The sequence below is a fragment of the Macaca nemestrina genome, unplaced genomic scaffold (assembly GCF_043159975.1).
Source record: "Macaca nemestrina isolate mMacNem1 unplaced genomic scaffold, mMacNem.hap1 Scaffold_80, whole genome shotgun sequence".
Lineage (NCBI taxonomy): Eukaryota > Metazoa > Chordata > Mammalia > Primates > Cercopithecidae > Macaca > Macaca nemestrina.
In genome coordinates this window covers 117,082-178,841 of record NW_027257871.1, presented here as the reverse complement: position 1 = coordinate 178,841, position 61,760 = coordinate 117,082, and the positions used below count along the sequence as shown (strand labels likewise).

The window sequence follows — 61,760 nt, the reverse complement described above, 5'->3', positions numbered from 1 at the left end:
ACCCCGAATTCTTTCTTCCGTGAGATCAAAGAAACCTCTCTTGCAGTCTGGATTGGGACCCCTTTCCAGTAACAAACTTTCTTAACCTCTCAGACCCCTCGTCTCTTCATCTGTAACCAAAGACAAAGCCTCCCCCGAGGTTCCAACAGTGAGGAGAGAACACATGGGAAACGAGGGGCACAGAGTTGGTGCGCAGAACCAGTATCACAGACTGAGTGTCAAGCCACTGTCATATTGGAAGTAATATCATGCTGTCCCCTACAAGTTATGAGGAACAATATCACAGGGGGGTGTGTACCTTCTCCGGTAGTGGGAGTAGTATCATCATCTCTTCCTTTAGATGACAGGAACAATATCACAGGGTGGGTGTACACCCCGTGTGTTTTTGGAAGCAATGTCATTCTCTCTTGTTCTAGGTTTGATGATTCATATCACAGGTGGGGTGTACACATCATCCACTCACCCCCTGGATATCAGCAACCATATCACAGAAGAGGTGTCCACCCCCTTCGATACTGTCAGCCATATCATCTTCCTCCCGCCTGGATATTAGGAGCAATACCCCGGGGTTGGGGGCGGTGTACACCCACTGTGATATCGAAAGTAAACTCAGCCTCTTTCCCGCTGGATATTAGGAACTATATCACAGGTGTGTGTGCACCTTCTGGGATATTGGGAGTACTGTCAGCCGCCAACCCACTGAATATTAGGGATAATATAGGGGGGACAGGGTGGTTACATCCCCTGCGATATTGAGAGCAATATTCTTCTCTTTCCCCTGTACATTAGGAACCACATCACAGGGGTATGTACACGTTCTTCGATATTGGGATTAATGTTATTGTCTCCCCCAACTGAACGTCAAAAACGATATGACAGAAGGGTGTACACCCCCTGCGATATGGCCAGTAATATCATCGTCTCTACCTTTGGATACTAGGAACAACATCACAGAGGGTGTGTACACTCCCCAGCAATATTGGGCATAATGTTATCCTCTCTTCCCCTGGATATTAGGAACGATATCCCTGGTGGTGGGAGGTGGAGTACATTAAGAACAACATCACTGAGTGGGTGTCCACCCCCTGCGGTATTGGGTGTAATATCATCCTCTCTTCCCCAGGATATAAAGAACAATATCACAGGAGGGGTGTACAGCCACAGCCCCTGCGTTATTGGGAGTAATAGCTTCTTTTCCCACTCTCGATATAAGGAACAATATGTTAGGGTGGGTGTACATCCCCTGCGATATTGGGCATATTGTCATCGTCTCCCAACGTGAATATTGGGCGTAGCGTCCCAGGGGGGTGTACGCCTTCTTCCATATTGGGAGTAATATCATCCTCTCCCCTCAGGATTGTAGGCAAAATATCGAAGGGGTTTTACACTTTGTACGATATGGGCAGTAACATCATCCTCTCCCTACCTGGATGTAAGGAACTGTATCACAGCCGGCTGTATACTTCTTGCCATATTGGGAGTCTTATCATCCTCTCCCATCATGGATATTAAGAAAAATATTACAAAGGAGGTGTACACCCCCTGAGATATTGAGAGTAATATTATGCTCTCCCCTTCGGGATATTAGGAACAATATCGCAGGAGGTGTGTACAACCCCTTCGATATTGGGAGTCATATCATCCTCTCCCCCTGAATATAAGAAACAATATCACAGGAGGATGTATCCCCCCTGTGATATTGGGAGTCATATCGTGTTAGTCGGAACAATAGCACAGTGGGTGTGTACAACCCCTGCGATATTGCCACTAGTAACATCGCCTCCCTCCCAGGATATAAGGATGAATATCCCAAGGGGGTGTACACCCCTGTGATATTGGCGGTAATATCTTCCTCTCCCAGGTGGCTATTAGGAACAATGTCACAGAAGGGGTGTACACCCCCTGCTTTATTGGGAGTGATATCATCCTCTCCATCCCTGGATATTAGAACCAATATCACCAGGGAGTGTACACCTCCTGCAATATTCAGACTGATGTCATCCTCTCGCCATCTGGATATTAGGAAACATATAACAGGGGTGGTGTACAACCCCTGCGAAATCGGAAGAAATATCACCCTCTCTACCTTTGGATGTTAGGGAAAATATCACGGTGGAGGTCCACGCCCACATTGATATAGGGAGTCATATCATCCTCTCCCAACCTGGAAAGAAGGAACAAGATGTCCGACGGGATATACCCACACTGCGGTAGTTTCAATAATATCCTCTACCCCCTGGCTACTAGGAATAACATCATAGAGCAGCGTACACTTTCTGCGACACGGGGAATAATATCATCCTATCCTGGTCGGATATCAGGAAAAAGTCTATTAATTACTAATATTAATAAGTATAAATAATGAATATTAATCATAGATATTAAAAATCACAATTAACATACTAAAATTAATACTGGTTAAAAAAGTTAAAGATGAGTATTAGTAATTAATAATTAATAATATGAACACAATTAATAATAAAATAATATCATCAATTAACGTTACTTAAATCAATACTAAGTGATATTGGCTATAAAATAATAATAATTATTAAGAAATATTAATATTGATAAATGACATTGAGATTAAAAATTAATCCTTGGAGTACATCACAACCTATTCAAACATTTATTAATAATTAATGGTTAACTATTAATTGATAGTATTATTGATAATTATTAAAATGATGTTTAATAATTAATTATATGATTGTTCCCAGAGCAATACACTGACGGTGTACACCCACGTGTGAAACAGTTCATTATTTCCAGAGAGGGAGACGGTACTACTCACAATATCTTCAACAGGCTGTGAGACCACAATGCCTCCGAATAGCCAAGGGGGGAGAGGGGGTGGCTATTGGTCCCCACCTCGCGGGGGGTGGCTCACCCCCTGCGAGGTGGCTCCAATAGCCAAGGGGGGGAGAGGGGGTGGCTATTGGTCCCCACCTCGCGGGGGGTGGCTCACCCCCCTGCGAGGTGGCTCCCAATAGCCAAGGGGGGGAGAGGGGTGGCTATTGGTCCCCACCTCGCGGGGGTGGCTCACCCCCCTGCGAGGTGGCTCCCAATAGCCAAGGGGGGGAGAGGGGGTGGCTATTGGTCCCCACCTCGCGGGGGGTGGCTCACCCCCCTGCGAGGTGGCTCCCAATAGCCAAGGGGGGAGAGGGGGTGGCTATTGGTCCCCACCTCGCGGGGGGTGGCTCACCCCCCTGCGAGGTGGCTCCAATAGCCAAGGGGGGGAGAGGGGGTGGCTATTGGTCCCCACCTCGCGGGGGGTGGCTCACCCCCTGCGAGGTGGCTCCCAATAGCCAAGGGGGGGAGAGGGGGTGGCTATTGGTCCCCACCTCGCGGGGGGTGGCTCACCCCCCTGCGAGGTGGCTCCCAATAGCCAAGGGGGGGAGAGGGGGTGGCTATTGGTCCCCACCTCGCGGGGGGTGGCTCACCCCCCTGCGAGGTGGCTCCCAATAGCCAAGGGGGGGAGAGGGGGGTGGCTATTGGTCCCCACCTCGCGGGGGGTGGCTCACCCCCCTGCGAGGTGGCTCCCAATAGCCAAGGGGGGGAGAGGGGGTGGCTATTGGTCCCCACCTCGCGGGGGGTGGCTCACCCCCCTGCGAGGTGGCTCCCAATAGCCAAGGGGGGGAGAGGGGGTGGCTATTGGTCCCCACCTCGCGGGGGGGTGGCTCACCCCCCTGCGAGGTGGCTCCCAATAGCCAAGGGGGGGAGAGGGGTGGCTATTGGTCCCCACCTCGCGGGGGTGGCTCACCCCCCTGCGAGGTGGCTCCCAATAGCCAAGGGGGGGAGAGGGGGTGGCTATTGGTCCCCACCTCGCGGGGGGTGGCTCACCCCCCTGCGAGGTGGCTCCAATAGCCAAGGGGGGGAGAGGGGGTGGCTATTGGTCCCCCACCTCGCGGGGGGTGGCTCACCCCCCTGCGAGGTGGCTCCCAATAGCCAAGGGGGGGAGAGGGGGTGGCTATTGGTCCCCACCTCGCGGGGGGTGGCTCACCCCCCTGCGAGGTGGCTCAGGCTCCCAATAGCCAAGGGGGGGAGAGGGGGTGGCTATTGGTCCCCACCTCGCGGGGGGTGGCTCACCCCCCTGCGAGGTGGCTCCCAATAGCCAAGGGGGGGAGAGGGGGTGGCTATTGGTCCCCACCTCGCGGGGGGTGGCTCACCCCCCTGCGAGGTGGCTCCCAATAGCCAAGGGGGGGAGAGGGGGTGGCTATTGGTCCCCACCTCGCGGGGGGTGGCTCACCCCCCTGCGAGGTGGCTCCCAATAGCCAAGGGGGGGAGAGGGGGGTGGCTATTGGTCCCCACCTCGCGGGGGGTGGCTCACCCCCCTGCGAGGTGGCTCCCAATAGCCAAGGGGGGGAGAGGGGGTGGCTATTGGTCCCCACCTCGCGGGGGGTGGCTCACCCCCCTGCGAGGTGGCTCCCAATAGCCAAGGGGGGGAGAGGGGGTGGCTATTGGTCCCCACCTCGCGGGGGGTGGCTCACCCCCCTGCGAGGTGGCTCCCAATAGCCAAGGGGGGGAGAGGGGGTGGCTATTGGTCCCCACCTCGCGGGGGGTGGCTCACCCCCCTGCGAGGTGGCTCCCAATAGCCAAGGGGGGGAGAGGGGGTGGCTATTGGTCCCCACCTCGCGGGGGGTGGCTCACACCCCCTGCGAGGTGGCTCCCAATAGCCAAGGGGGGGAGAGGGGGTGGCTATTGGTCCCCACCTCGCGGGGGGTGGCTCACCCCCCTGCGAGGTGGCTCCCAATAGCCAAGGGGGGGAGAGGGGGTGGCTATTGGTCCCCACCTCGCGGGGGGTGGCTCACCCCCCTGCGAGGTGGCTCCCAATAGCCAAGGGGGGGAGAGGGGGTGGCTATTGGTCCCCACCTCGCGGGGGGTGGCTCACCCCCCTGCGAGGTGGCTCCCAATAGCCAAGGGGGGGAGAGGGGGTGGCTATTGGTCCCCACCTCGCGGGGGGTGGCTCACCCCCCTGCGAGGTGGCTCCCAATAGCCAAGGGGGGGAGAGGGGGTGGCTATTGGTCCCCACCTCGCGGGGGGTGGCTCACCCCCCTGCGAGGTGGCTCCCAATAGCCAAGGGGGGGAGAGGGGGTGGCTATTGGTCCCCACCTCGCGGGGGGTGGCTCACCCCCCTGCGAGGTGGCTCCCAATAGCCAAGGGGGGGAGAGGGGGTGGCTATTGGTCCCCACCTCGCGGGGGGTGGCTCACCCCCCTGCGAGGTGGCTCCCAATAGCCAAGGGGGGGAGAGGGGGTGGCTATTGGTCCCCACCTCGCGGGGGGTGGCTCACCCCCCTGCGAGGTGGCTCCCAATAGCCAAGGGGGGGAGAGGGGGTGGCTATTGGTCCCCACCTCGCGGGGGGTGGCTCACCCCCCTGCGAGGTGGCTCCCAATAGCCAAGGGGGGGGAGAGGGGGTGGCTATTGGTCCCCACCTCGCGGGGGGTGGCTCACCCCCCTGCGAGGTGGCTCCCAATAGCCAAGGGGGGGAGAGGGGGTGGCTATTGGTCCCCACCTCGCGGGGGGTGGCTCACCCCCCTGCGAGGTGGCTCCCAATAGCCAAGGGGGGGAGAGGGGGTGGCTATTGGTCCCCACCTCGCGGGGGGTGGCTCACCCCCCTGCGAGGTGGCTCCCAATAGCCAAGGGGGGGAGAGGGGGTGGCTATTGGTCCCCACCTCGCGGGGGGTGGCTCACCCCCCTGCGAGGTGGCTCCCAATAGCCAAGGGGGGGAGAGGGGGTGGCTATTGGTCCCCACCTCGCGGGGGGTGGCTCACCCCCCTGCGAGGTGGCTCCCAATAGCCAAGGGGGGGAGAGGGGGTGGCTATTGGTCCCCACCTCGCGGGGGGTGGCTCACCCCCCTGCGAGGTGGCTCCCAATAGCCAAGGGGGGGAGAGGGGGTGGCTATTGGTCCCCACCTCGCGGGGGGTGGCTCACCCCCCTGCGAGGTGGCTCCCAATAGCCAAGGGGGGGAGAGGGGGTGGCTATTGGTCCCCACCTCGCGGGGGGTGGCTCACCCCCCTGCGAGGTGGCTCCCAATAGCCAAGGGGGGGAGAGGGGGTGGCTATTGGTCCCCACCTCGCGGGGGGTGGTCCCCACCTCGCGGGGGGTGGCTCACCCCCCTGCGAGGTGGCTCCCAATAGCCAAGGGGGGGAGAGGGGGTGGCTATTGGTCCCCACCTCGCGGGGGGTGGCTCACCCCCCTGCGAGGTGGCTCCCAATAGCCAAGGGGGGGAGAGGGGGGTGGCTATTGGTCCCCACCTCGCGGGGGGTGGCTCACCCCCCTGCGAGGTGGCTCCCAATAGCCAAGGGGGGGAGAGGGGGTGGCTATTGGTCCCCACCTCGCGGGGGGTGGCTCACCCCCCTGCGAGGTGGCTCCCAATAGCCAAGGGGGGGAGAGGGGGTGGCTATTGGTCCCCACCTCGCGGGGGGTGGCTCACCCCCCTGCGAGGGTGGCTCCCAATAGCCAAGGGGGGGAGAGGGGGTGGCTATTGGTCCCCACCTCGCGGGGGGTGGCTCACCCCCCTGCGAGGTGGCTCCCAATAGCCAAGGGGGGGAGAGGGGGTGGCTATTGGTCCCCACCTCGCGGGGGGTGGCTCACCCCCCTGCGAGGTGGCTCCCAATAGCCAAGGGGGGGAGAGGGAGGGGTGGCTATTGGTCCCCACCTCGCGGGGGGTGGCTCACCCCCCTGCGAGGTGGCTCCCAATAGCCAAGGGGGGGAGAGGGGGGTGGCTATTGGTCCCCACCTCGCGGGGGGTGGCTCACCCCCCTGCGAGGTGGCTCCCAATAGCCAAGGGGGGGAGAGGGGGTGGCTATTGGTCCCCACCTCGCGGGGGGTGGCTCACCCCCCTGCGAGGTGGCTCCCAATAGCCAAGGGGGGGGAGAGGGGGTGGCTATTGGTCCCCACCTCGCGGGGGGTGGCTCACCCCCCTGCGAGGTGGCTCCCAATAGCCAAGGGGGGGAGAGGGGGTGGCTATTGGTCCCCACCTCGCGGGGGGGTGGCTCACCCCCCTGCGAGGTGGCTCCCAATAGCCAAGGGGGGGAGAGGGGGGTGGCTATTGGTCCCCACCTCGCGGGGGGTGGCTCACCCCCCTGCGAGGGTGGCTCCCAATAGCCAAGGGGGGGAGAGGGGGGTGGCCTATTGGTCCCCACCTCGCGGGGGGTGGCTCACCCCCCTGCGAGGTGGCTCCCAATAGCCAAGGGGGGGAGAGGGGGTGGCTATTGGTCCCCCACCTCGCGGGGGGGTGGCTCACCCCCCTGCGAGGTGGCTCCCAATAGCCAAGGGGGGGAGAGGGGGTGGCTATTGGTCCCCACCTCGCGGGGGGTGGCTCACCCCCTGCGAGGTGGCTCCCAATAGCCAAGGGGGGGAGAGGGGGTGGCTATTGGTCCCCACCTCGCGGGGGGTGGCTCACCCCCCTGCGAGGTGGCTCCCAATAGCCAAGGGGGGGGAGAGGGGGGTGGCTATTGGTCCCCACCTCGCGGGGGGTGGCTCACCCCCCTGCGAGGTGGCTCCCAATAGCCAAGGGGGGGAGAGGGGGTGGCTATTGGTCCCCACCTCGCGGGGGGTGGCTCACCCCCCTGCGAGGTGGCTCCCAATAGCCAAGGGGGGGAGAGGGGGTGGCTATTGGTCCCCACCTCGCGGGGGGTGGCTCACCCCCCTGCGAGGTGGCTCCCAATAGCCAAGGGGGGGAGAGGGGGTGGCTATTGGTCCCCACCTCGCGGGGGGTGGCTCACCCCCCTGCGAGGTGGCTCCCAATAGCCAAGGGGGGGAGAGGGGGTGGCTATTGGTCCCCACCTCGCGGGGGGTGGCTCACCCCCCTGCGAGGTGGCTCCCAATAGCCAAGGGGGGGAGAGGGGGTGGCTATTGGTCCCCACCTCGCGGGGGGTGGCTCACCCCCCTGCGAGGTGGCTCCCAATAGCCAAGGGGGGGGAGAGGGGGTGGCTATTGGTCCCCACCTCGCGGGGGGTGGCTCACCCCCCTGCGAGGTGGCTCCCAATAGCCAAGGGGGGGAGAGGGGGTGGCTATTGGTCCCCACCTCGCGGGGGGTGGCTCACCCCCCTGCGAGGTGGCTCCCAATAGCCAAGGGGGGGAGAGGGGGTGGCTATTGGTCCCCACCTCGCGGGGGGTGGCTCACCCCCCTGCGAGGTGGCTCCCAATAGCCAAGGGGGGGAGAGGGGGTGGCTATTGGTCCCCACCTCGCGGGGGGTGGCTCACCCCCCTGCGAGGTGGCTCCCAATAGCCAAGGGGGGGAGAGGGGGTGGCTATTGGTCCCCACCTCGCGGGGGGTGGCTCACCCCCCTGCGAGGTGGCTCCCAATAGCCAAGGGGGGGAGAGGGGGTGGCTATTGGTCCCCACCTCGCGGGGGGTGGCTCACCCCCCTGCGAGGTGGCTCCCAATAGCCAAGGGGGGGAGAGGGGGTGGCTATTGGTCCCCACCTCGCGGGGGGTGGCTCACCCCCCTGCGAGGTGGCTCCCAATAGCCAAGGGGGGGAGAGGGGGTGGCTATTGGTCCCCACCTCGCGGGGGGTGGCTCACCCCCCTGCGAGGTGGCTCCCAATAGCCAAGGGGGGGAGAGGGGGTGGCTATTGGTCCCCACCTCGCGGGGGGTGGCTCACCCCCCTGCGAGGTGGCTCCCAATAGCCAAGGGGGGGAGAGGGGGTGGCTATTGGTCCCCACCTCGCGGGGGGTGGCTCACCCCCCTGCGAGGTGGCTCCCAATAGCCAAGGGGGGGGAGAGAGGGGTGGCTATTGGTCCCCACCTCGCGGGGGGTGGCTCACCCCCCTGCGAGGTGGCTCCCAATAGCCAAGGGGGGGGAGAGGGGGTGGCTATTGGTCCCCACCTCGCGGGGGGTGGCTCACCCCCCTGCGAGGTGGCTCCCAATAGCCAAGGGGGGGGAGAGGGGGTGGCTATTGGTCCCCACCTCGCGGGGGGTGGCTCACCCCCCTGCGAGGTGGCTCCCAATAGCCAAGGGGGTGGGAGAAGGGGGTGGCTATTGGTCCCCACCTCGCGGGGGGTGGCTCAACCCCCCTGCGAGGTGGCTCCCAATAGCCAAGGGGGGGAGAGGGGGTGGCTATTGGTCCCCACCTCGCGGGGGGTGGCTCACCCCCCTGCGAGGTGGCTCCCAATAGCCAAGGGGGGGAGAGGGGGTGGCTATTGGTCCCCACCTCGCGGGGGGTGGCTCACCCCCCTGCGAGGTGGCTCCCAATAGCCAAGGGGGGGAGAGGGGGTGGCTATTGGTCCCCACCTCGCGGGGGGTGGCTCACCCCCCTGCGAGGTGGCTCCCAATAGCCAAGGGGGGGGAGAGGGGGTGGCTATTGGTCCCCACCTCGCGGGGGGTGGCTCACCCCCCTGCGAGGTGGCTCCCAATAGCCAAGGGGGGGGAGAGGGGGTGGCTATTGGTCCCCACCTCGCGGGGGGTGGCTCACCCCCCTGCGAGGTGGCTCCCAATAGCCAAGGGGGGGAGAGGGGGTGGGCTATTGGTCCCCACCTCGCGGGGGGTGGCTCACCCCCCTGCGAGGTGGCTCCCAATAGCCAAGGGGGGGAGAGGGGGTGGCTATTGGTCCCCACCTCGCGGGGGGTGGCTCACCCCCCTGCGAGGTGGCTCCCAATAGCCAAGGGGGGGAGAGGGGGTGGCTATTGGTCCCCACCTCGCGGGGGGTGGCTCACCCCCCTGCGAGGTGGCTCCCAATAGCCAAGGGGGGGAGAGGGGGTGGCTATTGGTCCCCACCTCGCGGGGGGTGGCTCACCCCCCTGCGAGGTGGCTCCCAATAGCCAAGGGGGGGAGAGGGGGTGGCTATTGGTCCCCACCTCGCGGGGGGTGGCTCACCCCCCTGCGAGGTGGCTCCCAATAGCCAAGGGGGGGAGAGGGGGTGGCTATTGGTCCCCACCTCGCGGGGGGTGGCTCACCCCCCTGCGAGGTGGCTCCCAATAGCCAAGGGGGGGAGAGGGGGTGGCTATTGGTCCCCACCTCGCGGGGGGTGGCTCACCCCCCTGCGAGGTGGCTCCCAATAGCCAAGGGGGGGAGAGGGGGTGGCTATTGGTCCCCACCTCGCGGGGGGTGGCTCACCCCCCTGCGAGGTGGCTCCCAATAGCCAAGGGGGGGAGAGGGGGTGGCTATTGGTCCCCACCTCGCGGGGGGTGGCTCACCCCCCTGCGAGGTGGCTCCCAATAGCCAAGGGGGGGAGAGGGGGTGGCTATTGGTCCCCACCTCGCGGGGGGTGGCTCACCCCCCTGCGAGGTGGCTCCCAATAGCCAAGGGGGGGAGAGGGGGTGGCTATTGGTCCCCACCTCGCGGGGGGTGGCTCACCCCCCTGCGAGGTGGCTCCCAATAGCCAAGGGGGGGAGAGGGGGTGGCTATTGGTCCCCACCTCGCGGGGGGTGGCTCACCCCCCTGCGAGGTGGCTCCCAATAGCCAAGGGGGGGAGAGGGGGTGGCTATTGGTCCCCACCTCGCGGGGGGTGGCTCACCCCCCTGCGAGGTGGCTCCCAATAGCCAAGGGGGGGAGAGGGTGGTGGCTATTGGTCCCCACCTCGCGGGGGGTGGCTCACCCCCCTGCGAGGTGGCTCCCAATAGCCAAGGGGGGGAGAGGGGGTGGCTATTGGTCCCCACCTCGCGGGGGGTGGCTCACCCCCCTGCGAGGTGGCTCCCAATAGCCAAGGGGGGGAGAGGGGGTGGCTATTGGTCCCCACCTCGCGGGGGGTGGCTCACCCCCCTGCGAGGTGGCTCCCAATAGCCAAGGGGGGGAGAGGGGGTGGCTATTGGTCCCCACCTCGCGGGGGGTGGCTCACCCCCCTGCGAGGTGGCTCCCAATAGCCAAGGGGGGGAGAGGGGGTGGCTATTGGTCCCCACCTCGCGGGGGGTGGCTCACCCCCCTGCGAGGTGGCTCCCAATAGCCAAGGGGGGGAGAGGGGGTGGCTATTGGTCCCCACCTCGCGGGGGGTGGCTCACCCCCCTGCGAGGTGGCTCCCAATAGCCAAGGGGGGAGAGGGGGTGGCTATTGGTCCCCACCTCGCGGGGGGTGGCTCACCCCCCTGCGAGGTGGCTCCCAATAGCCAAGGGGGGGAGAGGGGGTGGCTATTGGTCCCCACCTCGCGGGGGGTGGCTCACCCCCCTGCGAGGTGGCTCCCAATAGCCAAGGGGGGGAGAGGGGGTGGCTATTGGTCCCCACCTCGCGGGGGGTGGCTCACCCCCCTGCGAGGTGGCTCCCAATAGCCAAGGGGGGGAGAGGGGGTGGCTATTGGTCCCCACCTCGCGGGGGGTGGCTCACCCCCCTGCGAGGTGGCTCCCAATAGCCAAGGGGGGGAGAGGGGGTGGCTATTGGTCCCCACCTCGCGGGGGGTGGCTCACCCCCCTGCGAGGTGGCTCCCAATAGCCAAGGGGGGGAGAGGGGGGTGGCTATTGGTCCCCACCTCGCGGGGGGTGGCTCACCCCCCTGCGAGGTGGCTCCCAATAGCCAAGGGGGGGAGAGGGGGTGGCTATTGGTCCCCACCTCGCGGGGGGTGGCTCACCCCCCTGCGAGGTGGCTCCCAATAGCCAAGGGGGGGAGAGGGGGTGGCTATTGGTCCCCACCTCGCGGGGGGTGGCTCACCCCCCTGCGAGGTGGCTCCCAATAGCCAAGGGGGGGAGAGGGGGTGGCTATTGGTCCCCACCTCGCGGGGGGTGGCTCACCCCCCTGCGAGGTGGCTCCCAATAGCCAAGGGGGGGAGAGGGGGTGGCTATTGGTCCCCACCTCGCGGGGGGTGGCTCACCCCCCTGCGAGGTGGCTCCCAATAGCCAAGGGGGGGAGAGGGGGTGGCTATTGGTCCCCACCTCGCGGGGGGTGGCTCACCCCCCTGCGAGGTGGCTCCCAATAGCCAAGGGGGGGAGAGGGGGTGGCTATTGGTCCCCACCTCGCGGGGGGTGGCTCACCCCCCTGCGAGGTGGCTCCCAATAGCCAAGGGGGGGAGAGGGGGTGGCTATTGGTCCCCACCTCGCGGGGGGTGGCTCACCCCCCTGCGAGGTGGCTCCCAATAGCCAAGGGGGGGAGAGGGGGTGGCTATTGGTCCCCACCTCGCGGGGGGTGGCTCACCCCCCCTGCGAGGTGGCTCCCAATAGCCAAGGGGGGGAGAGGGGGTGGCTATTGGTCCCCACCTCGCGGGGGGTGGCTCACCCCCCTGCGAGGTGGCTCCCAATAGCCAAGGGGGGGAGAGGGGGTGGCTATTGGTCCCCACCTCGCGGGGGGTGGCTCACCCCCCTGCGAGGTGGCTCCCAATAGCCAAGGGGGGGAGAGGGGTGTGGCTATTGGTCCCCACCTCGCGGGGGGTGGCTCACCCCCCTGCGAGGTGGCTCCCAATAGCCAAGGGGGGAGAGAGGGGGTGGCTATTGGTCCCCACCTCGCGGGGGGTGGCTCACCCCCCTGCGAGGTGGCTCCCAATAGCCAAGGGGGGGAGAGGGGGTGGCTATTGGTCCCCACCTCGCGGGGGGTGGCTCACCCCCCTGCGAGGTGGCTCCCAATAGCCAAGGGGGGGAGAGGGGGGTGGCTATTGGTCCCCACCTCGCGGGGGGTGGCTCACCCCCCTGCGAGGTGGCTCCCAATAGCCAAGGGGGGGAGAGGGGGTGGCTATTGGTCCCCACCTCGCGGGGGGGTGGCTCACCCCCCTGCGAGGTGGCTCCCAATAGCCAAGGGGGGGGAGAGGGGGTGGCTATTGGTCCCCACCTCGCGGGGGGTGGCTCACCCCCCTGCGAGGTGGCTCCCAATAGCCAAGGGGGGGAGAGGGGGTGGCTATTGGTCCCCACCTCGCGGGGGGTGGCTCACCCCCCTGCGAGGTGGCTCCCAATAGCCAAGGGGGGGAGAGGGGGTGGCTATTGGTCCCCACCTCGCGGGGGGTGGCTCACCCCCCTGCGAGGTGGCTCCCAATAGCCAAGGGGGGGAGAGGGGGTGGCTATTGGTCCCCACCTCGCGGGGGGTGGCTCACCCCCCTGCGAGGTGGCTCCCAATAGCCAAGGGGGGGAGAGGGGGTGGCTATTGGTCCCCACCTCGCGGGGGGTGGCTCACCCCCCTGCGAGGTGGCTCCCAATAGCCAAGGGGGGGAGAGGGGGTGGCTATTGGTCCCCACCTCGCGGGGGGTGGCTCACCCCCCTGCGAGGTGGCTCCCAATAGCCAAGGGGGGGAGAGGGGGTGGCTATTGGTCCCCACCTCGCGGGGGGTGGCTCACCCCCCTGCGAGGTGGCTCCCAATAGCCAAGGGGGGGAGAGGGGGTGGCTATTGGTCCCCACCTCGCGGGGGGTGGCTCACCCCCCTGCGAGGTGGCTCCCAATAGCCAAGGGGGGGAGAGGGGGTGGCTATTGGTCCCCACCTCGCGGGGTGTGGCTCACCCCCCTGACAATATCACCGTTGCGTGTGCACCACCTATAGTTCCATGAATGACATTATCTTCTCTTCCTTTAGACCTGAGAACAATATCATATGACGGAGGATACCCCCAGCCATTTTCGGAGTAGTATCATTTTCTCTTATTCTGGATAGTTGGAAAAATATGTCCGGCGAGTTGGACAACCCTTTTATTGAAGGTAGTATCATCCTCTTCCAAGGTGGGTATTTGGAACCATATCACAGGGAGCGTTTTGGCTTCCTCGATATTCGTTGCGATGTCATCCTCTCCTCACTGGGTATAGGAAACAATGTGACAGCCGCAGTGGACACTCCCCGCTACTTGAGGTGTAATATCTCTGCCTGGATATTAGAATCCACCATGGACCCACAGCGTTTTTACGATTTTGTGTGTAATGTCATGTCCCCCTCTAGACATCACGAACAGTATCAAAGACGGGTGTACACCCTCTCCAATATAGGGAGGAATATCATCCTCTCTCTGTCTGGCTATTAGGAGCAAAATCAAAGTAGTGTTTTTAACCCCTGCGATATCCTGAGTAATATCATCCTCTCCCAGGTGGAAATTATGAACAGTATCACCGGTGGCGTGTACACCCCCGGCGATATTGAAAATAATATCATCCTCTTCCCTCCCGGGTCATGGGAACAACATCACTAGGGGGTGTACACTTTCTGTGATATTGGGTGTAACATCATGTTCTGTGCCTTGGAATATTAAGGACATTGTCACGGGGTCAGCGTGTACATCTTTTGCAATATTGGGAATGAAATTATCCTCTCTCCCCCTGCAAATTAGGAAAGATATCACAGAGTGGGTGTTCACCTCCTGCGATATGGGGACTAATACCATCTTCTCCCCTTTCGGATATCAGGAAGAGTATCACACGGGGATGTACAGTGTCTGCGATACTGGGAGTAATATGAACCTCTCGGCCTTGAGATGTTAAGAAGAATATCATAGGGTGAATATTCACCCCTGCCATCTTGGGAGTAATATCAGCCTCTCCACTCCATGGATATTAAGAACAATATCCCAGGCTGGGTGTACGCCTCCTGCTCTATGGGGAGTCATATCATCCTCTCCCTTCCAGGATGTTAATAACAATATCACAGGGCGGATGAACACAGCCTGCGATACTGGAATTATTATCATCCTCTCCCCCTCCGGATACCAGCAACAATATCCGAGAAGAGTTGTACACTCCCTGCGATATTGGGAGTGATATCATATGCTTCTTCCGTGAATATTAGGAGCAATATCACCAGGTGGCTGTCCATTCGTTGCTATGTTGGGAGTCATGTCATACTGTATCACCCTAGATATTAGGATCGGTGTCACAGCGTGAGTGTACATATACTACGATATTAAAACTAATATCATGCTGTCCGTCCCTGAATATTGGGAACGACATCATAGGTAAGTGTACACCCCTTGCGGTATTAGGAGTAATAATATGATTAATTATTAAACATCAATGATTGATTTTAATAATTATCAATGACACTATTAATTAATAGAATACCATTATTAATTATGGATAATTATTTTACATACATGATTATGCACACTTAAAATTAATTATTAATATTAATGTCATTTAACAATATTATTAGTTCTTAATATTAATCATTTTTTTATTACCAACATCTCTTACTATTGACTTATGCAATATTAATTTCTGATATCATTAATTATTAATAGTGATATTATTATTAATTATTAATACTAATTGTTAACATTTTAACCAGTATTAATTTTTACTATCTTTATTATGATTATTAATATCGATGATGATTATTAATTTTTATTATATTTATTAATATTAATAATTAATAGATTTGCTCCTGATATCCGGCGGGGAGAGCATATTAGTCCCAACATCGAAAAAAGTGTACACCCCTCTATGATGTTATTCCTAATAGCCATCGGGTAGAGGAGAACATTATTGAAACTATCACAGTGGGTGTATATCCCCTCGGTCATCTTGTTTCTTATATCCTGGGTTGGAGAGGATGATATGACTCCCTATATCGCAGGGGTTGTAGACCTCCCCCGTGATATTATCCCTAACATCCAAAGGTGGAGATGATGATATTTCTTCCAATTTCACGAAGGATGTACACCACCCCTGTGATATGATTCCTAATATCCATGGGGCGAGAGGATTAGTCTCAGTATTGCAGGAGATGTACACTGCCTAGTGGTATTGTTCCTAATATCCAGGGAGGGAGAGGATATCACCCCCAATAGAGCAGGGGGTGTTAACTCCTTCTGTGACATTGGTCGTAATAGCCAGCGGGGGAGAGGAAGACATTACTCCCAATATTGCAGGGGATGTACACCCCCTTGGGATATTGTTCCCTATATCCTGGGAGGGAGACGATGATACCAGTGGCAATATCGCAGGGGGTGTGCACCCTTCTGTGATATAGTTTTTCACTTTCAGTGGGGGAGAGGATAACATGAATCCCAATACCGCTGAAGGTGTACAGGCCCCTGTGATGTAGTTCCTAATGTACAGGAGAAAGAGAAGAATATTGCTCTCAATATCGCAGGGGGTGTAACCACCCTGCCCCCTGTATATTGCTCCTAATATGCAGCAGGGTGGAGGGTGAGAGTACTCCCAATATCCCAGAAGGTGCACACACACCTGTGATATAGTTCCTAATATCCAGCGGGAAAGAGGATGATTTTACTTTCGATATCGCAGGGGGTATACACGGCCACCAACCCTGGGGTATCGTTCCTAATATCCAGGCAGGAAGAAGATGACATGGCTGACAATATCGAAGGGGGTGGACACCTCTTCAGTGGTATGGTTCCTCTTATCCAGGAGGTGAATGGATGATATTACTCCCAATAAAGTAGGAACCGTACAGCCACCCTGGGATTTTTGTCCTTAATAACCACAGGGGAGAGGTGATATTACTACCAACGTTGCAAGGGGTGTACACCCCTCCTGTGATATTATTTCTTATGTCCAGGAAAGGAGAAGATGGTATTAGTACCAATATTGAAGGGATGGACAACCCCCATGGGATATTTTTCTAAAGATACAGGTTGAAAGAGGATGAGATTCCATCCAATATAACAAGGGGTGTACATCCTGCCTGTGACATGAATCCTATAACCTAGAAGAAGAGAGAATGACATTGCTTCCAAAAACACACAGGACGTACGCCCACTCTGTGATATTGTTCCTGTCATCTAAAGGAAGACATGATAATACTACTCCCACTACCGGAGAAGGTACACACGCCCCTGTGATATTATTCCTCATAACTTGTGGGGGAGAGCAGGATATTACTTCCAGTATGACAGTGGCTTGATACCCAGTCTGTGATATTGCTCCTAATTTCCAGTAGGTAAAGTATGATGTTCCTGCCAAGAGAGTAGTGGGTGTACAACTGCCCTGTGATATGTCTCCGAATATTCAGGGAAACACAGGGCGACATTACCCCAAATCTCCCAAAAAGTGTACACCCATTGTGTGATATGGTTCCTAATATCCGGAGGTGCAGAGGATGGTGTTCGTTCTCCTGTCGCAGGCTGTGTATACACAACCTGTGAAATTGTTCCTAATATCCTGAATAAAAGAGACTGCTAATAATGGACACACATTGCAGGGGGGAGTAATTGGCTATTACGATCCACATCGCAGGGGGTGAGGCACTCCCCATGATATGGGGAGTAATAGCAACCCCCTCTCCCCCCTGGCTATTACGATCCACATCGCAGGGCAGTCCAGGACACCAGCACTGCCCCAACCTTGACCGAGACAGTGAGTGTCATGGGACCACCTCAGGGCGGGTGGCAGCTCAGCTTGAAGGTATCCCTGCTTCCAAAAACCAACTGCTCCTGCTACTTTGAATCTGGCCACAGGGTCTCTGTTGGTGAGACAGGTGACCATGAGGCAGACATCGTGAAATCTAGCACGACAGAGCTCAATGACCCCGTGAGAGGCACCATAGCACTCAGACTTTGCAGACATACTAGCGAAGGCCACAGCAGGCCCTGAGGGAGGAACAAGCTGACCAAGATCCTGGGGTCCTGCCACACAGCCTTTAAACCAGGGACTGGAAACTGTTTCCCTAAAGAGCCAGGAGTCAGTATTTTCAGCTTTGCCAACTGATCTTTGCCTCAAGAATGCAACTCTGCCATGGCTACACCACAGCAGCCTTCTGCAGGTGGCCTGTGAAGAGATGGGCATGACTGCACCCACATCAAACTTTACTTATGGACATGGACACTTCTCAGTGTCATGAATTGTTATTTTTTTTTATTTGTTCAGCCATTTGGAAATGTAAAATCCATTCTTGATTCACGGGCCACAAGAGCAGGCAGGTACGGGCTGCCCCTGGCCGACCTCTGGAATGAGCTTAGAGAAGGAAACGACAGGCTGGGCCAGCGCAGCCTCCTCACAGCAGATTCGCTGCAGGAGGGTCCTGCGTAGCAACCACTTCTCATCCTTCATCTTGGCTTCAAGTGCAGCTCAGGTGGAGAAAGAGAGAACAGAACAGGCCTCAGCAACAAGAAGGAAGGAGATGCAGGGTCAAGCAGCCGTGTGGATCCATCACACTCAACATTCACACCAAGCGGAGCACAGGCAGGACCAGCCCGGGGGGGCTGAAGTGGAGGCTCTGTGGGGTGGGGGCTCTCTGGGTGGGCAAGAGTCTCTACCTAAAACTCAAATAGAAGATCTTCGCAGCAGTAGTTACAGAAAACACACACTAAGAAAAAGGCCAAAATAAAAATAGGACACTAAGTTTGACCAACCGGGTCTCACAAGCCAGTAGGTAAGAAAACCCAGGAGGGCCCACCAGAGGGGCTGGGGATGGGCTCCTGCCTGCAGGGGGCCTGGGACACCCCATTCCCACAGACGAGGACCCAAGCTTTGGGGAGGAAGCTGTCAGAGTCATCAGTAAGCTGTTCAGAGCTGGAGCCATAGAGCAGGGGAGGAGCCCTGGCCACGTCCCTGTGCAGGCTCAGAAGCTGGGGTAGGGGCACACCCCCAGGGGCCAATGCAAACAGTGGACCGCTGGCCCTCCTCCTGCCCAGAGGATACTCAGCTCCCAAGGGACCACCAAAGTCTCGAAACCAGGGACACACCACCTGACCCTCATGCCCAGGCCTCCTGGACCAGGCAATGTCCAATACAGGCAGGCAGTCTGGGCTTGGGGCCAGGACAGGGGTGGACGGTCCTGCTAGGCAGGCCTCCTTCTCCCTGCCATCTGGGCTGGTTGCACTGTAGTTTTGTTCTGGCAACATATTGTTACCCACTTTGGCCACACCAGTCCCCGGCTCCCTGGCTAGGCCCAGTGCTGTCCAACCCACCTACACAGGCTCCACACACCCAGTGCCCATCAGTCTCCCATCAGCCAGGAGGACCCATGCTCACCCCCTGAAGTATCCGTGGGAACCTGCATCCCACAGGGACCCACAGCTCAGGGCCAACCTCCATGGGGACTCTTGGTTGTGGTGGTAGAGGTGGGGGGAGTTGACCTCCAGCCCTCCCTTCCTGGTCACTGTGTTTTGTGGGGATCATTCAGTCCTGGGAGCTTCCTAGGGAACCCAGAAGGAAGAGAACAGGGTGGTCATGGCGGCCTCAGCCCCAGGCTCTGGGCCCAAGTGCAAGAGTCTTTCGCTTCTGTTTTGATCTGGGTGATAACAACAGGTCAAGTCATTCACACAAGGATTGGCTTCAATATAACGCATCAAGGGACTGTGGAGGACACAGATCAGCCTCCAGGCCAGTTACACCTGGTGACTTCGCCAGTGCAGGCTGGGGAGTGGAAAAGCTGAGCCCTGACCTCCCCACCTACCCTGCCCACCAGATGCCAGTAGCGGCCAGGGATCCCTGACTTCAGGCAGAGGCAGACAGCACAGTTGCTGCCTCCTTTGATCCCATCCTAGGGCCCACAGGGCCTGGAGAAACCTGGCAGGGGCTGAGTTGGGAGAATCAGGCAGGGAGATGCCAAGTGAAGAATGTGAGGGACTGGGTATGAGGGGCACTAGGGCACAGGGTCTGCTTCCCCTGGAGAGGTGGCAGTGAGACATAGAGTAGCCAAGCCTCGGCAGGCACCACCCTGCTGCCAGGCACACATGGTGCCCATACGCACCCCAACGGCTGCAGGAAGGTTCTTCATCAACAAAAGGGGAGGATGCACCCACACCTGTATAGGCATTGGTGCCCACACACATCAGAGAAGAAAATTACTGCTGTGCTCAAGGTGTGGGGAAAGGGGCAACGTCCCCTTCCTCCCCATGGTGGGTGCAAAGTTACCCGCTCCTGCCAGCACCCCCACCCCCAACTCCACCAGCTGCTGACCTCCACCACAGTGCCATGTCACGTGCCAGGAACAGCTCAGCGGTACATCCCAAAGGGTGCTATCCTGGAGCGGTTGTGCTGGGCAAGTGACACGTTTCCTAGTCACAGAGGTTTTCTTTCTTTACGGCTCACCGGCCCTGTGCCTCGGTTTCCCCCACTGTGGCACAGTGTAAAAATCCCATCTTAAAGGCTAGGAACCCAGAAACGTCACCACACCTGGTGAAATGGGGCGTGAAACTCCCTGCCTTAGACCTCTTGCTCCAGGACTGATGTCCATTGGGACACGGCCAGGCCAGCATCCTGGGGAGGGCTGCATTCCTTGCCTGGGGAACCTTGCTCCCAGTTAGGAATCACTGGAGTTGAGGCCCCTAATGGATTGGGGGAGGCACAAGGGTAGAATGGAGGTAGCCCCATCATACGGGCCTGTGTAGACCCCAGAAAACAAGCATTGAGTTCAGACTCTTGTCTGAAGCTGGCCACATGAAAGGATTTGGGCTTTGGGGTGTGATGAGGGCCTGGGGTCAGGGAACAAAGTGTTCTGGTTTGGACACGCAGGACGTTCTCTGCAGCTCCCTCAGGTACAGGGTATGTTGCTAAGTAAATGCTTTTAAAAACCCTAGGAGGAGGGGAACACAAAGGGCCCTGAAGTCAAGGGCATGGTCCTGTCTTTCCACCTCCCCAGCTGAAGACATGCTGGAGGACAATTCTCTGAGTTTCATAACAAAGAAGAGAAAAAAGAAATCAAAAAGACCTGGAGGATAGGCAAGCCAATGAGGGCTGACTGGGATTACCCTGCCTAATCCTCAAAACAAGCCTTCCCTATGTGTCCTCTGGGCCAGGTGAGGAAACAGATCACAGTAGGACATTCAGACCCTGGGCAGGCAGCTGGCAGCCTGGAGCCCAGGAGGTGCAAACACATTTTTACTGAGGCACATCCTGCACAGCCCTAAATCCATTAAAACTTGAGGCAATACAGCACATGCTTCTGTGAGCACAGGGTTGGGGCTGGGGTTACAGATTAACAGCATCTCAAGGCAGAAGAATTTTTCCTAGTACAGATCGAAATGGACTTTCTTATGTCTTCATCTTTCTCCATAGACACAATAACAGTCTGATCTCTCTTTCCCCCACACAGAGAGTGTCACCACTGTATGTCAGCCACTAGGGGACAGGCTTCGGCCTCACCATGCAGGAGACCTTTCAGGACAGACCTGAGGAAGGTGGGCAGAGTGGGTAGGGAGAGGAGGGCCTGGCCTGAGGAAAGAGCAGGCTGGGCCTGAGGTTGTCGGGTGCCCGCATGAGCCTCTGGGCAGCACCAGGATCTGATGGGACCAAAGGACAGGCCAGTGGGCCATGTGGGGCCTGTGACTCTGAGTCAGCAGAGAATATGCCTGAATTACATCCTGATAGGTGCACCCTGACTTTGAAGCTGAGGACACCTAAGGCATGGAGGTGGGGTGGAGGTGGGGGCAGAGCAGGGGATGGGGAGGGAGCCTGTGCCGGTCCAGGTCAGAGGTGGTGGCTTGGCCCCAGTGGCTCCAGATGCAATGAAGAGCCAAGAGGGACTTTCCTGAGGGACTTAGATACCGGGGTGGAGGAGCACTGCAAGGTTTCAGCCTGAGTCCCCGGGAGGATGGAGTCACCAGGAGCTGAGGTGAGGAAGACTGAGCGGTGGGGGGTTGTGCGGGGGTGCAGAGGCCTGAGCTCAGTTTGGACCCTGCAGATTTGAGACGCCCACTCCATGCACAGGCAGAGACGGCAGGGGAGGGGAAGAGGCTGCAGCTCAGGTAGCCCTGGAATGTGCACCCCGACATGCTGGGGCACTGGGTCCTGGTGCCCTCATGGCTGGGAGCTGCTTCCATCCTGGGATGCCACAACTCCTTTAGGGCACATCTGCAGCTCCTGTGCCCACCACAGAGGGGAAGTGGGAAAGACATCTGTGCCTATGCATGTTCTCCTTCACCTTGTCCTAGGCAGGTCCCAGGCAGCACCTCCCCTCCCAAGTGGCTCCCCTTGGCCCCTGCCCCTAATGTTCACAGACAGACCCTCGAAGAGGGCTGGACTCAGCGGCTCACTTCTAATGAATAGAACCAGGCAAAAGAGATGGCGGTCTCTCCTGAGATTGAATTGGGGGGGGGGGGGGGTGGCGCTGCAAGTTCTGTCCACTGGAACTCTCCCCCTGGCTCTTGATAGGTGTTAGTTCTGGCAAAGCCAGTCACCTGCCCAGGGCAGAGGGCGGCCTGAAGCTGATGCCACGGAGAGACTGGGGCCTTCAGTCCAACAGCTTGTAAGCAACAGAATCCTGCCAGCAACACAGAAGCGAGCGTGGAAGCAGCTCCTCCCCTGATGAGCCTGAGCCTTCAGAAGACACGGCAGCCCTGGGCAGACACCTGCTGCAGTCGCAGAGAGCCCCTGGGGCAGAGGGCTCAGTGAAGCCTGCACTCCTGGCCCCAGGAGTAATCATTCCTGTGGTATAACTGTGTGCTGGTGTGGGTGGGCCACAGTTTGGAGTAATCTGTCAAGGGACAATAAAGAACAAACACACACCTCAGGTCCTACTGGGTGGAAGCTGTACGGTCAGCACGGCATGTAATATCTTCCTCTTGAATTAGAAGATTCATTGCTAAGACCAACGATTAAAAACAAAATACCTCTAGTTGTAGCACCATTAAAATACATGACTTGCAAAAAACAAAACAAAACAAAACAAAAAAACCAAAAAAGAGCCATAGCTATTCTCTTCCATCTTAGCTACAGGAATATATTAATATATGTTAATTCCTTGACTGACTGAGCAGTGGGCCAAACGCATGAGAACAGATGTGTGAGGACCGTCAGTGACCACCCTGACCCCAGCCCTTACATACAGACAAACTGTTCAACATATGCCGTAACCTTGGGGGTCTTGACACTCTAAATTTTATTGTTTTTAATTAACTATTTCTATTCCCTAAACAATACCTGTTCATCGGAGAGAAAAACAGCATTACCTATACTAAGCAAAAGAAAGGAAATAAAATGCTCAGAAACATTTACATATGTATGCAGACTCACACACACACACTCACACACACACGCACAGGCTCACACTGTGTCTAGGACTGCCTTTTCACTTATTTGTATGTCCTGAACATATTTCCACGTCAGTAGACATTTATCCTCGTAGCAGTAACAGCAATTAAATATTATTACAGCGTCTATTTTTACCATCATTTATTTAACTCATCATGTTTGAACTGTTAGGTCGTATCTATCATTTTTTGTAATACAGGCAATTTGATGACAAATGACCCATCCCCTAATGTTCAATATGAAATATCAATTATATAAGGAGATAAGGGGTATTTTTCTAAAATAAAATTCAGCGTGACCCACCTTCTCCACATGTACTATGCTCTAAAAAGGCATGAGTAATTCAATTAGCCCTTCTATTCTCCAGCACAGATCCTGAGCCCAGCCGTGGGTGCGGGTGCTTAGAGCACTGGTCTCCTCTCCTACCCGCCAGAAGGCAAAGGCCACTCAACTGCCACCTTAAGACACCCAGGATTCTCCTCTTCTTTTTTATTAATAGAATAAAGCTCAGGCTCAGTGCATGAGAGCAGCGCTCTCCGACTTTGCATTCATCAGAGTAACCTAGGTGGCCTGTTTAAAAATACACATTTCCTGGCTGCGCTCGCAGAACTAGAACACTGGACTTCAGTGGTTTAGTGGGGGTGTGCATAGGCCAGGTGATTCTGAGGACCACAAGGGGTTAGGAATTGCCCCGTTAATTCTGGCCAAGGGAGAGATCAGACCATCCAGCATAGTCCGCAGCATATTTCTTTTCCCTCTTTTGCAATGAATATTTGATTCTCAGCGGGTTGAGCCCCAGGATGAGGCACACATCCAAGAAAAATCCATGCCTCTCCATCTTTTCCCCAGGATTGCCCTTTGGCGAGACTCTCCTTTGCGACTGCTTCACTTTCCCTGGTTCATAGAACAAAACTCTTCTTAGTCTCTTTTGTTGTCTCTTATCTGTTCAACAAACACCCACTGCACAGGACCATCCTCCGGTAAGCCGTCGAGTGGGGCCGTTTGGGAGCCCTTCTTCGTGGGGTGAGCCCTGAAGGAACCGGGGCCCCATAAGCCCGTGCTTTTGTGGGGGTTGCCCCCTCTCCCATCGCAGGGTAACTGGCACCAGGCTGTTAAGCGTGTGGATGGGCAACCGCACATCCCATTGGGTGTGCGTATTTCAGCACGTGGAGTTGGCCAGTGAAGCCGGCCGAGGTCCGCACAGCGTACAGCAGCGGGCCTGTCCGTGGGGAGGAAGGGTCGTCCCGCCTCCCCTCCAGGCTAGTCCCGTTGCGCCTCCTCCTGCCTCACTCTGACTTTCGCGCACCCAGACGTCTCTGAGGGTCGCGCCCCGATACCCTCCTCCACCCCAAGGCTTCTTCTCCCCAAGGGCCAGGTTGGGGGCCCAGGAGCGCCACAGCCTCCGTAGGCACGGGAAATCGCAGCTTCGTCAAAGCTAAGCCCGCCGTGCTCAGCTTTTCCCACCACCTGGAGGATCCACTCTCCTTCCGTCCTTCCCGACCTCAGGCTGCACAGAAAACTTGGGGGCGGGGATCGAGGAAGCCGCGTCCCGAGGCTCCCAGCGCAGCCCCAGGAGGAATCCTGCCGGCAACAAGAAACTGTGCGCGCGGCCGGGCGCGAGCCTCCGCGTCCAGGTGGGGTCTCCGCGCCCCAATTCCACCCCACCCCGCCATCGGCGCTCCCCGCAAGTGCGGGGTTTCCACCCGTCCTGGCGTTCGCGCCCACTCAGGGTCTCCCTCGCCCCCCAGGGAGATGCTCCCCGCGTTCTATCCCGCCCCGCCCTGGCGCGCCCGGTAAACGATATGACCCCGCCCCTCTGCAGTCTCCCCTCCCCAGGACGCTGCCCCTGTCCCCACTTGTGGTGCTCGGGGCATCTCTAAAGCCCCCAACCAGAGTCCTCCAACCCACCCGCGAGGCTCGCGCACCAGCAACGCGGCCCCACCCGCAGGGACCTCGCCCACCTGTGGCTCTACCCCCGCCTCTGCGGCCTTCCCCACCGCTAGCGCGGCCCCCACCTACGACGACCCCCGCGTAGGTCCTCCTGCCCACACGTGTCCCCCCGCCAGCCCCTGCCCCTACCCCTGCCCCTAGCCGTGCCCCTGCCCCTAGCCGCTCGCCCGCCCCCGCAGCCCCTCCAGTGCGCTCGGGCCCCGCCCATTGGCGCTGGGGCCGAGCAGGGGCGCGGGCCTGGCGGCGGTTCCGAGTCGGGCGCGCGCGGGCAGGGTCCCCACTGCCTGCTGCGCAGCCGGACTAGCGGCTGCCCTCGGCCTTCTCGCCATGGACGCGGACGACTCCCGGGCCCCGAAGGGCTCCTTGCGGAAGTTTCTGGAGCACCTCTCCGGGGCCCGCAAGGCCATCGGCATGCTGACCAGCGGCGGGGATGTTCAAGGTGCGCGCGCCCCTACCGGCGGCGAGGGAGGGACGGACGGAGAAGGGGAGAACAGGGCGAAGTGGATGTGGCAACGGGGCAGAAGGGGGGAAGCGATGGGAGGACCCGGGGAAAAGTGGGGAAGCGATGGGAAGAACCGGGGAGACGAGCGGGGAAGCGATGGGAAGAACTGGGGAGAAGCCCGTGACCCGGAGCGGCAGGGGTCCCTGCGGGGCGGCCTGAGCCGTCAAGGCAGCCCCGGGGTCCTTGCCGAGTGGGGCGGAGGAGGAAGGGACACGGCAGTAGGAACCTCCATCCGGAAGAGAGTGAGCTTTCCACCCCCTCCAGTTTATGTTTTAAATTGAGCCTGGCCGAGGGGGTCGCCTGGAGCGCCCTCGGGGGTCGTTCTCCCTCAGAGCTGTAGGAAGGGGCTGGGCTTCCCTTCCGAAGCGTGGGTACAGCGCGATCACTTCCTAAGTAGCCCCCGCCCCGTAACTCCTCCCCACGTCACCCCCCAGCATGTCGAGGAAGAAACGGCCAGGTCCCCGCGCGCCTTCTGTCGCCTCATGCCCTGCGCGGCGTGGGTGGGGTCCCGGCTGGCGGCGGGGGTGCTCTGGGTTCCCGCCTGGCGACTCCAAGGCGGTCCGGCAGCCCGTCGCTTTTCCGCTGGAAGAGTTTTAAAAAGGGTTTCCTGCGCTCGCATGTGCTGTCGCTTTTCGGCTCGTGACAAAACCGAAAACTAAAATGGGTCCCAGGCCCTCCGCGCCAGCCTCCGCGGACGGGAAGGACCAGGAAGCGGGGACTCCGGGACGTCAGCGGCGCCACGGCGCGGGCTCTGGGCTTCCCCTGCCCTGCAATGTAGAGGCGGCTCTCCAGGAGGGGCCAGAGTCTGGGCCCACGACGCGGGCGCGCCGGGAGGACATTTACCATTGACGGGCCGGAGGTGGTGGAGACTGCGCGCCCCAGGCCCCGGGTGCACGTGGGGGCGCCTGTGCCTGGACGGTGGAGCGCCCCGATCCTTGCAGCCCCTGGCGGGTAGATCTGCGCTTCCCAGGCGAACGCTACCTGGGAGCCTTAGCGATCGCGAGGGCTGGAGACGCGACGCGCCCCGAGCTGGGTTTTGATTTTTATTTTCCCGGTTCCTCCTGCCGCAGATGCGTGGAAAGGCCCGGATGGCGGATTTCCTGCCGTTTCGGGACCGCGCACTGCACAAGGATGGAGCGGGGATGAGCCCCCCGCCCACGGCCCCGGTGACCTTCCCTTCGCCCTTGAGTGCGCGGGGCGGGCGCGGGTGCTGTAGGTTGGGGCGCTGTGGGCGCCGCCCCGCCCGCCGCGAGCGCCTACGTGATGCCAGGCCCGTCGTCTCCTTGTGCCCAGGCCCGGACATCCGTATGCCGCGCGCTCAGCGAGCCCGCAGCGCAACCTCCCCAGGCCCAGCGCCCCCCGCGGGAGACCCCGGTGGCAGCGCCAGACCCCGCCCCGCAGCCCGACCCCCAGCGCCCCTGGGAAGTGCTCTGGCGTTAGCGTTTTAGTAAAAGGACCCCCTCCCCCCCCAGCATCAGCATTCCTCCTGTAGAGTTGGATTCTCAGAGAAAAAAAAGGTGATGCAGCAGACGCTGGGATTGGAGAAATTACCAGAGTGAAGTGGAAATAGCCTGGCCAGCGTGACTTAAACCAGCCCGGAGATGTGCGAGTACGAATGGAACCGCCTGGGGTCGGTATAGGACCCAGAGTGGCTTCTCAGTCAAAGGCCTTCAGAAGCAGAGGGAACATCTTGAGTGACTTTACCGGGGCCGCGAAAGACGAGAAACCTTTGGCACGGGAACAGGAAACGATCTCTGGAAGTCACCAGGGCGGGTGGAAGGTCAGGGGTTCAAGGTTATTTTGGAATTTAGGTGCTGTGCTTCCTGCACGGTGGCTCATGCTTGTCATTCCAGTGCATTTGGAGGCCGAGGCAGGAGGATCGCTTTAGCCCAGGAGTTCCAGAGCAGCCTCGACAACATAGTGAGACTCTGTGTCTACAAAAAATAAAAAAAAAAAGAAAGAAAGAAAAACACATTAAGATGCTGTATGTATTGGAAAATATTTATGGGTCATTCTTTTGAGCTCCATGTCCAAAAGCTTGCTAAAATGCTTGGGAGTTCGCGTACAGGCACGTGAGATTAGGATACATTGGCAGAATCGCGGTGTTCTCTGTTACCCTGGTTTTGCCACCTGGGAGGAGTTACACATATTGAAGGTTTGTAAGTCAACGCCTCTTCTCTTCTGGGGAAAAAGGTATTTTGGAAACCAATATTATGTGGGAACGTGGCTTGGGTGGTACAGCCTCGGCTTAATGGGAGACAGCTGCCCTCAGCTCTGCAGGTGGCATCAAATACGGTGGCCTCGAGCCCACATGGGTCACACCTGGGCTGTCCCTGGGGAAGCCCGCCACGGCAGGTCGCCTGGGCATTCTTTCCTTGGCAGAGCCGAAGTCACAATTTTTTGTAAACTCTAAAGAGCTTTACCCTTCCAAGATATGATCTTGAACCTGTTGGAGCATTTGGACGCATTTCTTTTAAGGAAGTTCACCTCCAGATGTGCTCAGAGGGCCTGGTCTTAGCTGCCACAGATTTACAAATTCTTACAGTAAGTAGGTTATTCCTCGAGAATTTATCTGTTGTGCCCCCATTCTTTTTGCCATTTTATTCTGATTCTATATTAGTACTTGATTTTCCCTGACGTAGAAGACTATTGCCTGTAGCTAGAGATCAGAGAACACATTCCCATTCAAGTATTAACTTCAGGGGAATTATCTGTCAGATGTGAAATTATGGTAAAATTCCATATGTTAAAATGACCGTAGCTACCATTTGTTGAAAATATTTTGTATACTAGGAGCTTTACAATTCTTATCTCCAAGCCTAGATACATGATCCCAAGAGAGGCATGCCCTCATTTTGGAAGTGGGGAGAAAGACTCACAAAGAAAAATAACTTAGGTAAGGGCATGAGGTGCGTACGTGATTGTGGTAGGAGCAAAACAGATCCTAATTCCAAATATTGTACTGTCGGTTAGACCATGAAGAGTACTTATGTCTGGCTGTGTCACCCAGGCTGGAGTGTAGTGGTGCCATCATAGCTCACTGCAGCCTCAAACTCCTGGGCTCAAGTGATCCTCCTGCCTCAGCCTTCTGAGTAGCAGGGAAGACAGGAATGTATCATCATGACCAGCTAATTGTTATTATTAATATTATTATTATTATTTCTGTAGAGACAGGATCTCACTATGCTGCTGAGACTGGCCTTGAACTCCTGGCCTCCTCTAGTGAGCCTCCTGCTTTGGCCTCCCAAAGAGCTGGGATTACAGACATGAGCCATCATGTCATGCCTCCAGCATGCTTTTCAGGGGTGTTTCTTGGTGAAGCTCCTTAATCTAGTTAATGCTCAAAAGTGAGCAAAACCAACTAGCTCAAAATCACACAGATATTCTTTGGGTGGTTTTGTGAGGGGAACGGAAAGTACCTTTTTACAGCGATGGGAGTCAAGGTGGCAAAAATCACATTAAGGGTTAATACCAACGCCATGGGCTGCTTTTCTTCCCCCAGTAGAGTTCATATTATTTAATTATAAGATAAAATTGAAAATCTCTTTCCTATATTCCTGACTACCCAGGCCTTGAATGAAGAAAGTATTTCTCAGGCTAGTTTTTTTTTTTTCCCCCTACTTCTTTGGGTATCTTGTGTCTCAGGCTGTGGGTTTTTTTTTTTTTTTTCCCCTGCTTCTTTGGGTATCTTCTGTTGTCCCAAGACATGTCTGGAAACTTAAATTGATTTTCGCTCACCCTAAAATAAGCTCCGCAGCTCTGGATCACGGACTGACCATGACTAAGTGCCCACCGCCACGTCACGCTGTGCCACACACCAAGAGTGACTCATTGTCTTCGTCACAGGTTGTGGCTTCTGCAGGGCCTGGTGCCTGGTGGAGCTGAGTGTAGTGGGAAGTCCAGGTGCATCCTTAGGGTGGGCTGGATGCGAAAGCGGCGTCCTTTTTGCCTGTGGTGACAGGAACATCAATACAGTATTTATAGAAAGTTCATGTAAATGGAGTAAGTATCAACCTTTCCAATCCTAGTGAGAATAGCTAGCGTTTAGTGACTCTCTGTTATGTGGCAGGCCCTCAGTGATGCTGGTCACTGACTTATCCCCACTTTACGCATGAGCAAGGGATGTCCGAGGTGTTCCAGCTTCCCTGAGTTCACAGAGCTCTGTGGTGTGGCCAGGCCCTGTGGCTGCAGCAGGGATGTTCAGGGCTGCGTGTAGCTGTGTCTTCACTGGTGACTTTCCCGTGCCCAGCACCACGCCTGGCGCTTGACAGGAACGCAAGTGTTTGCTGCCTGCCTCCCGCCTGGAATCTCCACTGAGGAGCAGGAAACCAGGGGTTCTAGCTGTCTTCTTCATTCGTGAAGTCCTTTAGAGGAATTCAACCCTCTCTAATCAAAATACCCAACATCCTCAGGTCTATATGTATAAACTGTTAAGACTTCAAGATTAGTACCTTAGAACCGAAGTCAGAAGTGTGGTTTCAATTGACTGGACATGCATTAGGTCAATGACACACATATTTATTGGACACCAGGCTTGAGCCCCACGTGGGCACCTTTGGTGTCTGAAGCAATATTCCTTGGGTGGTTTTGTGAGGGCAACAGAAAATGACCTTTTATAGCGATAGGAGTCAAGATGGCAAAAATGATATGAAGGCTTAGTACCAATATGATGGGCTGCTTTTCTTCCCCCAGTAGAGTTCATATTATTTAATTTTAAGATAAAATGGAAAATCTCTGAAGCAATGCTTCGGAGCCCAGTAGGATGGAAGGGGAAACTGAGAACAGTGCCATTTCGCCTCACACAGCTCCGGCGCCCCTCACCATCCTGTGCACACACATTCTTTGATGGGATCTTTTCAGTGTAAAGTGCAGTAATTGATTTTGCAGAAATTACTGGGTCTGGGAGGCAGATGATGAGTGATAGTGTCACCCCGTGGCACAGTGGGAGATTTGTGTGATGGCATAATTTTCTATGAATGCAGACCGCTTTGTGTGCCATACTCGGAGGACCCTTCGAAGCTAGACATTTTGTCATCTTTGTCAAGCTCTACCAATCGGATGGACCGTCAGAAACAATTAAAATTAGAAAGATGAAGATACGGTAACAATGTGGTCAGGGCAAACATCAGGATACCAGATTGCAAGTTCACAGTTGCCTTTCTGCTAAGAACCTGCGGGTGAATATGGAACAGAGGGTCATGTGTCAGTAGTTGGGTTGCGTTTTGTGTTTCTTTTCTACAAGCCCTTTCTGGTGTTGTGTTTGTGTTTATTAGAGAGTAGCTGCCCAGACGCTGTCGTTTCCGTCCCCACTCCTCGGTTCTCTCCATCTTCACCTCCAACTCCCAGTGCTTTGTTCGGAATTGCAGTCATTGTGCTTGTCAGGATGGAAGAGGCAGCCAGACACATGGCAGACCAGAGCACTGAGAGGCAGAGACTTACTTATAAGTCCCGCCCTGGCCCTGCTGTCTCGAGTGCTGAGATAGGGTCTCCCTGTTTTCCTCTGCAGAATGGAGGCATCAGTCGGTCTCTGTCTTCTCTCCCTGTCTCTTTCTTCACTCCCCTCTTCCCTAACACACGTCTACAGTGAAAGTCTTCAGGAGGCAAAAGAGAAAAGGCTGGACTGTGCTGGGCCCCCCCGACCCCAGGGCCCATTTGCTGTCTTCCCAGCTTCCATGTGCCCAGAGTTACCTGGGGGAGCCTTCGGAGGTGCAGATCCTGACTGTATGGGTCTGAGTGAGGCTCCGACTCTCATGGGGAGGGGGAGGGCACCGGTGCTGCGGGTCCCCCTGGGGCCAGTGGGGTGGTTTGCAAATCGTGCAGATCAGCTTCTCCACTTCTCCAGGTTTCTCCAACGTGAGATGCTCCCAAGAGTCCTTTGGGATTGTTTTCTGACTTTGACCAGGATTTTGATGGAGAAGATTCGTTAATATAGGACCCCTTGTCTTAACTATGTAAATGATCTGATCTGAAGTTTTCTGAATGGAAAATGATTGAAAGGTTGGCATGCAGTAGACTCGGGGAGTCATTCCTTCATATCTTTTCAGCTGTGTCTTACTACAATTAAGATTTTGTTTCTGTGTGTGTGGGGTTTTTTGAGATGGAGTCTCCCTCTGTTGCCCAGCTGGAGTGCAGTGTCTTGATCTGGGCTCACTGCAACCTCTACCTCCCGGGTTCAAGTGATTTTCCTGTCCCAGCCTCCCAAGTAGCTGGGATTATAGACTTGCACCACCATGCCCACCTGGGTTTTTTCTGTGTGTGTGTGTGTATCTTTAGTAGAGATGGGGTTTCACCTTGTTGGTCAGGCTGGTCTCGAACTCCTGACCTCAAGTGATCCACCTGCCTTGGCCTCCCAAAATGCTGGGATTACAGGCTTGAGCCACCACACCCAGGCTTATTTCTGTGTTTCTGTAATCATTTCGAAGATTAAAGGACTGCCTTCGGTGAGTCAGGGCAGGCTTTAGGCAAAAGAACCAAGCCCTTTCCGCCCCTGGAGCTCTCACTCCTGCGGTGAGGCGGGTACAATGTGCCTGTAGCTGGACCTGAGAAGAAAAGTTCCTGTCTTATGAAAGGGCCCAGGGAGCCTCTAGTTGGGGCCCTTTGACCTGACCTCACGGTGAGGGAGGAGTCAGTAGAGGAGGGTGGCCCAGAGGAGGACCTTGGATTTGCCTTAGGGGAACTGGGAAGCAGGTGGAGGGAAGCAGACTGAATAGGAAGCAGACTGACTGTCTCCGATAAGGGTGGTTCTGTGGAGAGGAGAGGACAGGACGGGAGGTCATGAGTTTAGAGTCTCACAAGAAGCGGCCACAGATGGAAGCTTATGGGGTGGGGCATGTGGCAGGGCAGCCCTATGCCCACAGACATACCCTGCCGAGGAGACCCAGGGACTTGAGTGTGTTGGGGCGGGGGGTAAATGGGCACTCAGCTATTACAGCTGGAAGGCAGAGCATGTGAGCTGCGGCAGACAAAGGCAGGTGGGGTAAAAGGAGAGTCTTCACAGCAGTGCTTAGAATAGCAGGAACTGGGAAAACCAGCAAAAACCTATCAATAGGAGATTAATGAATCCATTATGGCACCTGGAATGGAAGGAATTTTTGTCAGCGTTTAATAAGGAGCTTTGTGCTGGTTGAAAGTCAGGAGGTGCACAGTACTCTCAAGGGCGGTATTGAAGAGCCGATTCCAGAGCAGCTCTGCACAGCAGATCCCCCTGGGGCCAGAGGGGCCGTTTGCAAATCCAAGCAGATACGCTTCTTGGAGGTTTCTCCAACGGGATCATCTCCCAGGATTGGGGCCTGCGTGGGTGGCTTGTGTTATATATGCAATTTTAAATGATCTAGTTGCCACATTAAAGAAAGGCGGGCCGGGACAGGGGGACACTGGGTGCCATGACTCATGCCTGTAATCCCAGCACTTCGGGAGCCCAAGGCAGGTGGATCACTTGAGCCCAGGAGTTTGAGGCCAGCCTGGGCAACATGGAGAGACTCAATCTCTACAGAAAATACAAAACAATTATTCAGATGTGGCAGTGCACACCTACAGTCCCAGCCCCGTGGGAGATTGAGGTGGGAGGATTGCCTGAGCCCAGGAGTTGGAGGCTGCAGTGAGCTGTGACTGCACAGGTTCACTCCAGCCTGGGTAACAGAGAGAGACCCTATCTAAAAAAAAAAAAAAAAAGTTAAAAAAAAAACACTTTTATATTCAGCCAACTATTTTGATAATAATCAGTTATTGTGTTGATTATTAATATTTTACACTGTTTTCCATACTAAGTCTTTGAAATCCATTGTGTAAAGAATCTTAAAGTACATCTCCATGTGGACAGGATGCACTTGGCCAGCGACTCCTCTGAGGGACAGTGTGGTCACGACGATGGGTGGCGTGTCCTGCCTGTATGTAGAAGGTCCCCGTGTGGGTGTTTCTGCGAAGGCCCTGAGGGATGTGCAAGGGAGGGCCGACACCGTACCAGCCACGCAGAGGGCTCTGCGATTGTCAATGGCAGCCCTTCCTCCTCCCCACCCTCTTAACACCTCCCACCCCACTTGTTATTTTTCTCCTCAGTGCTTACCGCCATCCACCCATGGGCATCATGCATTTGTTCACTGTGTTTCTTGCTTTCGGGTTTCTCCTGATCAGAACAAGCTCCGCCAGAACCATTTTGTCACGGATGCATCCACATAGCACCCGGCAGCGATGGCACTTGGGGCACCTGAGGTGGACAGTGAGCCGGTGGTTGAGTGAAGGGCCCTACGGATTTATCTCAAGCGTTCCCCTGACCCTACCGGAAGACACGGTGGTCTGCACAGTCCAGATAGTCAGAGAGGCCCCCGGCTCGATGACTTTGACCCGGCGGGGGTGGGGAGGGGGGAACAGCACGTTGACAGAATCGCCTCTTGGTATCCCACCTCCCCATGCCTACATAATCCCTACATTGTCAAAGGAGAGACCCCTAGAAGGAGCTTTGGCAGCAGGAGTGAGATCAGCGCAGTGTAAGCTCATTTTCTGACAAACCAGTGGCAGCAGTCAGCAAACTGACTTTATTTCTCAAAAAGAATTTATGCATCGAAATTAACAAGTGAGCAATCAGCAGTGTGGGAAAATTCAGGAAAAGCAGTTCAGTGCCGTGAGAGAGGGCGAGGCAGGGAGCTTTATTTCTCCGGACAACGGAGGAGGTAAAAGGATAGACCGAGATTATTTCATTAGATTTCATTTATTCTTACTTTTTTTTTTTTTTTTTTTTTGAGACGGAATCTCCCTCTGTTACCCAGGCTGGATTGCTGTGGCAGAATCTCGGCTCACTGTAACCTCCGCCTCCCGGGTTCAAGCGATTCTCTTGCCTAAGCCTCCCAAGTAGCTGGGACTACAGGCACACGCCACCACGCCCGGCTCAATTTTCTTTGTATTTTTAGTAGAGACGGGTTTCACCCTGTTAGCTAGGATGGTCTCAATCTCCTGACCTCATGATCTGCCTGCCTTGGCCTCCCAAAGCCCTGGGATTACAGGCATGAGCCATCACGGCCAGCCTATTCCTTACTTTTTTTTTTTTTTTTTAAATACAGATTTTATCAGAGCAGAATCCCAGGAAACTGAGATTTGTAAACTGGGAAATCCAGCTCCTCCAAGTAGCCAGGAAATAAGGGTGACCTCAGTCATTCTTGCTAGGCGCTGGTGTGGGCTGGGGATGACTCTGACTCAAGGAAGAAGCGGTCTTGTGACTGTCTTGCCCGCACTGTGGTTTAGTAAGAAGGTGTTAAAAAGTATGTCATATGAAGAAAGTGATTTAATAACTGGTCAGAGTAATGACCACGTATTTCCTATGTAACCACTCCCTCGTTATCTCCAACTTTATCTTTGGTTCTCATGACAAGATTATCACTTCCCTGAAAATTGGGGTTTTTGCAAATGACGAAGAGGTGTTTTTCCAAATGGTAATGTTCTTCTTTGGTGGGAAGATGTTTTCTCCTGGAAATCCTTAGGAAAGTTATTTGGTTCTTGGGTTGGGCTCCCAAAACCAAAACGAAACGAGATGGATTATCCCCAGGATACCTGAGATATAAGGACAATCTGTAGCTTGAGTGTGGAGTGAAAGACACTGAAACTGCCTTTTGTCCCAAATAGCTGTGTGCTGGGGCCCTAGAGAGCCCTAAGGAGATGGTGAAACAGGTGACGTTTACCTGTGAGGCTGAAAGCACTCATTGCCAGGCTGTGAAAGCCCACACTACAGGTCTTTGTCCCTGTCCTGTGGGTGACAGAGCCCACCAGTAAATGCTGGTGCATTTCCTTCTTGCTCTTCGTCCACCCATGTTCTCCTCCCTCCTAACCCCTCACTGAATGTTCCTGGGGCTTCCTCAGGTTTCACCCTGCAGGGCCCAGCAGGAGGCAGCTGATTTGCCGTCCTCACCATTCAGAAGTTCAGAAGGAGGGCTTAGAACCACACAGGCTCCACCCCCAGGCAATGAAGTGAGCATCTGGCCTCAGCAGGCATTATTTTCCTTCAAGTTCCCATTGGTGACTCTAAGGCACAGGCATTGTAATAGAGGAAATCAGGAAGTCTTGAAAGTTAAAATGAAATAAGACTAGGGTTTACACTGCAGCTGCACCACTTCACTAAGGTCGTTACCTTCCAGTCATCAGTTTATCCCCCTCAGAGCCTCAGCTTTCTCATCCCTCCAGCGAGGTGTCAGGAGCTCTGCGGGCTTCCTGTGAGAATTATCCGGGTGAGGGCTCTGGCTGTGGGTGTGCGGTCAGCAAGGGACGCCCTAGTAGGTCCCACCAAGTGCTGCCAGCCCCTGAGCTCAAGGACGACACGTGAAGAAAAGCCCTTCGCAATGTTGGGCTCCATCCCACCAACGTGCGAGTGAAGAGACGTCCTTTCAGGACCTAGTGTTGTGTATTTTTAAGTGTGGTGCCCTGTCACCTGGAAATTGCTAGAAATGCACGTTCCCAGGCTCCCTCTCCACCTGTGAAACCTTGGGAGTGGCCCAGCCACCCGGGGTGTGGCGGCCACCGCTGGTGATCTCCTGCTGTGGGGTGATGTCACTGTTCTTTCCGGGCGGGTGCAGGTGGACCCAGGGGTGGGGGGTGGGGAGAATCCTGCAGGGATTTCAGGGACTGAGTTTAGTGCTGCGGTTCGTTTTTACTCTGCACAGGAGTCTCCTGGGGTCACCTTGTGTATCATGTCCAGCTTTTTTTTTTTTTTTTTTTTGAGACAGTGTCTTGCTCTGTCACCCAGGCTGGAGTGCAGGTGGCGCAATCTCCACTCACTGCCAGCTCCTCCTCCCGGGTTCACGCCATTCTCCTGCCTCAGCCTCCTGAGTAGCTGGGACTGCAGGCGCCTGCCACCATGCCTGGCTAATTTTTGTATTTTTAGTAGAGATAGAGTTTCACCATGTTGATTAGGCTGGTCTTGAACTCCTGACCTCAGGTGATCTCCCCACCTCGGCCTCCCAAAGTGCTGGAATTACAGGCATGAGCTACCATGCCCGGTGGGCTAATTTTTAAGTTTTACAGATGGGTTCTCACTGTTACCCATGCTGGTCTCAAACTCCTGGCCTCAAGCAATCCTCCCATCTTGGCCTCCCAAAGTGCTTGGATTTGCAAGCATGAGCCACCACACCTAGCCAAACATTGATCTTTCATTTTAAACTTCATCTAGAGATGTGACAAAAACCAAATGAGGTATTTGTTAAAATACTTTATAACCCTAGTACAGTAATAGACTAATCCAACTGACAATTTCACAAAACTCAACTTTTGGCAACAAGTTCAAGGTTATACATGTTAATAAAGATAATACATTTATTCAATCAGAGGAAAAAGGTTACAATGACAGAATTTATCTTTTTCTTTACTATGTTGCCTGAGCTATGGTTAAGGTTTGGGGAACTGGTATCTTAAAGAACCTTCAGAAATTTCTCATTCTAGAATTTAGAAACAAACTTTACACTCTCGGGGTTGAGAGAATCCAGAAGCAATCACCACCCCTAGTGTCCACATGCTACTCTCCAAAGGCCCTTCCCCACTAGCCACAGAAATCAGAGCTCCCTGGGAAACAGACAGTTGAGCCTCTGGAGCAGGGAGGGCCTGGCTGTGCATGCTTTAGGGAGGTGAGGGTGGGGGCCTAGAAACCAAAGAAGTGAGACCAAAATGGGCCAACAGCTGGGGCAAATGTGGGCATAAAAATAAATTCCATCTGATCACATAGTCTCAAATATGTACATGTACAGAAATATTTCTGTGACGTCACAGGGGTACTAAAAAACAAACCAAAGAAGACGGGGGGAAAAAAGAAGAAAAGAAAGAACTCTCTCCCCCATGGTGGGCGCAGTGGCTTACACCTGTAATCCTAGCACTTTGGGAGGTCAAGGTGGGCAGATTGTTTGAACTCAGGAGATCGAGACCAGCCTGGGCACCACGGCGAGACTCTGTCTCTACAAAAAAATAGAAGCACTAGCTGGGCATGGTGGTGCACACCTGTAGTCCCAGCTACTCAGGAGGCTGAGGTGGCCCAGGAGGCTGAGGCTGCAGTAAGCTAAGACCATGCCACTGTACTCCAGCCTGGGAGACAGAACGAGACCCTGTCTTTAAAAAAAAAAAAAAAAAAAAAAAAAGACAGCCTCTTCTGTCATCATTAGAGGTAGCTCCCGCACCACCCTAACTCCTCCTCAAACTGGACTTCCCAGGGAGAGCAGCCGCCCCTGCCTATTCCACAGAACCATATTTCAAGATAACCCGACAGCCCCAGCTGACGTGGAGCTCTTCTTTGAAGAAGTCCAGCAAACGAATGAAGAATTACAGAATTTGAAAACTTCACAAACTCTAATAAATGATTCAGGCAATAATCCTCAATGAATATGAAAACCATTAATAGGTTGATGAGGAACTCATTATCACAGGACACCAGAAACTCAAGTGCACCAGCTGCTCCGTGGCTGAAGGGAGAAAGCAGATCTTCACAAGACAGTGGCCGACTCTCAGCATGCACCCCGCTGGCGTGAGACCCCCCAGTGGAGGCAAGCAGGCCTCACACGAAGGTAGGATGTGGCCATCTATACAGAACTCCCCACGAGGGACTCTGCCTGAAAAGGCACAGCCTGACTCAAACTAAGTCTTTGGATCTAAGTTCCAGTTCTCAGGAAACACAGGAACATGGCACCCAACACCACACAGGAGCAGCCAGGACACCTGGAAAGTGAGAGCGCCCGGAGGAAACCCGGCCTGCACACTCCTCTGCCGTCCGAGAGGGTGCCCGGGAGAGACCTGGGCTGAGCAGCTGTGATCTGTGGGACCCTGTGCCACAAACACTTTGAGGCCAACTAGAAAATTTGAATATGGAATAAGAAATAGGCAGTTTTAAGAAAGTATGCTTTATTCTATTAAAACTGAAAATGGCATTAGCTCATGTAAGAAAGAATCCTCATGTTTTAGGGTCACAAATTCAAATATTTAGGGGTAAATGATGACATTCATAATTTACTTCCAAAAACTTCACAAGGAAAAGGATATCTATTATGTGATAAGTGTTTAGGGGCTCATTATCCTAGTCTACTTTTCTGTATGCTTGAAAGTTTTCATAATTCTTTTTATGTAAAATAATGTTGCAAATATGTTTTTACATTAGCATTTCTATGTAAATTATTAGTTTTTTATATAATACATATAACTATATTATTATGATAATGCACTCATATTAGTGACATAAGAAACAAGTGATGTATCAGAAAGTGAGGATGTGATTAAGGTTCTGTGACTGCATCCACTATCGGAAGAGCACTTCTCCGTGCCAAGGACAGGCTCGAAGCTTCACACACCCTATGTCGGAGTGGGCACCACCCATGCACCCCCACTCTCCATGCAACAAAGCTGGAAGTGAAGCAAGAAGCTGGGGGCCAGGACCCTCCTCTGGGGTTCTCTAAACACCGTGTTTGTAACCACCATGCTGAGCCCACTGAAGGCTATCATTGTAAATGTCCAAAATCAATGTCCAAGTAAGATAGGCAAACTTAGGCCAAGAATCTTACCTATAGTTAGATATTTCTTAAGCATCGCTAAATGTGAGAGAAGCCATGTCATGAAAATGTAAGGACACAAGTCAATTTTTCACAATCCACCATCAAACTTTTCCAACAAAATATTACCTAGCATTGCTTGGGTGATTGTGAGTGGCATGAAATTGCTTCAGCTGCTCCCACGTAAGCTCCGGGATGCACAGTGGGTCACCCCCAGAGACCACTGAGTATGTGTGGTGGGGAAGAAGTCTGTTTTGAAGGTGCTGGGAGAATATCCTCTCATTGTCTGTCTTGAAATGTGAAGTAAATAAATAAGAATATGTACATATAAACTAATACACACACACTACATTACTTACAATATAGCCAATCGATCACATTCTGATGCATATGCCTGTACTACTCTGCAAGTAAAACTGTTCTAATGGTAAAAAAAAAAACACCCCTGCAGGCATTGATTAACACTGTATTCAATCACTCATCACCCATGCACAGGATCCAAGGATTGAGAACAATGGACTTTTTGATGTGTGTTGCAACAAACTCATAGCCGAGGGCTGTAAATCGGAGGGATCACCAGGTCTGCCTACCAGCCACCAGGCAAGTGGGGAGAAGCTGTCACCCCAACTTGAGTTTCAAGAAGACTCCTTGGAAGAAAAGACCACCAAATTGAGAATGAAAAGGTAAGAAATAGTTCACCAGCTGAGGGGGGCTACAGAAATCAGAGAGCAGGCCACCTGTGTGCCTCAGGGACACCAGCACAGGCAGGTTGTCAAAGTCACAAGGGGACATGAAGACACTGGCCCAGGACAGCAGCTCTTAATCCAAAATGGTCTCAAGACTCCTTTACACCCTGAAAAATTAACCCATTTATGCCTGAGGTTGCAATTTTTTTTCTTAAAAATCAGACCTTGGCAATGACCTTGAGCTGTAGGATATAAATAACTCCCACAAGCTTAGGATTCCAATAATGGAACACTAGGCACAAATGGGTTTTAACGAGGACCCAAACAGCTTTTGATTATGTAGGCTTTTTTTGCCTGTGTAGGTACCTGTGTGTGTTTATATAATTTTTCTATATTCTAAATTAAAGTTGATTAAAAAATTAAAGTATTAAAAAATACTTATGCATTAAGGTAAGCCATCATTACATGTTAATATAAATATGTTTGAAAAATACTTCTCATAACAAAGTAAAAAACCAACTACTTCGAATGATGCTGTGTTGCCTTTTTTTGCAAGTCTCTGTAGTGTCTGGCTCAGAGGTGAAGCTGGACTCCCTCATCTGCTCTGTATCCAGCTTGCTGTGTGTCACACACCTCACCACACAGCCTCTAGAAAGTATACAATGTACTTGGGCAAGAATGAGTGAAAAAGACAATGTGTTGATAGTGGTATGAAAATAGCTTTTGTCTCACTGCAGATCATACGCGGGAGTCGTCAGACGTGGTCTGAGACGCTGGGAAGAACAGCAGCCTGGCCCTGCTACCCCCTGGCTTCTGCTCACAGCACTGACCCCAGCTAATCCAAGAACATGTCACCTATAATGAGAATATTGAAGAAAAATCAACCATCTTTCAGATGTGTCTATATCATGGTACGGTACATGGGTAAGGTAGGCTGAACACAACGTAAAAAAGAAAACTTACAAACCCTCCCTTCATCTCATTAAAGATGACTCCTTTAAAGACCAAGGGCATCTGGGGGTCGCTGGAGTTCTCATGTTCCAGCCGCCATCCTTCCTGCCTGAGGACAAATAATTATAAGCTGACAGTGACTCAAATGCTAAAGTCTGTATCAACTAGTTAATCACTCATGACATACCAGAAATCCAGCTCACGTAAACCTGGGGAAAAGGTGGCGTCCAAATACACTGAGAGGAGATTCTGAAAGTCCTTGGGATTTTGTGTGGAAAATGGATCCAGAGTATAATCGCTAGCTGGGTACAAAGGAAAAGTGAAATTGTAAAATTTAACAGATTTCTACTAAAATTATTGAATCTCAAGCCTCATTTCCCCTTTGTCCTAGGACAGTAAGTTGTAGCTATTCTTGAGATGGAGCAGTGGCTCCATGCTCTGGTCCCCAACCTCAGCAGCTGTCCCAGCTCATCACCCTGAGTGCCGGCTTTCCCATCCCATCTCAGGATCTGCACTGGACGGGCACCAGGGCTTTCTTCAGCGAACATCTAAACTCTCTCAAGTGTCTCCAGAGACTTTAACACGTCTACAAAGATGACCTCATTCTGTAAGAGCATGGATTTAACTTGCTCTTCGATGTCACTCTTCACAGAGTGCACTGTTCATCGTCACCCTATCCACTAGCGTCAGTCTTACTAAAAGTCAAACATCAATGTTAGTGGTAACTCTGGAGGCCTGGCATTGTAGTGATATCCCCACGAGAAAATTGTTTTGAACCTTTCTGGGAAAAGTTCACGTACGTTTTATTCAAATGCTAGTTTTTATAATCTCGCTACCATGTGGCTTTCCTGAAGAATGAAATTTCTAACGTCCTTCAAGTAGAGAGAGGTAAAACTTTTTCTAGAACATTAATTGCCCACTCCTGTCATCTCTTCTCAGAAACTAACTGAATTCCAGTGGGTGCGCCTGGCAAACGCAAACGCGGTTTTCCGTTCAGGATGCTGGTCTTACCTGTGAAGGCGTTCATGAACGTGGAGAGGGGCCGGTTCAACATTTTGAAGAAAGGGTCTCTGCACGGATATTTCCGAGACCCACAAATGACGGTATGCTCAAGAATGTGAGGAACACCGGTGCTGTCCATGGGAGTGGTGCTCAACTGCACGCTAGGGAAGAAGAAACGGCACGCCAGGGAAGGGGGAGGAATAAGGAACAGAAGGCCAGGGACGGGGAGGAACAGAACGCTAGGGAAGGAGAATGACTAGAATACAAAACGTTCATCTTAGTGCTGCGGACACAGTTCCCAGATGCATCATCACCTCAGGCTACTAGAAATTATCATTCTGACACCACAATCCTCCACCACAGGGTCTCCCAACTCTAATGTAAATCATTGATTCAGACTATAACATTGTATTTTGATGAGATTGTAACTCCGTGTAAGCTTTTCCTTATTTTTCAAGATGCTCTGTCAATAAAAATACTAGTGAGATGATATTTAAACCACGTAACATACAGTCAGTGCTTTAAACCAAGCTTGTCTAACCCACAGCCTGCAGTCCACATGCTCAGGATGGCTTGGAATGCATCCCAACACAATCCCTACACTTTCTTAAAACATTGAGGTCCTCTTTTTTTTTTTTTTTTTTTTTAGCTCATCAACTGTCCTTAGTGTTAGTGTATTTAGTGTGTGGTCTAAGACAGTTGTGGCACAGGGAAGCCAAAAGATTGGACATCCTTGATTTAAAGAAAACATTCAAGACCATGTTCTTACAATGCACGGCGTACCTGAACAGATTATTCCTGTCTTCTCTGGCCAGGTGTAAATACCTGGCTCTTGTGTCATCGTGGCTGAGCTTCATGGCCGTCAGGAACAGCTCGGGAAGAGATGTCACCTGAGTTAACCAGAAAAACACGAGCAGTTAAACGTAGACAAAATAGCCTGTGAAATGGTGACCTTCGACACACTGAGAAAACTGGCTTTTCTGCCTGAAATTTGATGATGCCGGGAAGCCAGTATTTCAGAGCTGGAGAGAACAGAACCATCCTGTCCAAGTCCCTTATCCTACAAACAAGGAAAGGAAGACCTAAAGAAGGCCAATGAGAATGTGTGTGTATATATGTATATTTTTGAGTGCTTATTATTGGCTAGGTATTTTCCATTTTTTTATTTTTTAAATTTTTTATTCTTTTTTGGCTAGGCATTTTCTAATCATGTCACATAGAATCCTGTGACGGAGGTATTCTCATCCTCATTTACAGATGAAACAACTGAGGCTCAGGGTGATGAAACAAGCTGCCCGAATCAGAGCCAGGATTCGCCCTGGTGTCTGCCCTTCCCACGGTACTGTGCTGCACCTAAGTAACACAGCACCCTTTCCAACACCTGCTGAGTGCCTCCTGCTTTTGTGTACTGCACCTCAGTAACACAGCACCCCTTCCAACATCGGCTGTGTGCCTCCTGTTTCTGTGCATATAATCTCCTGTAGTGCGAAGCACGGGCCTGCAGGACGGGCAATGCTGGAGTGGGCTAGCCGGCGACAGCGGGGAGAGTCCAGGATCAGTCTTTGCTTCTCCTAGTTTGAGATGGATTCTCGGTGGTAGCTGTAAGCACTAAGCTGGGGCTTCCAGAACAGCTGGAGGGGCTGGGAGGATAGAAATGCCCCCCAAAAAGATGAGACTCCCCACTCCTGGGGCAGGGTGGAAGATCTTCTCCTACGTTAGGCAAGCCTCCTGGTAAGTGTCCATACTCTTTGGTATGAAAGAAACTGTCTTCTCTTCCAGTCAGGCCAGCCGGCCCAGCCCTCTCCCACAATCACATACCACGTCCCTGTGATCACCACGCCACTTGCCACTCCCTCCGTCCAGGTGCCATGAGTCATCTGGCCAAGCGCACACAGCAAGTCACTGGCAGAGGTGAGACCTCGGGTCTCCTCAGTCCAATCTAGGGAGCCTGCCATCCAACAGTCATGCATAAAGCGGCCCACTACGACCTGCATCATCTACCGCTGTTAAATTACTTGTTTCCAAGCTTACCGTACTTTATATCAGATGATCAATGCATTTAAAATCAGCAGATACAGTGAAATGTCTGCTTTCTAATAATATAGAGCTTTAATAATAATAGCGTTCATGATAGCTATTTCTCAAACAAGAAACATGACTTATCGTAAGTTTCTATGGCTGGACACAGTGGCTCACACCTTTAATCCCAGCACTTTGGAAGGCCAAGGTGATATGGTTTGGCCTCGTCCCCACCCAAATCTCATCTTGAATTGTAGTTCCCATAATCCCCACATGTTGTGGGAGGGACCTGGCAGAAGGTAATTGAATCATGAGGGCGGTTCCCCCATGTTATTCTCATGACAGTGAGTATGTTCTCACGAGATCTGATGGTTGTATAAGGGGCTTCCCCCTTCACTTGTCATTCTCTTCCATACCACCCTGCGAAGAGGTGCCTTCCACCATGATTGTAAGTTTCCTGGGCTTTCCCAGCCATGCAGAACTGTGAGTCAATTAAACTTCCTTACTTTTTGGCTCATTCATTATAAATTACCCAGTCTTAGGTATTTCTTCATAGCAGTGTGAGGTTAGACTAATACACAAGACAAGAGGATTGCTTGAACTCAGGAGTTTGAGACCAGCCTAGACAACAAAGTTTCCACCTACACCTACACCTACACCTACACACACACACACACACACACACACACACACACACAAAATGCGCCAGGCGTGGTAGCACCTTGTCCCAGTTGCTTGGGAGACTGAGGTGAGAGGATCTCTTGAGCCCAGGAGTTCGGGGTTGCAGTGAGCCAAGATCACACCACCGCACTCCAGCCTGGGCGACAGGGTGAGTCCCAGTCTCAAAAATAAGTACATTTCTATAGAATTTGAGAAATAAAGGAGAATAATCTACCACTCTGGGTGAGGCCCTTATTAATAGTAGCCAGTACTATAAACTCAGGTGTCTATCTGTCCGACCTTTGCAGGATTTCACAAATGCACTAAGTCTGTTGTCAGGACTCCCATGCCTGGAGCTTGCCTGGAACCCCCTAGTCACTTCCCTGGCTCCCTTTCTGGATCCCTGCCCAGAGGCAGCTGCTTTCTCACACTACCCTCTCCAGCTCTTCCCTCTCCCCCCAGCAGCAGCAGCTCCCACTCCTCCTCCCGCCCTTGTCCTTGGCCCTCTGCATGGCATCCACCATGTGCCTCCAGTCACAGCCGCATCAGTCTTTCTAGACAGTAAGCTGTTTGTCTTTTACATTTGCTACAACATCAAGCATAGCACAGAGCCAACAGCTGGCCAAATATGTGAAGTGTTGTCATTTTTAGTTACTATACTAAAAAAAAAAAAAAAAAAAGGAAAAAGTTTAAGCAAATAACAAAACAAAAAACAAATGAATCCATTTTAATATAAACCTAAGTAAGTATAGGTCCACAATTTCTTCTTTATAATTTTGAAACCCAAATGGCTCAGAAAACTGAAAGATTCTGCAGAAGTTTAGAGCAAACTATTTGATGGCAAAACCTGACTGAACAGATCAGGGCACTGAGTCTTCGTGCTCATACTCAGCGAATCATCATGTTTGGCGGCAGAAACCCTAGTGTGTCTAGGGTTTCTAGAAGGGCGTGCTATGTTGGGCGGGGCTGTGCATGTGATGGGAGGAGCTTAGTGAGGGGTGGCTCTTTGCAGGTGAGGAGTGGAGCCTAGTAGGTGGGGATGCAGGTGAGCTGGGCCTTGGGGACCGGGCTTGCAGGAAATGGGGTGGAACCAGTGGGGTGGTGCTGCAGGCAACTGGGTCTTGGGGGCGGGGCTTGCATACGAGAGGCGGGGCCTTGTGGGGGCAGGGCTGGCAGAAGAGGCTGGGGCTTGTTGATGGACCGGGCTGTTCAGCTGAGGGTAGTGGCCTCGTCGGGGGCTGCTGGAAGCTGGGCCAGGTGAACCTTGGTAATCCTCTCTGGCCTTGGTCCTGTGGCTCAGGCTGTGCCCAGCAGGGAGGCCGGCCCGATCGAGCTGCGGTCTCCTCCCTGAGAGCGAGGGCTCCTTTCCCCAGCGCAGGTTAAAGCACCGCGTGTCCACCTGTGCAGTGGCTGGTCCCCATGTGACCTGGAGGGCAGAAACCCTGGGTCCTGCCGCTGGTCCGGGGCTTCTGCTTCCCCTTCCTGCAGTTCCTGGGAGGGTCTGTGTGTCCAGGGGGCTCTGATCCCTGCCTCAGGACCACGGGTGAGGTGTCAAGATCGCCCGCTGTGGAGCTGGCCTGGATCTTGGTTCTGTGGATCCTCGCTGTGTGGTTCTGGAGCAGTTCTGTCCTCAGGAGAGGGATCCTCACAGCTGCCTCTTGGTGCCGTGAGAAGAATTAATAGGACGACCCCCGGGTACCTGCTCGTAGCCCTATGCAGGGCCAGCCCTGTGTCTCCACCAGTTCCTTCCCTTTGTGCTCCCCGACACTGTCACATCGCCAGCCTTTATTTCCTTTTCCTTGGACCCAGGCAGCGAGTGCCCCGCTGGCCTTGGCAGCCCCTTCTCTAATCTGTCATCAAATCACTTCCTGACGGACAGCACTGACCAGCCATTGGTGTCACCAAAGTCCCACAAAATAGAACCCAACTTTTCTATTCAGCTGTCCCAGGCCTACAGCCCACAGGCTGGCCTCATTGACCATGAGATCCCTGGTTCTCACCTGGGGCTGGGGGTGCCCCTGGCATCCAGTGGAGTGTCAGGGATGTCCCTCCAGGCCCAGTACAGTCCCCCAGCCAGTGGCCGGCAGACTGCAGCACCCAGCCTGATGTCCCTGTGGCTTCTGGTTCCCTGAGGCCAGCTGTGCTTTGCTGCCTCTTCATCCTCTCAGACGGGTGCCCTCTCTCCACCTTCGCTGGTTAGCAGTGTTCCATCCATTAGAGCTCAAAGCACTGCCTCCCGGCAGCGCAGCCCCTTCTCTTGGAAGAAAAAAGGGCCGGGCACGGTGGCTCCATCCTGTAATCCCAGCACTTTGGGAGGCTGTGACAGGCGGATCACGAGGTCAGGAGATCGAGACCATCCTGGTTAACACGGTGAAACCACGCCTTTACTAAAAAATACAAAAAAACTAGCCGGGCAAGTGGCAGGTGCCTGTAGTCCCAGCTACTCTGGAGGCTGAGGCAGGAGAATGGCGTAAACCCAGGAGGCGGAGCTTGCAGTGAGCTGAGATCCGACCACTGCACTCCAGCCCGGGCCACAGAGCAAGACTCCGTCTAAAAAAAAAGAAAAAAAGAAAAAGAAAAAAAAGGAAAAAACAGGCTGTGGTGTTTGAAAAACAAACAAAACCGTTTGGTTTGTTGGTTTGTTCTTCGACCTTCACAGGCTCCTAGGTCACAGGTTTCAGTGTCTCAGCGAGTGACTTTCTCTCTGGAAGCCGTATCAGCCTCTTGTTTGATGTCAGCCACAGCAGAAAGAAGCACTCCGTAGGCCCCGTGCTCAGCACCTTGGCATGAGCTCCTGCCATCTTCTGTTCATGATCATCACAGCTCTGTGCAGTGGGCGTCCTCCTGATCCATGTGGGAGGATGGAGGCGGAAGCGTGAGTGACGGCAGGATCACGTGAGGGGTCTCTGCCGAGGTAGGGAGGGGAACCGGCCCAGGACCTCAGTGCCCATCGCATCCTTCTTCCTCCTCCTCTGCCTCTCTGTGACTATTTGACTCAGGCTGCAGGGACAGACATGAGTATGTGCAGAGCGTGTGTGCTCCCCTGGGGGTGTGTGCTCATATGGGCACGGAGGGATGTGAGCGTGTACAGAGCGTGTGTGCACACCTTGGTGGTGTATGCTGGCATTGGCAGGGACAGATGTGAGCGCATACAGAGTGTGTGCTGGCATTGGCAGGGACAGATGTGTACAGAGCATGTGTGCACACCTCGGGGGTGTGTGCTGTTGTTGGCATGAACAGACGTAAGCGTATACAGAGCCTGTGTGTACCCCTGGGGGTGTGTGCTGGTGTTGGCTGGGACAGATGTGTACAGAGCGTGTGTGTACACCTCGGGGTTGTGTGTTGGTATTGGCACGGACAGACGTGAGTGTGTACAGAGCATGTGTGTACACCTGGGGGTGTGTGCTGGTGTTGGCACGGACAGACGTGAGCGTGTACAGAGCATGTGTGTACACCTGGGGGTGTGTGCTGGTGTTGGCACGGACAGACGTGGGCATGTACAGAGCCTGTGTGCACACCTGGGGGTGTGTGCTGGTGTTGGTACGGACAGAGGTGAGCGTGTGTGCACACCTGAGGGTGGGTGCTTACTAACTAGGGTTGGAGATAACTTTCAGCCCAAAGTAACAACCTTCTAAATCCAGCTTAGATGCGAGGCTCCCACTGACACAGGAAGAGACAGTGGCCCTTGTTCATTCTCCTGTGTTCACATACTTTGTCATTTTTTTTGTATCCTGATCATCACTTGTGCTTTTCCAATTGAAACTAAAGGGAGTTTAGTTCTGTTTTGGAGAAGCTGTGGTTAGTGGTTTCTTTTCATGGTTTGCTTAATCTCTTAAGTCTGGTGCTTACATTTACCCAAATGCACTTTTCTTTAGTATGACGATGTCATTGCCCAGGGCTTCTCCTTCCATATCTGCTCCCCAGGAGGCCCCCTAGGAATGGGCACTGGAGATCCAGCCGCTCTCCGTTTGCCATTTTCTGTGAGTCCAATGTAGGTTTGGCTCAGAGAAGAAAACAGGCCTCTGGGTTAGGTGCCCCTGACTGCTTGCTTGTGAAATGTTTAACGATAAGGCGCCTTCCAAACTAATTTTACACATTCAGAGTTGTAGCTTGAAGTATCACTGCAGTCATAAGAACAAGAAACTCTCCCATAAAGTAGATAGGCAGAAAAAACCACAAAAATTTAATAAAGTGCAAATAAAATGGTGTTGTAAGAATATACAGTGGGAAATGCTCTGAGTCCAGCCAGATTGGTATGGCGTCCTCTTGTAAATACATTCAGCCACGTGTGGCCCTGATCGCAATCACTACTGTGAATTGTGATCAAGAATGTTCTTGGGGGGCCGATGCCTGGACTGTGCCAGCAGCTGAGTCTGATTGGGCATCACGGCGGTGATGTGCTTAGCATGGCCAGCTGGACTGAGGGGTGGCCACCCGTGCACTCACCACGTGCAGTCGTTATTCTGGTGATGGAGTTGCACGCGGCACGGCTTGTCCACCTGGGCTACTTAAAGTACCGGGAACCCAACTGCTGGCGCATGCCTCCCGACATGGGAGCTGTCTATTTTATCCAGGGCCTTCTGGTGCTGCAGACACTGGCCGCCGGTCCCTGAGCCCATGGGGATGCACCAGAGGGCTCTGCTGGGCCATGGCGGTCCCCAAGCAGGTGGTCACTCATTGCTTGTGGAGTGGTCCATGGCCTGTGAGTTTATTCCTGGGGTCTGTGTGGGCAAGGTTAACCAGTTCACAGCTGGGCACTTACACTGGTGACACTAAAGTGGAATCTATATTAGCTCGCATGGGAGTGCGTGAGGAGCTGGGAGGGTGGGGGAGGCTTGGCCCTAGCACTGGAGCCCGGGTTCCTGACATTTCTGCGTCTTCCTGTTGAGGGGCCACCAGGGCCCCCATGGGTCCTGAAGACAGTGGATGCCCTATGGACAAGGGGATGAGGAAGACTCTAGAGGCTGTGGGAGGCAAAGAGACAGTCGCTCCCCCAGAGCCAGCCCTGTCGACACCTCGACGTTAGCTGGTGGGACCTGTTTTGGACTCCAGCTTCCAGAAATGTGAGAAAATAAGTCAGTGTTTAGGGCGCTAAATTTGGGGTGATTTAATGGAGAAATAGAAAACTAGCCCACAAAGGTGCACGCATTGAAATGTGCTCTGTCCAGGTGTTCACAGTGGCGTGACGGGGATGACATCAGGGTTCGGGGAACTGTGCAGTTTTACTGAAGGAAGGGGGCTCACCACGCCTTTCCTCATGTGACTGAAGGTACGTATGCCTACCACACCGCCCAGGAGACAGGGACTAGAATTCTGACTTTATTATGGCAACCAAGCCACAGTCAGAACACGGTGAGGGCTGAAATGAGCTTCCTGCAGCCTGAACTGGGAAGAGGAATCGCAAGTAGTTTGTGTTTTTCTATACAGACCTGTCCTTTCAGATTTTGTTGAGTTCTGGAAAAAGGGAGAAGCCAGGCACACCTCGGCGAGGGACAGTGTTTCTGGAGGTGGGGCGGCTTCAGCCTGAATGTGGCCGTGTGGCTGGGAGGCTCAGAAACTGCCCTCTAAGGGCACCCATCTGTTCCCTTCTGCACTAATACCTCCTTTACAGAAACTCCAGAGCAGTGCGGGAGGCCTCTGGTCTGAATGGGTTTGTGTGGACCGAGGTCACGGGGTGTTGTCCAAGTACTTATCCTGATGTGGCAGAGGCTCTGTTCCCAAATAATTATTCCACAGTTTCAGAGCCTATATCTGAGTGATAGTCTTTTAACTTTGTTGCATGAAAGCAAACAAAGTATGTTGAGGTTTTAAAAATCCATTTAGTAGTCATGGCTGTAAACTCATACATGGGGCTTTGGGATGGAGTGAAAACCACCGTCACCTGGCGTGGACGCTGCGTGGTATTTTTAGGGTGGTGGCCTGCTCGTGCCTTGAGCTCCATCTGCAGCGTGAGCAACGGCTGTGCATTTGAGAAATGTGGGCAGGTCAGCTTGCTCCTCCAGGGGCCTGCAGGGATGCGGGTGAGGGGCCTGGGATGAGGCCACATCATTGGGAAGGAGCTTGGTTGTGTCAACAGATATATCTGCCCCTACAGGCCCTCAAGCCAGCCAGAACCCAGTTTTCCTTTGGTCATCTAATGCCAGAAAAAAAACCTGTTTCTTAGAGATTCTCATAATTTATATTAATGAACCATTTGACCATATGTAAAATGTTATAAATGCACGAGGCTTTACAACTTGACAGATGTGTAACTCACATATTAGGATTGAATCAAACCGTTGAAGATATTTCACTTGAAGGTTTTTAGCATTTTATGCACAAACCAAATGCCAACAGCATTTTGAAGGAGTATTTTGGAATTTTAAACACAGTGGGACAGTGCTGGGTCTCTGGGATGCTGGTGGGGTGGACGTGACCTCAAGCTCTTGGAGCTTGCAAGCAAGCAGGATTCCTAAATTGTCACACCTGCAGTGCTGGAAGTCAAAGTGGATTTCTGTAAATGAGGTATTAGTGCAATAAGGAACAGATGAGTGCCCTTGAAGGGCAGTTTCTGAGACTCCCAGACACCGCAGGAAGAAGTGGGGGAAGGGGGCAGTTACCCAACAGAACCTGGATGGTGGAGCCAGGATTGCTGGTGGCCCTGGGTGGCAGGTCATTACGTGCAATAAGGAATAGGTGACTGCCCTTGAGGGAGGATTCTCGGCTCCCTTCAGAACCGCAAGTGGAAGACACCCCAAGGTAGGGGGTAGGGGTTCGGTTATCCACTGGAGCCTGGATGGTGGAGCTAGGTTTGCTGGTGGTCCTGCGTGGCAGGTCATTACGTGCAATAAGGAACAGGTGAGCGCCCTTGAGGGCGGTTTCTCGGCCTGCTTCGGAACTGCAAGTGGAAGACGCCCCAAAGTGTGGGGGGGTGGGGGTCGGTTTTCCAGTGGGGCCAGGTTTGCTGGTGGCCGCTGCGTGACAGGTCACTGCGTGGAGCGATGGGAGGTGAGTGGAGTGGGAATAGAGGACGCACCCTCCACAGCTACTGCTGGGAGTTGGCTCTAGTAGCAGAGGGGGCATAGAGGGAATCCCATCAGGAGCAACACGGCTAGGGTCGCACGTGTGCTGGACGCTGAGGTGTGGCTATATGTGATCTCAGTCTCCACAGCCGCCCTGGGAAGTGAGTTCAGTTACCTTCCCATCTCCCATTTGAGAAATCTCCGGGGCTCACATCACAACTGGGTGGGGTGGAACTAATGTCTCAGGCAGGACATTGGCCCCAGAGCCCAGCTCTTAACCCACCCCTGCTGTTTTCAGTCCACCAAGTTTGTAGAGAGGGGTGTGTGGTGGTGGGGGGTGGAAGTCGTGCATTTCAGGGGACGGCTGAGAAACCAACACAGTAGAAGGGGGGCAGGAAATAAACCAGGCAGGAGACACAGGCAGTGCTTGGGAGATCTGCGCGGGGTCTGGGTGTGGGGGGCGCCTCTGGGCCTGTGAACCCCGTTCAGTGCTCGTGGCTTGTCCAACCTTCACCCTCAGCCACATACTGCGCGCTTTAGGTGAAATCTCAGTCCCTCACGTGGTGCGGGCATCTTTTCTCCCTGGCTTTGCCTCTCCTTAAATCAGAGTCTCAGTGGGCATGGTGGGGTGGTTGGTGGTCCATGGAAGTTGCCCTCCACTCCCATCCTTGTCCTGTCTGGCCTGTTACCTGAATCTGTGTCTCTTCAGAGCCTGCAGATGTGTGGAGGCCACGGCAGCCTCTCGCTGACCGGCCTCTCAGACTTTTGTATTCATCAGAATCATGTTAAATGCTGATTCCTAGGCACCCCATTAGACTCTCTACACCTGCCTGGTGTGGGTACTTTGAGGAAGGTACAGAGGGTTGCTGGGCTGTTCCAGGAGGGAATTTGCATTTGTAGAATGTCCACTGTGCTCCTTCCAGCACTCTATTTTCCACGCACATGTGGCATTAAACCTGGAAGACCTCTGGGTGCTGTGCTGGGTGAGGAAGCCCCGGCTGGATGAGGGGCTGCTGGGGCTCGGACTTGATTCCTGGACTGGGGGCTGCGGGCTTACTCTGTTCAGTGGGCCTGCTGATGGGATGCCCTGGAAAGTCCTGCTGTGCACTCAGGGAAGTACAGAGACACGCTCAGGAAATACAGACCATGGATTTAAAAATTCCTACTGGAAAATCCTTTATGAGCAAATTTGCATCTGACTGAAGACAATCATTGCTTGAGTAATTGGTTTGTTTACAAAATTGGTCCTATGAACAAACAGATTAGTTTTCATTCATGCCTTGTCTATAACGTAAATAGGAGCTATTACGGCAACCTAAATGAATTTTAAATTTTGTATCAGATTGCACGCCAGATTACAAATGGCTGCTTGATAATCTAATTGATAAAACGGAGGGATTTGGTACTTGGAACCCAGAGTGAAGAGAACAGAATTGCTTTGGTTTCTTAAAAGTGTGTGACAGGGGTGACCTGGGGTGAAGAGAAGTGGCTGGAGTCATTACACTCGAGGAGATGATCTGCCCCAGCTTTTCTCAGCTGTCTTCTGGATAAAACAAAAGAGTGATAAACGTGGAAAAATTCAGCACTGAGTTCGTCTATGCCCTGAGCTTCTCATACGGTCATTAATGTGACTGGGCTGTATCTGTGAAGCCTCCATACAGGCACAAAGGAATTAGGCTAGAGTAAGGCGGCCGGCGACCTCTGGCACCTGGGCCACGTGTCATTTCCTAAAGCCCTTTTGGGTGAAATGACAGTTGCAATGTCTGTTGTTTGGAGGAGTGTAATCTCATGTATGAGATGCAGATTTTAAACACCAAAGCCAGGAAGCTTGGTGGGAGTGGCCGTCATCCAAGTGGTTTTCTGTGCTGCCGTGGACGAGGTGTGGATGTGTCATCCGTTGGTGAGATCCACTGGTGAAGGGGCTAAGCAATCCCTTGGTTGTGGGGGGTTTGTGAAGCTACATCTCTTCTGGCATCCCAAGTAAATACATTTTGTAAAACTTGTGCATTTGACCCAGACCCTAACCCTGAGTGTTGAAGTCTGGTGCAGTGTCTTGAGCCCTCTTCTGCATTGAGGGTGAGTGACTGTAAATGACCGATTCCTCAGTGATGAAAGTTCAAATTTAGCTTCCCTGAGGAAGCCAGACCTCAGTCACCCGTGTCTCCATTGTAAACACTGCGGCCTCTACACGGGTGGATGCGAGTTTCCAGGTCCTCCTTGAAGAAGCAACCGTGTGGTGCTTGGTGATTTGATAACATCAGCCACCTTCTGTCTTCTGTCTAATCATGGTACAAATGATTCTCCTACAAGGAAACGGATCTGGTTTCTTCCCCGATCCATGGAAGAAGCAGCCCACCTAGGGACTGCACCGTCCTCTGCACTTTCACAGCGAAGTCTGTGTCTGTCTGTGAGGAGTGTCATGTGTGTCGTAGGAATCACGGGAATTGCCTTAATTCTTCCACTTTTTGAGGGCTCGGGCAGCTCTGCCTGTTTTACCTGGGATGAGCAGCAGGTGGTCTCTGGCTGCTGTGGGACTAGGGCTTGGGGTGCGTCATCACATCCGGTGGCCTGTCCAGGTGGGCATCATTGTCTTTTGCCTGTTGGCTGAGGCAGCTGTGATGCCATGGGGATCATACTTGTGTCGGGGCCAACCCAGTTCTTCCCATGCACACCTCTCCTGCTGGAGTGCCTTTCCTTATGATGACGTGTTGAATTAGCGTGGAGAATGTGGAGAGGCTCTGGGCCTCTCCTTCCCATTCCTACTCCCTTGAGCTGTGATGCCCGACAAGGGAGCCCATAGCCAGAGGCTCCTTTAAATTTAATTAGAATAAAGATTTGATTACATATCCAAACACATTTGAAAAGAACTTCACATATTAAATTCCAGATTCAGCCCTTCAGGCCCAGTGACCACGTTTTGGGGCTCAGCAGCTGTAGGTGGCTGTTGTCTTTCAGTGTTGACTGAGCATATTGGGACGTTTCCAGTTGAGCAGGCAGTTCTCTTGCATGGTTCTGCCTGTGGTGAGGACACCTTGGCTGGAGAGCTTCGTGGGGATGCCTTAGGCCTCTGGCGGCAGCCAGGCTGCACGGTTCCTGTGCCCTGGGTCCTCTGAAGGCCCAGATGGATCCCACCACAGAGTCAGCACTGCTAGACTTGGGTACAGTGTGTAGACAGCAGAGGGGCACGTCCGGGCCTTGCTCACTGGCCTCTTTGGCCAGACTCCCATCTCTGAGTCTTCAGGGGAAATGCATCCACCATCCACACCGTGCACCAGAAGAAAACTGCAGGCTTCTCTGTGGGTGGAGAATTGAGATCATGCAGAGTGACTAGGCTTGGGCTCCTGGCCAGCGTGGAGCCTGATGATAGCTTTAGGTGGAACCTGACATGCCTCCGTGTGTACATGGCAAAGAGAATGCAGTGTTGTCAACTTGAATCCAAATGTGCTCCCGTTTTGAGGTGGAAGGTTCTGGGAGTATTGGCCATTGGTGATTGTCCTGCTGTGGAGGACTTCGAATGCAAGCACTGGTTTAGGGTAACCCTGGTTTCCTGGTCCTATATGTGGGCATCCCTGAGTGTGCTGGGCTGGAGGTAGGCAGGGCAGATGGGAGGGTGACAAAAGGTCAGGTGTTTCCAGCTGTGGGGAAGGATGCCATCAGATGTCCGAGATCAGGAGGGTGGTGACCAGGGGACCAAAGCAGGGGTGGGTGGAAATGCCATGTTTTCTGGGGCGTGGGGAGGACCTGTTGAGCTCTATTGCTGGGCAACAGTTCTTCCATTCTCAGGAATCTGTGCCATTGTAATTGAGTATCAAATTCAGTAATTGCTCTAATTACTTACTGTTAAGTCCCCATCCAAATTACCATGAATTAGCAACAGTGACAACAGTTTGCCTGGTCAAGCCTTGCCAAGAAAAATCAGTGGAACTAGTTTTAGTTGCCTTGAGTTCCCTCCAAATCGGATCCTTAGAGGCTTGTGTTCCCACAGCTGCTGCAGTTTCTCCTGGGCCTGGCAGGCACATTCCAGACATTCACACCTCAGCTCAGATGCAGGCGTGCACATTATTTACAGAAAATCACACTGTGCTGTGATCGGCTTGAGCTGACGTTTTCTAGGTGGGAGGCGGAGGCCGAGGACCTGTGAGGGACTGTCTTCCCATTGACTTGGAGCAGGTGCACATCTATTCTTCAAAAGTTCTAATGGGATGAAATTAGCAATACAAATTTTTGAAATTCACGTGTTATGAACTCTGTTCAGTGATTTCCTCTGAAATGAGAGACTATTTGCGGACCAGACAGTTGGCCTGCAGCTCTCCTTAGAACTGTCCTAGACCTCGATGCCATCCTATGGTTTCTTCCTGAGTGTGGGGTGCGCTGCTTGAAGCAAAACCAAAGGAAAGAACGTGGTCAGTGTGCATCACTACTGCAGCCAGCTCAACGCGCCCACCCACTGGGATGGGCACTGGATCACTTAACATTTTAAACGCATTTAACACTAAACCAGTAATCAGCCAGTGCTTTCTGTAACCAAGTTTTCTGGCTCATGGGAATCTGACACTTGACTTTTCGGAAGAGAATACTTGCTTCTGTGGAGTGTCAATATTTGTCTCATTTCTTGAGACTTTGTTCAAAGTGATGAACGTGTGTAAATTAGGACCTTTTTGTGTAAATTGGGCCACAGAGCTCTCTAGACACAGTCAGGGGGGTAAAAGGCTGTGAAAGATGCCGCCTGATGTGAGCCATGGCCAGGCACTTTGGAACCTGGGATCCCATCTCCAGCCTTTCAAAGGACATAGAGGAATATAAAATGCAGATGAGAGAGTTCATATTTTGGGCATCTCTGTTCTTTTGAAATCAAAGTGCAAAGAAAAAGTTTTGCCTCGAGGTCTTACCCCATACTTGTTTTTCTCCTGAGGTTTTAAAATTTTCTTAACTGCTTTTTTCTCCACTGATCCTTGGGGAAATTCTGTCTTCATATCTTCTTAAAAGATATGGTTAAATTGAACACTGAAATTTAAAATCATGCTTTCATATTATTTTTCTTTTAACTGATGTATCTGACATTGGTGAAGAACTAAGTGGGCGTGTTGGTTTACTTTTATTTTTTTGAGACAGTCTTGCTGTGTTGCCCAGGCTGGAATGCAGTGGCACGATCTTGGCTCACTGCAGCCTCACCTCCTGGTTCACACCATTCTCCTGCCTCAGCCTCCTGAGTAGCTGGGATTATAAGTGCCTGCCACCATGGCTTGTTCATTTTTGTGTTAGTAGAGACGGGGTTTCAACATGTTGACCAGGCTGGTCTTGAAATCCTCACCTCAGGTGATTTGCTCACCTTGGCCTCCCAATGTGCTGGGATTACAGGCATGAGCCACCACACTCGGCCTGGGATATTCTTGATTGTAACTGTAATAGATCCCTTTAATGAAAACAAAACAGAACAACAACAACAACAAAACAGCTGTCTGAAAAGTCCCGAAATTAAAGAGCCTGCTTGGACAGGGATTTGGACACCAGTTGAATGGCCCAGCACAAACCATAGTTACATGGGCCACTCAGCCTGTTAGATCCTTAGGGTATTTGAAGTGGTGGGGATATTTGCATTTCTGCCTCTGGATATCGTGTTAGTATGAATTCGACTAGTGTTTGAGGGCCAGGCTCAGATCCGGGAAAACAAGAGCCCCTGCCCTCATGCCTCTTCTCTTCTATGTGTGTGTGTGAGGAAAATAGAAAGCACAAGATATTTTTTTTCAATGAGCTGGAAAGACGGAAAAACAAGCTTAAGATGTTTACTTGTTCAGAAGAAGGGAAGTGCAAGGAATACTCAGCTTTGCTGTTGCTGAAGGAGGCCCCTGGCGGAGGCTGTTTCAGAGGTGGGGTTTCTCTGAGAAAGGTAAGAGGCAAATAGGATGCCCCATCTGGTTTGCCAGAGATGGGGAAAGTTAGCACCCCCAAAACAGCCTCAGCATTCTTTCAAAGACATCGGAAAACCAGCTAGGGTGTGGGACCCTTGTTGGCCGCTGGGTAGAAGGAAAACATTGCTGGTCCTGAGGACTGTACTGTTCTTCCACTGCTATAAAGAACTACCTGAGGCTGGGTAATAAGGAAAAAAGGTTTAATCGGCATACAGTTCTGTGGGCTGTATAGGCTTCTACATCTGGGGAAACTTACAATCATGGTGGAAGGTGAAGGGGGGCAGGCATGCCTTCACATGGCTGGAAGGGGAGAGAGAGTGAAGGGGAAAGTGCCATGTACCTCCAGACAACCAGATCTCAGGAGAATTATCATGAGGACAACACTTGGGGGATTGTGCTCAACCATTAGAAACCACCCCCATAAGTCAATCACCTCCCGCCAGGGCCCACCTCCAACACAGGGTTACAGTTCAGCCTGAGATTTGGGTGGGGACACACAGCCACACCATGTCAGGCTTCCCATTCTTCTCCTGCACGTGCTTCACAAATGGTTCTGTCATTGGTTTTTGTTGATACATAATATATGTACGTATTTTCTGAGTGCATGTGATATCTTGATTCATCCCTATATTAATCAAATCTGGGTACTTGGGATGTCTTTCACTTGAAATATTTTCTTTTCCTTGTGCTGGTAATGCTCACGTTATTCTCTCCTAGCTGTTTTGATAATACACAGTAGATGACCCACTGCCATCCCCCTGCTGATTTACCAATAGTAGGTCTTGTGCTCCCATTAGGCTGTGTGTTTGTGCCCGTTGCCAGCCTCTGCCCATCCTGCTTATGAGTGGGCTCTGCTGGGCCCTGTTGACCACCTACTCTTGGCCTCCATGAGATCTGCTCTCAGCTCCTGCTTATGAGTGAGAACATGCGCCGTTTCTTTGCTTGGCTCGTTTGCTTAACGTAATGTCCTCCAGCTCCATCCATGCTGTCGCGGATGACAGGGCTCTCCGCTGTGTGGTGGAGTATTGTTCCTGTGTATGTTCGGGCCACGTTCCCTTCATCCCCTGTTGATGGGCACTCAGGTGATTCTGGACCTTGGCTTCTGTGGATGGTGCTGCACTGAAGCTGGGACCAGTCACTGGCTTCATATTTGGGGACGTGAGCCACTTTGATGTTCTCAAGCAGCGTATCCCCAAAGCCCTCCGTGGAATGCCGCATTCCTTTGTGCCCATGGCTTCCACTAGGATGAACCGTTGGGAAGTGGATTTGAACGCTTGGGTTTCTGTCTTTAATTGGTACCCAGCTGCACTGACCAAGCAGGGGTCCCAGTGACCCTGGACACTACCTCACATAAGGTCCAAAGATGCAGTTAGGTTCTTTCTTTAACTTTAAAACAAACAAACAAACAAACAAAAAAACGCTATGGACCTGGTTAAGCTATAGCATTATCAGTTAGTGTTTTTCCTATTGGAAAGGTGTATATTTTATTTTCTAAGAAGGAAAGAAATCCTGTTAAATACTCTAACCACAGATTAAATCATGTCAAGGAAAGAGGTACTATTTTGGGGGAAAATTGTCCCTTCATGTCAAAGATCAAGGGGATGACTTCCATTGTTTAATTGAGTTAATTATGAAATCTTAAGTGGTTTTGAGAAGACGAGCTGTGGATGCTGCAAGACATGAGACTGATGCTGATTTAATGTTAGTCAGCCCTGACAGAATGTGGCTAATATTTAAAGCTTGCTCCAGTATTGCTTGATAGATTGTAAGTTAATGTAAAGATCGGTTTGATGCTTTTATTTTACAAAATATGATTGAGGAAAAGTTTGATAGCCAAGGAAACAGCCTTCAACCAATTTATTCCTAATTTCTATCACCAGAAAAATTTGTCCTGTTAATTCCAGAATTTACTTTTGGAAAGTTCCTGTAAGGAGAGCAGAGGTATTGGTGGTTGAATGATGACTTGAATTTAGGTGAAGGTCGTTAAGTATTTCATAGTCATGTTTGTCTTGGTGGTTTTAGCAATTTTATATTAAATTTAGAACTGCGAGTCAAACCAAATGTGTTCTTTTGCTTTTGTGATACTCCTTTGTTTGTATGACTATATTTGTAAAGAATGATAAAATGTGTATAGGGCATTTTCTCTGTGTAGATATTAGGATTTTTAGGGAAACAAATTAATCATTCTTCTAATAGACATTGTGCTGTGTGTTGGGTCCTTTGTATATTAGATGAATTATTATAATGAGGACCACTTGAAAGTATGTTTCTATACAAGATCTTTTATATGCTGCCTTGTGTTATGCAAAATCCTTCATCCTCTAAGAAGACTAAGTAATGGGTTGGAGGAGAGGTTTAATTCCCCATTAGGTCTATTCCGAATGCCCAGAATTGAATGCAAGTATGAATTATGTTTTCAAAGTGGGGTGTGTGTGGTGAACTCCTTTTTAGATCATGGGAGGGAGGTAAAGCAAAGATCAGATTTGCTGATGAACATTTGTGCATATTCTAGTGGAGAAGTCATATGACTTGACTGCACCTGCGTACTCTGATTTTGGTGTCATTAGTGTCCGTAGCCACAAGCCTCAGCTTAAAAAGAAAGGCTTCCTGGATGGGGAAAATAGGAATCGGTAAGAACCTGAAGTTGTCTGTCATGGCCTGTGAGTCACAGGTAAATAAACCTGCGTGAGGGGACGTTGGCTGTACAGTATTTTCCTTCTGTTTTAAGACTGTCAGAAAAAGGTCAGTTCTATTGCGTTGGGTCCCTGCACCTCACTTTTGCTGCAGAGGGGACTTGCCATTATACCTCTTGCCCCCAGTGCCCAGGAGGCTGATATCACATAGAAGACCTGCAGGTCAGTGGAGGTGAACAGGCACCGGACACGCTGTGCACCTTGGGACACATCTGAGAAGTGCGTCCTTGCAGCAGGTCTGGGGTGAGGGTGTGTTCCATCTCCTCTGCCTTCTCTGGCTTTGCGGGCCTTTGAAGTTGGTCCTGGGAAGTGAAATTAGTTAATGCTGATCAGCTCGAGGTCAAAGCCGGAATCAGGCTCATCATTTCCTGCAGTGTTCACAGCAGCAGCTCGTAAACTCGACATGACCTGAATCCGGATAGTCGAGGTTCCGTCCTGCTTTGTGAGTCGGTTATGAGTGGTCTTGAGAAAGGGAACATGGGTTTTCTTGACTCTGAGGGGGCCGAAGAGACTCGCCCTTCACTAGGGGTCTGTGTGAAGCAGTGGACCCTCCAGTCAGGAGGCAGCAGGGACTCGGGAAAGCCCCACATGCCCTCCAGTTCCCCTATGTTTAAATGGTTTGTACTAGGCCGTGCCGGGTCATTTTGGGAAGTAAGTGGGGCATTCACATGGGGGTATGCAGTATTCTTAGGTGTCAGGTGTGAGAGTTGAATTTGTAGAAGCTGTGCAGATAGGAAAGGGCCTGGCAGGGAGTGCTGTTTACACGGAGCCGATTTAACGCGAGGTCTGCGCTCTTCCTGGGTCCGTGTCTGACCGGTGTCTCCCAGTCTGCAACGGGACGTTCACGTGACTCGGCGCCATCATCCCACTCTGTGTAGACGTCTGAGGATCTGTGCGTGGCTGCTCTGTTAGAGTGAGTTATGCTAATGAACTGAGAAACAGTGAACAAACCCTGAATTGGTCAGCACTGGTTCCACGGCCAGTTCTGCCGTGGTTGGAGTCATTCATCATAACGTGTGCTGGACTCCTATGCTGAGCTCTGATTTTCAGAGGCCCTTTAACTTGGCAGCTAACCAGCGGCTTCCTTCAGAAGACATTTGAGTCCCCTTTACCTGCCAGGATGGCCCTGGGAGTTTGAAGATGAGTGAGACAAGCCCTCCCTGTCTTGTGGATTTTACTGTCCAGAGGGGAGACAGATGTAGATGGTGAAGGAGGCCCTATCAGAGGTCAGCACATGTCGGTTTTATTTCTGTAGCACTTGCTGTGTTTAGGCTGTGCCCCGGGCCATGTGCAGAGCATCTGGGGACCCTGCCTATGGCATCCCAGGCACAGCTAGCATCTGCACCATCTTCATACTTGACCTGAGTTTTGGGGGAAGTACCGAGAATGGCTTCTACCTTTGCTGGTGAGGGTTGGCAGTCAGGGCAGTCCTCCACAAAGAGATGATCGCCAGCTGATTCCTCAAGAAAGAGAGGTGGTTCCCACAGAGGCAGAGCAGGGCAGCATGCACAGACCTGGGTGTGGGGTCTGGGTCAGGTACATCTGAGTGGGGTCTGCTGGGAGACAGCGGGAGTGAGGTGTGAAGGCAGTTGGAATTTACAGGATAAATTATCACTAAAGTGATGCTGGGGAAACAGATAAAATCGGGACTCTCTAGGGTAAACGTGGACCTAGGGTTACCCTGGGCGTGGGTGTTTTCAGGCTCTGAAGGCAGAGATTTAGGAAATTGGGCAGAGTTGAGCCCCAGATGAGGATGAAGGCTACCCTTGGGGGGGATGTTGAATGAGACAGGGATGGAAACCCAGTGAATGTCCTGGGGTCAGTCCAGCAGGAAGGCGACAGAGGAGACTGGTGCTCTCAAAGACCCTGTGGGTCCTGCCTCTCAAAGTGCTGGGATTACAGGCATGAACAACTGCTCCCTACCGTTACTGGTAAAATTTCTAAGCTACTGTCTCTCATACCCACTCCCGTATTGTTTTTTTTTTAAACTAGGTTTATGGCTGTATTTTTTGCAATGGAACCAAACAGTTACCTGTTTGAAGTACAAATAACACGATGTTTAAAAACCAAAAATGTCAATTTGCACAGAAGTTTCCAAATACCCAGTTGGTTTGAGCC

The 61,760-nt window shown here is 53.2% G+C and overlaps 1 protein-coding gene across 1 annotated transcript; it reads left to right on the top strand.

The window, feature by feature from the left end:
• Positions 1-25,655: 25,655 nt before the first annotated feature.
• On the top strand, positions 25,656-28,496 carry LOC139361639 (sterile alpha motif domain-containing protein 1-like). The gene has a single exon (XM_071090332.1). It carries the CDS (start codon positions 26,290-26,292, stop codon positions 26,665-26,667), a length of 378 nt encoding a protein of 125 aa, XP_070946433.1. The 5' UTR covers positions 25,656-26,289; the 3' UTR covers positions 26,668-28,496.
• The last annotated feature ends 33,264 nt before the right edge of the window (positions 28,497-61,760 follow it).

Excerpts from the sequence above, each read along its gene's own strand:
- LOC139361639 (XM_071090332.1), top strand. The coding sequence starts at position 26,290 with ATGCGTGGAAAGGCCCGGATGGCGGATTTCCTGCCGTTTCGGGACCGC.